At 43.2% G+C, this 71,149-nt stretch overlaps 3 protein-coding genes across 5 annotated transcripts in view; 1 reads left to right on the top strand and 2 right to left on the bottom strand.

The window, feature by feature from the left end:
• The first annotated feature begins 18,247 nt into the window (after window positions 1-18,247).
• LECT2 (leukocyte cell derived chemotaxin 2) lies at window positions 18,248-22,465 on the top strand. The gene is made up of 7 exons (XM_063413681.1): window positions 18,248-18,327; window positions 18,851-18,983; window positions 19,858-20,009; window positions 20,522-20,692; window positions 21,030-21,144; window positions 21,632-21,783; window positions 22,202-22,465. The coding sequence occupies exons 1-7, from the start codon at window positions 18,282-18,284 to the stop codon at window positions 22,390-22,392; spliced, it is 960 nt and encodes a 319-aa protein (XP_063269751.1). The 5' UTR covers window positions 18,248-18,281; the 3' UTR covers window positions 22,393-22,465.
• A 690-nt stretch (window positions 22,466-23,155) lies between these two features.
• Window positions 23,156-36,622, bottom strand: LOC134559033 (F-box/LRR-repeat protein 21-like). Of its 2 annotated transcripts, XM_063413488.1 has the most exons (7): window positions 36,465-36,622; window positions 33,051-33,146; window positions 31,518-31,658; window positions 28,583-29,032; window positions 27,730-27,852; window positions 27,089-27,260; window positions 23,156-25,948 (listed from the first exon to the last, which is right to left on the bottom strand). In XM_063413488.1, exons 4-7 carry the CDS (start codon window positions 28,952-28,954, stop codon window positions 25,305-25,307), a joined length of 1,311 nt encoding a protein of 436 aa, XP_063269558.1. In that variant the 5' UTR covers window positions 28,955-29,032; window positions 31,518-31,658; window positions 33,051-33,146; window positions 36,465-36,622; the 3' UTR covers window positions 23,156-25,304. The 2 variants fall into 2 exon arrangements, with proteins under 2 accessions (XP_063269558.1, XP_063269559.1); XM_063413489.1 differs by lacking the exon at window positions 31,518-31,658.
• A 25,615-nt stretch (window positions 36,623-62,237) lies between these two features.
• Window positions 62,238-71,149, bottom strand: part of SLC25A48 (solute carrier family 25 member 48) — a 15,572-nt gene continuing 6,660 nt past the window's right edge. The window contains exons 4-8 of one of the 2 annotated variants that reach the window (XM_063413725.1): window positions 70,695-70,947; window positions 69,258-69,506; window positions 67,928-68,061; window positions 64,665-64,795; window positions 63,964-64,091 (exon numbers count right to left, since the gene is read on the bottom strand). In XM_063413725.1, the coding sequence (XP_063269795.1) occupies window positions 64,685-64,795; window positions 67,928-68,061; window positions 69,258-69,506; window positions 70,695-70,947 (747 nt within the window). In that variant the 3' untranslated portion in view covers window positions 63,964-64,091; window positions 64,665-64,684. Of the gene's footprint in view, window positions 64,092-64,664; window positions 64,796-67,927; window positions 68,062-69,257; window positions 69,507-70,694; window positions 70,948-71,149 lie in introns of both variants that reach the window. The other variant, XM_063413724.1, reaches the window with a different exon arrangement.

Below are 71,149 nucleotides of genomic sequence, written 5' to 3'. Positions count from 1 at the left end.
CTTAAGCAGCATCAGAAAGACACACAATTGGACCAGGCAATTCCAGAAAAATCAACACCTTATAACACTCATTTCCTAGATTTTTCCAGTCTAATCTGCCATCACAGCTTCCATGTCTGAAAAACTCTCAAAATACCACCACAACTGGGCATTTATGAGGAAGTGGGCACAACAGGAGACCAGCAGAGAGGTCCAGCACAAAGATTTATGTACAGAAAAAGAGGTGATGGGGAAATGAACGGGTCACACAGGACCAGCCCCTCTGCTTGCCAGTTTGGCTCTTGGCAACATTTCAGAATGTTTCCCACCCATCTGAGGCCCTTCCCTCAGGACATGTGAACCTGGGGATGTCAAGAGCACACTCCTGTGAGGTGAGGGGACAGAGGGACACCCACCACAGCAGCACTCACGGCACAGGGAGAGGCCAATCCAGCAAGGGGAGGCAGCACCACAGGAGAAACGTGGCAGAATTTGCAATGCCCCTGCAGATTTTCCACTTCTCAGAGCAGAAAGTCAGCATGAATGAAAAATTAGAAATGTCACATGCCTACATGTTTGGTTTTTTTTTTTTTTAAATCCCAAACCCACCAGTTTCTCTGCCATGCTTGCCAAGGGGCAGCTCTAATTCATCCCCTTGGCCATCTCTGTTGAGTTTTCCTCCCTACAATTTGCTAAACAGCAGGATTCCCCTGGTTACCACAGCTTGGTACTAACAGGGCTCAAACACACAGTGCATTTTTGCTGGGGGAGCAGTGGGTGCAGCTGAGGGCACAGGGGGGATGGCAGGCACTGACCCAGGAGAGAGGTGATGGAGAGAAGGTGCTCTGGCCTTGCTTCTCCTTGCTCTGGGCTAGAGACACAATGTGGCCACCTCCTGTGGCTTTAAACATTTGGCAAGGCCACAGGGTTGAGTTCTAGGTCCCTGCTCTGGGATTACCCCTTGCACATGCACCAGCATCTCCAGCTAAGGCCTTAGCATGGCTCAGGGTGGCCAACTGCCAGCATCCAAATATTTTTCCCTGTCCTCTTTTTTTTTTTTTTTTTGGCACATTCATACATAAACAAACACAGACATATTGCATCAGTGGAGGATTCATAGGAAGGAATTGCTATGCTAAATTTAAACATTTTTAAAACCCCCAAACCAATGCAATAATTATTTTCCACCAAGAGATCATATATTTTCCTACTTTTGATGTCCAGTAAGCTAATTTCAATCAAGAGGTGGCATAATTTCCTGCTTTTGAAGTCTAATGAGTAAATTGCATGGAAACCTCCATAAAGCAGAGAACTCATTAATAAATGTATAGTCTCTTTGTCCAAGACTTCCAACTTTAAATCAAACACACAACAACCAGATGTTTTTCACATTACTGCATTTCAAGATTTTACTGGAAGTGATCTCATCATACATACTTAATGTAGGTATCCAACTGTGCATGGTATTCGTATCACGAATCAGACCGTGCAGCTTTAGGACACTGTGTGGCAAACACAGCTATTGTTTAAAGTGGATAAAATTTATGCTAAGCTTGCCACAGGGAGATGAAGGAGCCCAAACTGGATGCAATATGCTGATTTTGACGAGTGTCAGAAGTGAGGAAATTATATCACTCAAATGTTTGGACTTATTTTGAGGAAACACTGAGCCACTGTTTCTGGAAAAGATATTGAATTTAGCCAATCTAGTAAATCAAAGACTTTTCTGTTTCTCTTTGAAGTAGGAAATTAACTGCAAATGCAAAAAAAATTGAGACCAGGACAAAGCTGAAACAAGATGTACTTTTTTTTAAGGAGAGTGAAAACGAAGGCTCACTTGAAGGGGGAGGGGAGGTGGAATAACTTTTCAGTAGGAAAATATTGCTTCATCAGTTCTGAAGAACATATATACAACTGGGTTAGGATCTGAACTTTTTGCTAGGAAGCATGTCAAGCTGGGGGAACAAAGTTTCCTCCCCTGAAGGGATGCAGAGCACAGGATGCAGCTCAGCTTGCACACCATGGCTTCAGCTTGCTTTGGTCATTAGGGAAATGCCCTAATGGAGCAGTGGACTCAATCCCCTGCTGGAAACATCCACTACAGAATCATATTAATTGGTCACCTCTTAATTGCCAGCAAGAGCTGGCTGAATGGTTTCCAGGAGTGTCCATCACCAGAGCAGGGAAGTGGGAAGACGTTTGCCCAGGGCAAGCTCACAGGTCGTGTTCATTGCAGAAGAGCCTGAGCAACTCCCCTTCTCTTCCCACCATCTCCAAGTGAGACTTTGACTTTACTCAAGAGTTTAAAAATGCCACAGGAAGGTGTCTCAGGAGACTTCAAATTCTTTTTTGTTCCTTTTTTTCCAATTGGAAATTTGCTGAAGCAGAGTTGCTGAGTCCCCCACCCATCATGTCTCCACCCTGAACCGAGGGGCCACTGGAGACAAGCAAGAAGGAAGACAAGGAGGAATAGCTTTAAACTGCCAGAGGGGAGGGGTAGATCAGATATTAGCAAGAAATTGTTCCCTGTGAGGGTGGTGAGGCACTGGCACAGGTTTCTCAGAGAAGCTGTGGCTGCCCCATCCCTGGAAGTGTTCAAGGCCAGGTTGGATGGGTTGGAGCAACCTAGGACAGTGAACGGTGGAACAAGATGAGCTTCAAGGTCTCTTCTAACTCCAACTATTTAATGATTTAATTTGAGAAATATGTAAAAGGATCTCATCTTGCCCTCCAAGTCAATTCATCCCAACCTGCCCTGACACAACTGTCCTGCAGAGATCTGTTCTGTTCTGCTACTGCACTCCAGGCCATCCTCAACAGCAAATGGGGTGTCTCAGCCCTTCCACAGAGAAATTACCTCCAGAGATGAAAATGCTGCCCCTTCACACAGGTCAGCTTTGACCCACAGCACAAGTAAAGGGGAAACTGGAATACTGACCAGCATTGGGCTGGTTTCCTCTTTGAGAGATATGGGAAGTTTACCCAATTTCTCAGACCATTCATTGGGAAGAGGAATTACTCATTTTCTCCTTCTACCAGGAGAACAGTGACAAGGAGCTGCTGAATTTGTGCCTCTTACTTGCAGCCAAATCATCTGACCCCACCAAATCTGAGCAGGTTCAGTGGCAACTTTCCAAGCCTGGTGTAAAAACAAAGATCATTTTGGCACATACAAACTCAAAGAAATGTCACATTTAAATGAGGGAATTTAGAGAAATAACAGGCTTTTGAAACAAATTAGCAAGCCTTTTAGTGATGTCTAGAGACAGCTCAGAATAAAGAGATCAATCAAACAGCCACAAGCAGGAGAGCTCGTGGTCCCAGGCTGTACCCAGAGCTGAGCTGATGTCCTTGGCACAGCCCGTGGATGTCAGTGGGAGCAGCAGGTGTGGGTGTGGAGGCTGCATTGCTCAGTGTGGCTCCTGCAGGAATTAGATCACTCTTTGGCCCTCATTAGATCAGTGCACACGGCTGCTACAGCAGCCAGGCAGTGAGGGGGCTCTGCCCTGCTGCACCAGCACACGCAGCATTGTCGAGGTCTTGGCTCTCTCTTCCTTTGCAGGAAGAATGAATTTGGTGCATTGCTCCCAACACACACACTGATATCCCATCAATAATCTTTGTAAGATCTGTAGCTCATTATGAAGAGAATATAGACTTAAATTAGGAGGCTGGATCCAATTAGGCTGCATGTAGTTGCCATGTTCCAAGTCTTAGAGAGAACACAAAAGCCCCACCCACTGGAGATGTACAGTTGACGTGCTGGGTGTTCAAAGAGCAGATTTTGCAAACCCACTGATCATTTCTGCAGCAGTCCTCATTATCCCCATGCCAATTCCTGCCAATCATAACTGGCATTGTGAAATAAATAAGCCCCCAGACCGCTGCAAAGAGGTTGGGAACCTTCTGGGGACTTGGCACTCGTGTCACACTGCTCGCCAGTGGGGGAACTTGGCACAGAAGCTCCTTGCTATGAGAATATCAAGGCCCTGATCAACACAGGCTGCAGCATGAAACCCTGGTCTGTAATCTAGGGAAATTATCCTCTGCCCCCTCTCACCAGGGTCTGGCACACAGAGGACACAGGCTGCCTGGGCAAGAGTGTGGTGATGCTGCCCAGCTCATACCACGTCTGTTCCTGCCTGACCAGGGCCAAAAGGCCTTCAGGCTCTTTGTAGGACCAGTGTTTGGAGTTTTTTGTTCTTTTGTTCTTCTTCTTTCTGTTTTTTTAATATAAAAAAAGCATGAAACCAGAGTTTGCTGACCAAAACTTAACTCCCAGCAGTTCTCTAGCACAGTTTGGCTGACTCCTGTTGGCAGAGGAATTATTCACAGCTGGTTGATATAAGGATCATAACAAAGTTGTTGCCTTGGAGTGGCTACCTAGAACAGAGGCTAGCCAAGGTTAACAGAATAAAGTGGGTATTTGTTAAAGCCCTTCAATAGATTCACCTTGGGCAGTCAGGAGCCTCCCAGAGGCTGCACCCAAGCTGGACAATGCTCATGAGTTTTTCAGACAAATCTAAGTTTGGTTTATTTGCATATCAGGGGTTCATCCTCTAATTCCAGCTCCAGGTAATGAAGTCATATTCCCCCAGTTCACTCCCTTCTAATTCCTTGTGTTTATACTTTTTGGGGCCTGAGGCTGTAGGGTGTCCTTGAGTCCCAGGCCTAGAGAGGGATTGTTCTGTCTGACCACAACGTGAAGAGAGTTAACTAACACTTTATATGGAGTTTAGAGTTATGCACTAATGCAGTGCAGGATTGGAAACTTATAAAGGTTAAAATCTAAAGGCATCAAAGTGACTTCTGAGCCTGGTACCACAAGGGTGGCTCATCACTGTGGTATCAGGCTCCTTCTGCCCAACTGTGCACATTGCATGGACACTTTTTAAAACTTGTTACTCCGAGGGAAAAAGCTCACATCTGTCTATAGAGACACTGGAAGGAGCAGCCTTTGAGCACTGGGAGAGGTTTTGGACTTGCTGTAAAGGAGAGCTATTTTTGCACAGTATTTGCATTTTGGAAGCAAGAGTCTAAAGGTTCAGGTGATCCTCTGGATAATGCTCTCCTCTGGCATCTCTGATCCTGACAACTGGTGACATGAGGAAAGAAATATCCTGCCCTCACTTCAGACACTGGAACCAGCACACCCCAAAAAATATTACAAAATTGTTACAGCACCAAAAAAAATGATATATAAGGGCTTCATAAAAAAAAAAAAAAAAGATTAAATATAAAAGGACTCTTATAAACCTCCCATCTGTTGCCTATTGACAAAGGTTTCGGACAGCTGGATTTCAGAGTGTTTGCTGAATGGACTATAATACTGCTATATTTTTCTCTAAGATCAAGTAAAGATTATTTTTGTTACGGGCATTAAACAGCTTCAGTTTTCAGGGAGCAAAAGGGCCTTGCAATCAAACAAAAAAGGATAAAGAGAAGTGAGGGAAGACAACCTTTCCTGAAAGCTGTCTCTGGAGATAAAAGAAAAAGCCACTGCACCCTCTGCTGGAGCCTGCTGAAGGGACTACCCAACACTGACTTCAGGCCAGCTGCACACATTTTGTGTTGTCCTGGACAAGAGAAATTAATTTTTCCTGACTATGTCTTTCCAGTTGTACAGCACAAATGAAAGCACAACATGGCTCACAGCAGCTCTCATCCCCATTAGGGATGAACAGTGGTGCAAATTGTGCTCTAGATAGCAGGAATTATAAATTCAGTGTCAGCCACACCTACAAGTTAATAGGGCAGCAGACAAGTTTTCTTCCAGCAATAATTAAAATTAAACATCTTTTTTAGCCTAAGTATCCAAAGTGGCTCAGGGACAGACTTGCAGCAGCATCCAGGAGCAAATGAGGGAGATCCAACACTTCTGGTTTGGGAACATCTGGGTCAGAAATGCTGGAGAAGGGCCAGGCACCCCTTTCTGCTGAAGAGCACCCACAAATCAGCTGAAACAGCCCAGGGCATACTCCAGACCCGAGCAGATTTTGGGGATCCTCAGCCCTGTGTGAGCCCCTGATCACATCCCACTGCTCTTGGAATGACAGGGCCAACTTCTGAGGGGAAACAGAACAAAAGAGGGACATCATCCAGCTCCAGAGCTGGACAACCATGGCCTGAGATGGAGCACTCTTAGCTTCTCCAACAAACCATTAGTCCAGGAGGTTTTCTAGAGCCACAGGTCTCCCCCATTTCACAATATGAACTAACCCAAACTTGTGTGTCCAAGAAGGGCCTTGCAAACAAGCAGGAATTTCTTATGAGAGGTGCAGGAGCATTCAAACTACCTGCAGACAATTGGTTGTTTCTCAAAAAGGGGAAAAAAAAGCCCTGCCCTATCCCTCATTGCAGCAAAGCACCAAATCCTAGGGATATTTTAATTAATCCTCACCCACCAGTGAAAGGAAACTCTTAGCAGGAAAGACTCTTTTCAGAGAGAACTCATACAGGAAAGTTATCAGCACAAAAGTAATAAAACCACAGGGAATGATCAATTAATTTAATGGCACAAGAAGGAGTTATTTCCAACCCCTCTCTTAATTGTGAAATGTAGCTATCAAACCTGGAGTGTATGTTCAGCAGCAGGGTGCTGACACCACTGGAAGTGGCATTTAAGGTATCACAAAGCATCTGTGACCCCCAAAATATATCCAGGGAGACCCTGCTCATGTCCTCAGCTCTGAAGGATTGTTGCCCACAAGAAATACTTGCTGCTAGATACTTGCTGGCAGGTTAAAATTAAATGGGATGTGTTTTCTAGAATTAATTTTTAATTAAACTAGAATTTGGGTGACTTCAATAATGCACTCTGGCCCTAGCATTTGTGGCTCTGCTGTAGAACATCTCACTCAGAGGAACCTGGGCTCATTTTCTGGCTTGTCAGCATAACCATCTCACTCCTCTCTCTCCATGGCTCCCCCCTGTTATGTCAAATGTGTCAATTCATCTTCATCTCAAGGCTCCTCAGCTCATCCCAGCACTGGTCTTCTCCCACGTGCTGTCAAACCATCAACACCCACCTGCAATCTGCCAGCCCCGCTCACCTCCACTGCCAAAGGCAGACTCCAGCCAGCCCCTGCCTGGCTGCCTGCAGGAGAGCTCCTTTCCATCACCCAGACATCCTCCTCATGCCCAGGAGCTCTTCTCCACCAGCCACAAACCCTCCTGGGTCATGCCCTGCAAGTTTGTTCCTCCATGAAAAGCCAGCTGAGCCCTCCCCCTGGTGCTGTCCCTGCTGCCCTCTCCCTCCTGCGGGTTCAGCCCTGTGTGTCCCCTCCCTCAGTGTGGCTCTCACCCATCCCTGCCCACGGGGGACCAGAGGGGCTTGGTGGCACCATCACCCATGGAGCAGGGAGTCACTGGGGACACCAAGGGAGCCACAAACGCCACACAAAATTCCAACTGCTGGCTCTTGTCTTTGTTGTGTGACAGCTTAATGATGCCTTCCCCTCATTATCTTACCGAGAGACTTCTGTGTGAGACAAACAAATGCAAGCTCTTCAGCCAGCTGTGCTGCACAGCTGGATGCATGAGCCCCAAACAGCAAGGCACTCCGTGTGGGGGCAGCTCATGGTGCCTGTCTCCACTCTGGGAAAATCAGGCACAAGCAATGGAAATGGGTAAGAGAAATGACATTTAGACAGATGTCTACATTTTAGCAGCATCAGACTTCTCTGCTTTGAATGCCAGTGCAAGCTGGTCTTTTTTCTTCATGCCTGCAATCCAGGCCCAGTCCTCTGCCATGGGAATGCTTGGGCAGAGGCAGGGAGAGCAGCCTCACTATAACAAACATTTCAACACATGGTTTATCTTCCCTGAATCTGGACCATAGACCTTGGGAGGGATTACTTGACCTGGAGTCAGCAACTTTCTCCACCAGCACTAAAAATACCCCTTGAATGAGCTGTGGAAATGTGATAGCTTAAACATTTAGCAGTACTTCAGGCTAGACAGTGGTTTATAATTATATGGTTTCCGTTCAGAGACCTGCCAAGAGGCCATTCCCACACAGTTTGTATTTTAGTGAGGACAGGGCTCTGCCAGCCTGAAGGTGAGGGGAGAGGTGCTACCTGCCTTTGTCTATCAGCAAAACCAGCCCCACTGCAGCGCCACATTTCTGTCTGCAGCTTTTCTAAATCCATCAGCAGCTCCTCTTACAGGGTTAAAGAAATCTGCTGAACACAAAAGAGCAGCAGTCGCCACAATAGCTGTATGAATTATTTTTATAGCCTTCTTTATGTGTTTTCATAATTAGATATCCAGTATACTGCAGCTCTCCACCCTGTTAATGCCAAAGCACTGAGAAGTTGTTTGTGGACTGATCCCAGAAGCTGAGGCACCCAGACAGGGGAGATTTGGGATCCTGAGCAACACAAGAAGTGTTTGAGGATTTTGATTTAAACTGCTCGAGGTGAGATAAATATCTCTTCCTTCTTCCAGATGAAAGCAAAGGTGCTAGAACACAACGTTGGATACCAGGAGGTGCAGGGATAAACAGAGGTCAAAATAAAGGGGAAAAAAAAAGCAACTTTTCCCAAAAACATCTGCTATAAGCAGTCACCAGGTCATCATTGAATGTCAGATAAAAAGCAGAGGAGACAAAGGGACTTATTCTGCACTACACAGCCCTTCTTCAGCACACACAAAACATCCCCATAAACCCAACACTGGGGCTGAGCTCCCCTTATCCAGGGAAGAATAGGTGTCAAAAAACCAAAAATATATATATACACACACATATACAACAGAGACATTTTATCTCTACCTCTACACAGACATGGGGATCCAGGGAGGTTGGGACAGGCTGCAGAGTGGAGCTGCCTTCCATCAAAGCAGTGGCAGCCCTGCCACTCTCACTGTCCCCTACACAGCCCAGTTCATCTCACCAACACCCTCCTGCTCTGGAGCACGAGTGCTGCCCACCCCTGGCTCTCCAGTGCCCAAAGCCAAGACCTGCCTGGGACCAGCTTTCCACAGGCTTGTCCTGGATGAGCCCTAATGTGCCAAGGTGAGCTCTTGCTCAACAAGTACTTTAAGAGAAAAAAGCACCCAAAAATAATCCCAAAGCCAGCAACAGGACAAAAGCAGAGACTAGGAACACAAAGAATGACCTTAACCTGGTGGGACATGAGGGACATCATGGGGCTGATGAACCCCAGCAGGACACGGGGCTGTGCAGCTCATCCCTGCCACCCTCATGGGCACCCAGCACCCCAAAGAAATTTCCTTCTGCAAGAACCACCAGCCAGCTGTGCACAGAAAACTGCAGGACTTTAAACTGATGATGGACTGAATCATCAATGTGGTGCAGTCCCCTTTCCTGGGCATCTCCTGGGGCAGCCAGAGGCAGATGTGCCTCAGCCAGGGCAGCACTGCAGGGACAATTGCAACGTCAGGATTGCACACGGCAATTCCGTTACTCACCAAAACTAAGGAAAAACCACTCTGTGTTTCTGCAGATTCAAGCAAGGCTTGTTGAAGAACCACAAACCCCTTCTTCTCCACAGGCAGAATGTTTCTAAACTATTTCCTGTGAAAGTCTGCAGTAAAGTCTCTTTCTAAATTACACTCATTAGTTAAATTGGGTTTCATTACCATCCCTTCCCTCAGAGCCCATTACACAAGTTGGATGCTGCATTTCAGGAATCCATTACATGCTAACAACATCTCCTTTGAAAATCATTTTTAAAGACCTCTTGATGTTAAACTGTGTCGTATTTTTTTTAAGGTCCAAGATGTTATCAGAGAAGGACAGGCAAAAGCTGCCTTTGGACATCACAGTGCCCTCTAGAATGTCCCTCTTGTTAATCCAAATTATTATTTTTATAAGCATAATTAAAAGAAACCATAAGTTATTATCCCCATAGACAGCTGCTTTTTTTTTTTTTTTTTTTTTTTTTTTTTTTTTTTTTTTAAACACTAGTTCAGGCCCTCCTTTATGCAGTCTGCAGCCTCTAGGAAATAGAAGCAACACAAGTCAGAGGAAAAGTGTGCTGGCACATGGGCTTGTCATCTCACACGGTTCATATGGCACTTGCCACCAGCAAGAAAAAAAAAAGGAGGAAAAATAAGACATTGCTGATAAGCATCTGCAGTGCTGTGCCCCAGGGTTCATTTCCTGAGAGAAATTAAACTTGAATCTTGCAAAACCTGGATATTTCCAAAACCTGACATTCAGGAAAGCAGATTACCTTCTCTCCCTCACTGCAATCTACCCACACCATGGATTTCACTCTGTTTGGGTCTCTGTTTAAGCACATCGAGCTCTATCAGGCTGTCCTGAGTGGTGAATAGAAGAAAACAAGAAGGATCTGGTCTGTTGGGTCAAAGGCCAGAACAGACTGTGAGTTTTCAGACACCTGTCTTCCCAAAAGAGCATTTTTAGCATAAATTGGGGGTTCACAGCCCTTAGAGCATTGCCAACCATTTTAGTCATGCCTTGGTACTTGGTAAAACAGAAAGGAAACTATTACAGCTATTTGCATCCCCTCCATAACAGGGAAAACAACTCTATTGCTATGTGACAGGCTGAGTCAAGCACTTCCTCTTCAGTGAAAACTTTATTAGATCTCAGCATGGTTACAATTTTGGAAATTGCTTTTAGAGAGTTTTATGAGTTCTGGAGCTAGAATTTAATGCCATTGTCTTTTAAATTTAATCTTACTTGAATTACATTTAATTTGTTTGCTCTGTGGTGCTTCCTTGCACATGAGCACTTCCCCATTTTGCTCCTTATCCACCCTGGTGCAAGCAGGGCACCCTCCCTCCCTGGTGCAACCCCCAAGGACAGAGCAGTGAGCATTCCTGCCCCACAGGGTGGCCTGCAAAGCCCACAGAGCTGCAGTGTTTGGGGGTGTTTTTTATGATTTTTTTTCTTCCCCTTCAGACACACACTCTATGTAGGCTTTGCATCTAAAGAGAACTGCCTGTGCCTCACACACATCTTCCCTTTTGCTCAGTGTCTCCCAGCACTATCTGAGATGAGGAAAAACCCCATCCTGCCTCACTTTTCCCCCACACAATTCCCCATCCCCTTCCAAGTGAGCAACCCTTCACCTCCTCCATCACACTGCCCTTGCTTTGTTCCCCTTGTGCTGCTTTATCTCTTCCACACTCCTGCCATTAGTGCAAAATTAAGTAATTGCCAATCACTGCCACCTGTCTGCCAACAATTTTTCTGCAAATTTAAAAAAATCCCACCTTTGGATCCAGTTAGGAATAAGCAAGATGTGAAGGGATTGGTTGATTATCTGCATTGCTCCAAGCCTTGGGATGTTGTTCAGATACACAATAAGGCTGTAACCCCCAGGAAATGCAGCGTGGTGGGGGCAGAGGTGAGTAAAGCATCCACTGCTCTTGCACAGCTCACACAAAACCTTCATGAGCTACTCTTAACTCCCTGATCTTTATCTCAGGGTATACTGCAAAACGACAGTAAGTAATTTGGTCTTCTCCATGTTTAATTCACCCACTGTAAAAACCTCTTATATCTGTTGTCAGAATCGAAGAGAAGCCAACAATTCTCCCAGAGGGTGCCAGGAGCCATGCCTTGCAGACCCTCACCACCTTCCCCTCTCCCACACTAGTGGCAGACAGACAGAAGTTTATTAAAAGACCCCATTGACTACAGTGGCCCCATGAGAAGGGAGTGAAGATCAGGGTCCTGGTGCCCTGCAGAGGGTGACTGAGGAGTTTTATCCCATGTCTATCTCCAGAAATATGCTTTAAGAGATCCTGTCCCAACCTGCAACAGGAGGCTGCAGGTCAGGGTCAAACCTCCAGCCCCCACCTGTGGGGCATTGTTTGGGAATAGGTTTGGGTTTCCAGTGGAGTGGAAACCACTGAGCCTCAAGCAGCTCTTCCACCTCCAAAGTACCCATAAACAAAACACTGGGGTTATCTGAGCAGACCAGACTCAGAGTAAGGTACAACACCTGCTTTAAAGCTGTTACTGTATCCTGTCCATCACTGTTCTTTTGGGTGGGGGCTGATGCAGTGGGGACAGGATGGTGGGAGGAGATGGATCCTCAATGTTCAGCAGCCTGAGCCCTGCTGCAGCTCACTCCTCTTGGATTTTGCTGCTTTCTTTCAGCCAAAAATGAAGATTTCTTTAATAAGCCAGAAATTTCATTTGTGCTTAAACATGGAAAATCACATTATTAAAAGGCTGCTTCACTACAAATTGCTTTGAATTTCTTTGGTGCTGTCATAGAGTTTGGACTAGGTTCTGCTTTTTTAAGGCAGCTGGGGAGAAAAAACCTGTATAAAACTGAAACCCAAATCTTCCCTGGGGCCCATCACCAAAGCCATAAAACAACACTGATGAAGTAACTCATTCCTTTTCCCCAGACTCCTGCCTCAGGATTGCCTTGGCACACGCAGGTTTCTTTTTGTCCAAGTGAGGCATTTCTTTCCATTAGTAAATCAGCTGAAGACTTTCCTGGGACAACAAGCTCTTGTTAACAGGACAGGGCTTCTCAGGCCAAGGCTGCCAACATGCTACTGGGAGTGTCACGGGCTAAAGTGCTCTGCAAGTGCTGCAGGCTCACGTATTTCCTAGCACAGCTCCTGCCCTGGAGAAGCAGGGAAGCTGGGGCTGTGCATGTCCTGGCAGCACGTTTATTTCTTCTAACTACACAGGGGTATTTGCTGCACCTGTGAGAGGTGCTTAACCTGCTGTGTCTTATTCACCCTGCCCAGGAACCACTTTAATTTTGCTATGAATGAAAAATCAACATGTCCACTTAAATATTCAGCCCCACCTGCAGAGGCAGATAGTGACCAGATATTGAAGACAAGTCAATACAATTGATTTGTGAAAATTTGTTGTGAAAAAGAATCCCAACACTTTCCCTCTTCTCCTTCTTTTGCTTATATTTCAGCAAAAGACTCCAATGTTATCCAGGCTGGTAAATGTTTTTAAATTTTTATCATGAAGTTGGTTGCCCTCATGAAAGAAAGACTCCCACCTACGATCCACTTGTTTAAAATTCCATGTTCTAGCACAGTTATCAACTTATATTTGAAAAGAGAAGAACCCACTCAAACCCCCACCTCTCCCTGCAAACCCTAATGAGACCTGAGATGACTTTTGTGACTGAGCAGGGCTCTGAGCCCCCATCAACATCCCAGCTTTGCTCCTCCAAGAGCAACATTTCCCCCTGTACAATAATGACCACAGCTCAGTACTTTTCCACTGTGTCCCAGGCATTTTCAGGGATCCATTATTTAATCAGAATTTTCCCAGCAGCACAGGGATGCTCCTACATAAAACCTCCCAGTTTTAGCAGGGGCTGTCACCCAGCAGCAGAGGAGAAAAAGTAAATATCACTTTCTGTTTCAGGTTACAGACCAGTTGGAGCAAACTGTAAAAGTAAATCCAGTTTCGTCTTCTCAGTCTATTAAAAATTAACTGGGTGTAGAGGAAGGGGAAATACATTTTGTAGCTGACTCTGGGAGGGAAATAAAGAGCTGGTAAAATACATAGTTCTAGAAATATTTAAGGTGAGGGGAAGGAGTGATGGAGGAAAATACAGGGACAATTAGGCTTTTGAGTAGAGAGCTAGCAAACTCAGCCATGCAGATTTACTTTGTTTCTGCACCATTTCTGCAGAGACTCATTTCCTTTTTGTTTTCTAAATTTGTATCACAAGGTCCCAAATCTATGCTATGCCCTCCTATTTTCCTCAAACCTTAGAGGATTTTTGGAGGATTCATCTGAAGCTTTGTCCTCCCCTGGAGGTAGAACATAGGTAGCCAAAAGATATTTTCTGTTCTTTAGTCCACCCTACTGAAACCAGCCTATGTCAGGCTGAAGTATTTTTGTTAATTAAGGCAAATAAATTTGAGAGGGAGCTTTCAATCAGAATTGTGCAGTAGCACAGCTTCAGCTTCGTTTTCAGCTCACACTTAGCAAAAAGGGCAGGACACTCTCCTCTCCCCAGCCTGCTGAACATGGCAGGCACAGCCCTGCCCTTCGCTGGGCAGCGAGCGCAGCCTGCGGATGTCCCAGCAGAACCACAGCCCCCGCCTGTGCACAGGGCTCAGGCACAGGGGCAAAATTCCTGTCATTCCAATGACCAGCAGCTGGAATTATTAGCCAGTGCATTAGCATTAGTGCATTAGCTTGTTTTACCTTGTGCCCACTGGATTTTCAGCATAAAAGCCTGCACTGCAAGTGGCACGAGTAAATTCTTCTACAGTCATTCTTGAAGTATATTTCATTTTATAATGATTAGCACATAGAACATGATTCATTTTTCAGAGAAACAGCTTGTAGGGAATTTTAATAACCTGTTGTCCACAGCTCAGCTGGAAGGTGGGTGCTCAGCACTGACCTGTTACCACATGAAACATTGGGCTAGCCAAGAAGGACCAAGCCAAAGGTAAGACCTAGGAAGAGGATTTACCTTTTCAATCACCTGCCAACAAACCTGGCAAAGGTACACTTGTGAGATTGTAAAATGACCAAGAAATAAAATGCACAGCACTCATTTATCCAGATCACTTGTGAGCAGCCCTTCAGAGGTAGAAAAGAGGAAGAACTTTATCAATTTTTGGACGTTGGTTGAATCCAACAGTGAAAAGGAAACGGTGGAGAAACCAGCCCTCACTTGTGGGCAAGCAGAAGTGGGAGGGAGCTGGAAGGAAGCCACAGGGTTTGGTGTGGGGGTAGATTTGCTCTGGCTCATGGTTTGGCCATGGCTTTGCTGATGTTTCTGCCCAAAATCACCACTGGATTGCCCAGGCATATCTCAGTTTTCTAGGGCTTTTCCCTCAAAAAATCTTATTCCATTCTTCTACTATGCAACTTTATCTATTAAGAGATAATGTTAAGATAATTAATAAGTTAAAGGGGTCTAGTCTAATGTTTGCAAGGTTTATGGACACATGCTTGGCAGGTACCCCCCAAAAGTCCTGGTAACTGGCAGTTTACACTCCTGAAATGTGACATCGTTTACATGGCAGAGTCAGGGTGTCTCGGAAAGGCTGAACAGCAAAGGAGGGATTTCTTCAGGACAGCATCAGGCTTAACTCCTGCTCTGCCTGTGGGGGTTCTCAACATCAGAGGGATGTGGACCTGTTGGAGCAAGTCCAGAGAAGGCCCTGGAGATACTCTGAGGGCTGGAGCCAGGCTGGGAGAGCTGGGAGCTCACCTGGAGAAGGCTCCAGGAGACACCTGAGACTCCCTTCCTAAAGGGGAGAGAGGGAGAGAATTGGAGAGGGACTTAGGACAGGGGCCTGGAGTGACAGGACAAAGGAGAATGGCTTCCACTGCCAGAGGGCAGGGTTAGATGGGATATTAGGAAGAAATTCTTCCCCGTGAGGGTGGTGAGGTCCTGGCACAGGGTGCCCAGAGAAGCTGTGGCTGCTCCATCCCTGGAAGTGTTCAAGGCCAGGCTGGATGGAGCTTGGAGCAACGTGGTCTGGTGGGAGGGGGCCCTGTACCTGGCAGGGGGTTGGAATGAGATGATTTTTGAGTTCCCTCCTGACCCAAACCAATCTGTTATTCTGTAATTCAGTGATACCAGCCCAAACACTCCCATTTGCCTGCTGAGCAATTGCTTTGTCCATCAGAAGACCCTGAAGGGTTTTCTTACACAGGCACTTAAGTTACCACTGGCATTAAAGGGGGGAAATGGGGACCTCACACCCCGTGCAAAGAAAGGAATCAGCATTTCCCAATTTAACTCACCTGCCTCCCCTCCATTTTCCTGCTTGCTACCACAGGGAAGGAAATGAGCAACTGCAGCTCCCAGGACTGTGCAATGCCAGGGCTGGTTCCAGATCCTTCTGTTACTGGGTGCCAAGTGGCCAATTCATGTCTTTCACAACTGCACCCACCAACTGTTAAATTAACATCCTGGGTGCCCAACACAAGAATCCCTCCAGCTTCTGTCCTGAGCTTCCTCATGCCCAAGGGGAGAGGTCTGCACCTCACAGCTCACCCAGGAAAGATGGGGAAGGCACTAAGACATCTTAAATGCATCATCCTACACTTGAGAGCTGTGTTTTAAGAGTACTTTACCACAAGTGCATTAGATATATTGCAGTAGCAATGGCATTCTGATGTGTTTTTGAAAGACCAGAGCAAGATACAATGCTGCTAGGATCTCTTATAGAGAAGAAATAAAAATAAATGTACACAGTTATGAGCAGTTTGGAGTCAGGCCTGCATACAGGAGAAATGGGGAAAAAAATTACAAAGAGCAGGCAGCTTAGAGCCATTTTACAAAGCACCAGACTGCAAAACAGGACTCAAGGAAAAGCTTCTCCAGTGTCTGTGCACCCAAAACACCTCCCCTTCCTGAGCCTACCAGCTTGGCTGGCTTTACACTAAGTCTTTCCTTCATAAGACTTTGTAGAGCAGATTGAAGTGCTGCAACTCTTTCCTTGGTAAAATTTGGAGCATGTGAGTTCACGGGAGTCTATAAATATCAGTAGCTTTTCAAGGCAGGTCTGCCCCAGGCTAAAGTCATCTAATGAGGTATTTAAAACTCTCCCACTGCAAACTGGAATAAATCAGAAATAAAATGTGGTTGAGAGAGATCATTATTGCAGAAATCCCACTGGACATCCTCAACGGGGAATGGGCAGCTATCCCCTGAAAAAAAGTCTTTATTTTTAAATGATTTTGATTATAGTAGGAAAAAAGCTTCCAGCAGCCAGTACAGAGCTAGCCAAGCTCAGAAACATTTTACAACCTCTCTGTTATGAAATCTTCATTGAAAATGCCACCCACAGCACCTCCCCTGCTGACTCCTGCTCTTAAGGAGAGCCGAGGGGCCTTGCAGAGAGCTCGTGTCAAATGAAGGAGAATATGCAATGAAGGTTTTTTTCTGGCAAGGATGACACAAAGTCATCCAAAGTCATCCAAAGTTATCCAAAGGGATAAGCAGCATTCCCAAACCCTAAATACTTCCACTTCCACTGAGGTTCCACTGAAAACCCTTACATTAATGACATTGTGTCATTTTTCAGCCAAGACTCCATTATATTAACCAAATTACAACCAAAAGCCCCATCCAAACTGGACTGAAGGCACACAACTTTTACATAAATATCTGTTTGGTGGTTATGAGTGTGGAAACCAGCATTTCTTCATGGCAGGATAGAGAAGAAAGCAGCAGGGATAAAACTAGCCAAACCACTTGTTGTAACCCCAGGGAGGGCCAAAAGATTGTTTGGGGATTAAATACTGGCTGTAAAGCTTGGAAACACAAGTGAAAATTTTGTCACCAACTGTTTGTTCCATGGAGGATTTTGGAAAACACAATGTACAGATACTTTTTCAAACTAGAAGTGGGGCAGAGACACATCTACTTCTCTGAATAAAATCTGTGGGACTTCCAGATCTTTCTGTTACTTGAAATATCAAATAATTTATGTGAAAGCATGATGACTCATTTAAATTTCATATTATTCAAGACATGTCTGTAAAGAACATCTAACACTTTTTTGTAGTAGTGCAGAAAAATCAAACTGAAGGATTTCCAGAGATACAAAGGAGTCTGCTTTATAGTACAATAGCTGAAACCAAGAAGATACTAAAGGCATTTAAAACCTAGAATTATAGAACTCCAGGTCAATTTTGCCTATGCAATGTGGGTTTGCAACTGTTGTTTCAGAACTTGAAGATATTTTAATAAGTATTACACTGGTAAAAACAGGGTTTCAGTGAACAGACTTCATGGATTTAAATGAAATCATTGACAATTTCAACTGAACCAGAAAAAATAAATGTTTCTATGCAAAAGCATCTGTTTTTCTTTGCATAAGTGAATACTCATGAATGCCAAACACTTCCTGTGTTCTCAATCACAAAGCTCTAATTGGCACAAACACCAGGGAGGAATGAGCAGCAAAGGACAAACTGGTGACATCCACTTTGGAGCTCTGACCACCTTTTCCCTCCAGCTCAGTCCTCTGAACCATATTTGTGGTTCCTACCATTTTTGGCCTAAATGTGCCCCTACTTCAGGATGGGGAAGAAAATGTGTTAAGAAACAGCTCAACCAGAGTTTCCTGAAATGTGGGGTTGTTCATTTCCATCTGTTACTGTGTGCTAAGAGCCCAATTATTTTATCCATCTTTCCCAACCAACTGTTAGACCCTGCAGACCTCCACAGTGCCCAGGATGGCAACACCACCTGCCTGGAGCTGTAATACTTTGCTCAAGACTGATTGGCCAAGACAATGCACTGGGGCTTTCAAAAGCAGATAAATACTCCAGGTGGCAGCTGGAGTTCGACGTCTTTGACTGGATCAAAGAACACGGGTGACACGGCCCCAAAATGCCAGCTCTCAGTCTGGTCACTCTGGTCAGCTTGGTATCCACTGGTGAGTCGAGATTGCTGTAATGCAGCTGGGCTTGACGGGGTTTAGGGAGATAATAATGAGTTATTGAAATTCACTTGAACATTAATAATGCTGGGGGGGGGTTCCCTCTAGTTTTATGAAGAATTATGGTAATGTGGACTATTAGAAAATATGGAATTAGGTGTGCATTAAGAGACATATTGAAGTAGTTGGGGGTTTCAGAAAGAATCATAAAATCATTAAGGTTTGAAAAGACGTCTAGGATTATGTAGTTTATTTCACAAACTATTTTTAAACATCTTTATGTATAGCTTTGCTTTCTTTTTGGTGTATATACCTTAAACTAAGACATCAAGGAAAAAATGGACCAAGTCTGTACAGCAGGTTGTGTAATGTCCTTTTACCTCCAGTTTCTGATATGACAAACTTGTTCAAGCTCATGTCTTTCACTTTAAACACCCCACTTTGTACCTGAACCCTTCCTGTTGTACTGGGCTAAGAACATGGTTGATTTTTTCCCATTTTTCCTGTTTTCCACGTGCAGTTTTCATCAAGCAGCTGGATGCACACCCGCCCCAACAGCAGCACCAGCACTGGGCACAGATCTGCAGCGGGAACCCCACCAACCGGATCCGCGGCTGCGACAGATACGGCTGCGGCAACTTCGGTGCTGACAGGTAACGCTGCTGCCTGGGCACAGGGGAGCACTTTGCCTTCCTAAATTAAGTGTTCAGACAGGAGAAAGAGTACAGCCACACAGAGCTGACCCTCAGAATGACAGAATACTGCTGTCTGCAGGATGTCTTCCTGATTTTTGGGATATTCCTTGGCAATCTTTCAGAAGCACAGTGATACCGCTGCTGACAACAGATGCAGGGCTGTAGGAGCAGGGCTGTGACATGAATTACAGACAGTAAAGGAAATGGAAGTATTTCAAAGATTTGTGTCATTTACACTTGTTGCTTATACTCCAGAAATTTAACTAACACTCAGCAGCAGTTTACAGGAAACTGAGTAGATTCAATTATACCAACTAAAAATCTGTCAGCATCACTGTTGTTACGTAGGGACCTCATACAACAACAGGTTATATTTCTCTGAAAAATGCTTTTATATGTAGAGTGACTCCTGCATTTTCTTGTCGTCTCCTCTCCCCAGGCTCTATAAGTTTCCATCTCCATCATGCAACTTCCATATTTCTAAGTGAGAAAATGCCAGCTATGATTCTATTTTATATGGCACAGAGGTTTTGGGGGGTAAAAAAAAAAAGGTACTTTTCTATAACAGTTTGAAATACCCCAAGAATCTGGGAAAATAAAAAATAAGCTTAAATTTCAAATTTCATCCCACTCTAAAGAAGGTCACAGTAATGTGAACAATTTGCAACAACAACAAAAAAAGATGCTTCAAACCTGCTACTTCTGTCCAATTTCATTGCAGGTAAAAAAGCTTCTGCTAGACAAGCTTCAGCTATCATCCTGCATTAAGGGACGAATTGGTAAATGACATTAACCTTGAGAGATGTCCCTAATTATGCCTTTCTGCCTCCAGGGACAGTGGCAAAGGGAAGCATGCAGGTGTGGATGTCATCTGTTCCGATGGAGCCACGGTGTACGCTCCTTTCAGCGGGCAGCTCTCGGGCCCCATCCGCTTCTTCCACAACGGAAACGCCATCGATGATGGAGTCCAGATCAGGGGATCAGGCAAGTAATTAACAGCAGGTGTCCCGTGAGGTGTGCACAAGTAATCACTTCATTTACTTCAGCAAGGTTTCTGTGGTTCTGCAATTCAAGCACGGTGTTGATTAATCTTACATCCTCTCTAGTAGGCTGAAATATTGGAAGACAGTGCCAGCAGGATGTAGTCCTTCCCTATGCTTTTCTTGGAGAGGAGGGAAGAAAGGAGTTGAAAAACAGGTAGCAGAAAAATAACAACCTCAAATCAAAAAATAGGATACAGTAAAAATAAAGCACCGGAAACATATCCTCAGTTTTGCTGAGAGGATGTTTTTCTGTCTCTGTTTTCCAACTCCCTTTTTTCCTTTTTGCCCTGGCAGATACAGTAATTTTGATCTCACCATTGTTGGTACCTTGACTGCATTTCTGCTTCATCCTGACAGTCTCCAGTAAGAGGCTGGCAGGGAATGCCTCTTGCTCACCCCAGGAGCAGATGCAGCTGATGTTTCCTGACCCCGCTTCCTCTCCCATTCTCCCAGGTTACTGTGTGAAGCTTGTCTGCATTCACCCCATCCGCTACCACGGCCAAATCCGCAGAGGACAAAGGCTTGGGAAAATGCTGCCCATGCAAAAAGTATATCCTGGCATTACTTCTCACATCCACGTTGAGAACTGCGACCACTCCGATCCCACTCATCTGCTCACGCCTGGTAAAAACACCCTTAACAACAGAAAATTCAACTCACATCAAGAGTAGATTTACACTCTAGGAGCTGTGATACTCTTTCTAAATTTTTTGTATTTAAAGCTTGTTTATTCTATGAAATAAACCTAATCTAGAAACATGACCATCCAGCTTAGGTCTACATTCCACTTATATGTCCTAAAGAATTACAAATTTTATGGAGAAAAATCCAATTACAACCAAGGGATGTAATGTCTGTATGTTCTTACCTAACTGTAAATCAAACATAGAAGTTGCAAACATGCAAGTGTTAAAACAATCTAGAAGTTAACTTTGATGTGCTGTGTTCCTGTATTTCAAAGATGTTCCACCATTGCCACAACAGGACGGGCGCTGGGCTGCAGTGTGTGCTGGGAACCCTACCAATGAGATAAGAGGCTGTGACAAGTATGGCTGTGGATACTATGGAGCTCCAAGGTAATACAAAGGGGTAAAACAAAGGGGTTTTGTTGTATTTCTACTGAAGTAAGGGTTAAACTTTATTTAGGTCACATAAAAATTACAGCTTTGAAGGCTTAGATGGGACCTGAGGAAACTTTTAGGCTGCCCGTATTGTTCACAACACCTTTGCTTGGAGCTTTTAGACTAAGCCATGCCTGACCTGACCCAGTGTTGGGAATACTCTGGACTCAAGTGGAAGGTTGGACTTGACATCCTGTACACAACCAAACTTTCTGTGACTCTAAGGTTTTATTTAAAGACCTGGAAGAAAGGCATTTTTCTCCAACTCTAACAGGTCATCCACCCTATGTGACATTACCTCACCTACACCCTTGCAGATCCTCCAGCCAGTTTGCTGACACTGTTTCTGTCCTAACAACCCATTTCCAGACCTCACCATGTGCTACCTGACCTCTCTGTAGCACTGGGCCTGAGGTTTCTGTGATGCTGGGCTTGTTTTCAGACGCAATGGCAAAGGGAAGCACCGGGCAGTGGATGTCATCTGTGCTGACGGAGCGACCGTGTACGCCCCCTTCTCTGGCCAGCTCTCTGGGCCTGTTAAATTCTTCCACAATGGGAATGCCATTGATGATGGAGTCCAAATCAGGGGATCAGGTAAATAGCTGTCTTTCATTTAACATTTCTTCGCCTTTAGCTCATATAGGATGCATCACCTTGCACTTAGCCAAGTAGTTTAGCCATGTTTTCTTCTATTCAACTTACATACAGAACCTTTTGCTCCTGCTACAATGCAAGTAACTGAGTTCTGCAGAATGTCTTCAAGAATGTCTTTTCCCTTTCCTAGAGCACAAATTCCCACCTTCTCCTTGCCTTCCATCTTCCCGCTTCTAAGTCAATGACTCCAACCACTACCTAGTTTTTATTATGACAGTATTTCTGTTTTTTCGGTATTTGCACTATTGCTATCCCAGTGGAAAGGACAAGGCAGACGTTGTCAATATTTCTGAACTATAGTATTGAAGAACAAACACTTCATTCCTAATCTGATGGTTTCCCTCTTGTTTTTCACCAGGATTCTGTGTAAAACTACTCTGTATCCACCCCGTAAAATACAACGGTGCAATTTCCAAGGGGCAAGTCCTTGGGAGAATGCTGCCAATGCAAAGAGTATTTCCTGGGATCACATCGCATATTCACATTGAGAACTGCGACCACTCGGACCCTACAAGCAATCTTGAAAGGGGGAAAGGGCAAAGAGATTGAAATGGAAATGCAGTAAATTCCAAATAAATCCGTCTCAGCATGCAATAGTTGTTTTTCTTCCCATGTACAACAGTTTATACTATCACCCATTCAATACTTTGAGCTTCACAAAACTCACAAAATGAAAAAAGATTCAAGTTTTTGTTGGAATCTGCATTCACCAGAGAATCAGGAAATTAGCAGTGACTAGCTATAAGCTTTCTCTCAGTCTGAAAAATCAGCTAAAATGTAAAGTGCTCACTCCCTCCTGTGGCAGAGAAGCATTCCTGTCAGCTTCTCCACCAAGCACCAGCTGGCCTCACTTGTTCAGATCAGGGAGAAGAACAAATCCTCTAAAAAATCAGTGCAGGCCTATTTAACTGGAAGCTTTGAGCTGGAGCAAGCTGACATTCCAGAGCTGTGTTTGATTACCTTAAAGGCCTTTTCCAACCTTAGCAATTCTATGGCTTCACAGAAACACTGCCTTAGTGACAAGGACAATGTTCAGAGCAGCCTTTTAAGAGTTTCCCCTGAACTGTAACTCTGTCACCAGTGTTTACAAATACACTAACACTGTTCTGTTGGCTGGAGAGACACAGAGGACTCCAGAACTTCCCAACAACTCACAAGCTTTATCCACATTCCATTTTATGGTTTGCCTGTCAGAAATCAGGTTTCAGGCACAAACATGAAATTATAATGACTAATTTGCTATTCTCCAGTCTTGTCACATACATGGCTTCTAGCAGGAGCAAAACCCAGGAGGACACAGTGCAACAGATGGATGAGCCTAGTATCAGTGCATGGATTAAACCACTTTATTAAATTTCCATTTGAAACAAACCACACATCTTGAACCAAATACTGTTTGGAAATATTTGAGTTTTGTGTTTAAATTACAATCCCCTGGATTGTGGAAGTGCTCAGCTCACAGCCTGTATTAACCAGAGTCAGATAGATGCTTCTTATCTGCCACAGGCAGTAAGGCATTACTGACTCAGGACTGTTACCCTGAACCCTTGGGCCTCCAGCTGGGAACCCTGTCCAAGAAAAGGGTGCTTAAACTCTTTAGCTGTTGTTTTGTGGTAGTGGGGAAGAAACTCATTTATTCTCTGCTGTGAATGCATTGGGCCTGGCTGGGTAGTTCATCTGCTTCCCAGGAGCTAGAATGGAGCTGTGGGTTTGTACTGGAAACAGCACTGGTAACATGAGGATGGTTTTTGCTGTAGCTGAGCAGTGCCTACACAGAGGCCAGCCCTGCTCCCTGAACTGCCCCAGCAGGCAGGAGGCTGAGGGGGCACAGCCTGGGAGGTGACAGGGACAGCACAGCTGACCCAAGGGACATTCCATGCTGTAGGACACCAGGCTCAGCACACAAAGCTGGGGGAAGAAGGAAGAAGGGAAATGTCCATGGGTGATGGAGCCCTGCTTTCCTGGAGGTGGCTGATGGAAGTGGTGAATGGATTCCCTTTCTGGGGGTTGCCTGCCTTTGTGGCTTCCTGCTTTGCTATTAAACTCTTTGTATCCAGCCATGAGTTTTCTCACTTTTACCTTCCAGTTCTCTCCCCCATTCCTCTGGCTGTGAGGAGCTCAGCTGACAACCAGGGTTAAGCCACGACAGTGACAACTACCACCAGCAAATTCTTGTAGACTTCTCATTATCAATAGGAAGATGGAACAAGTGTGGCACCAAAATCATTACAGCAAAAATTTATATACAATGCATTTAAGTTTACAGTGTGCAAAATGTTTACACAAAAATACATTCTCTAATTTACATCAACTCACCATGCCTTTCCCATTTTAAGAAAATAAATATAATACAATCTTTCTCAAAAAACAATTAACAGCAACAAGTATTAAACAGTCCTGAATTAAACATTTCAGGATTACCTTCAGCAAGCCTTTCTCTAGAAATCAGGGCTTACACAAAGCTCTGTAAGATACAGGTGAGATTACTAGTCATTTTGGCATCAAATTTAAGTGCTCTAAATCCTTGATTCCAAATAGAAATGGATCAAAGACAACTTTATTGCATTTCATCTTTCCTTCTTAGTAGCCACACTTATAAAATCCTTATTTCTTAGCAGTGAAAGCATGGAACAGCATTCAGACATCAGTCTTTGATTACAGACTTGAGCCCAAATCCAAAGCTATTCCTTATTGTCCTGACAGTTTCCAAAGTGCTTTATTACTCACTCCAGCAATCAATCTAGAACCAAACTTAAAGCCAGTAGTTTTAACAAAATCTTTTTCCCATCCTTTTTACACATAAGACAAAAACAACATACTGTACAATGCATTCCCTAATTTCTGTAATCTGACAAAATTAAAGTGCAATTTAAAACTGGAAAGTTTTTTGTAAGCATAAGATTATTAACATTTTATTATACTGCCATGAATTTAAGCTAGATTATATCTCATTAACCCAAGACAGTGTGTTTTAATATACAAGTTTTTACAATTAGAACATGAATGATTAAAAAATAGCTATACAAACCATCATGACAAATAATACTGTACTCAAAATTCTATCCAGCTTTCCACAGACAAATTTCCTAAAGGAAAATCGCTTCTCTATTCCTTTTCTGACTAGATCAGAAAGAATAAACAAAGACAAAGAAAACCAAAACCTAAACACACTTGAAAGTAAATGGAATGTTTAAACTGAAGCTCAGAGAAGCCCAAATTCACTGAAGTTTGAAGCACCTGTAAACCACAGACATACTTTCAGAACTGTTAAGAACACTTAAATCTATTTTCTATTTCAATATACAATTAATATTGTAGAGTGTTTTACTGTTAGCCTAATAGAGGTTTTCTCAAGGAAGAAAAACTCAAATCTGGAAGAAAGTTTTCACATTTAATTTTCAAATTTTTTATTTGCATAGAAAGCGACACCCCGATTCTACCACTTTACCCACACAGTGAATTTACCACGTTGGCATCATATCAGGAAACCACATCCTCCCAAGGTGTTTGGAGACTTCCAGATGAAGCCGATCTAAGCTGTAATCACTGTCTGGAATCAGCACCTCCTCCATGATGGAAAGCTGAGTCAGCCTGCCCCCACACATCTTCACGAACTCAATGAAGCCCCTGCAGGTGACCTCGCACTCTCCCAGCCCCATGGCGGTGAGGTTCTTGCAGCGCTGGGCGATCTGGATGAGCTCATCGTCCAGGGGCTGCAGCCCGTTGGCGCACACCACCAGCTCGATCAGGCGCGGGCAGTTCATGCCGATGCGGCCCAGCATCGCCTTGCTCACCGCGCGGCCGAAGTACAGGTGTGTGACGGGAGTCTCCTCTCTGAAGAACGCATCGAATTCATCTTCGTACAAGAAGAAATACATCACAATGTTGACTTTGGGGGAGTGTTTAACCAGAGCATCCCAGCTTTGCTTTTTAATGGTGTGAAATTGAACTTGTCCGGGATTTTCACTCACGACATCAATACGAAGGTGTTCGAGATCAACGTGTTTTTCACTCGAAAGAGCCAGCAGTAGTTCATCACTTAATATGTAGTAGTTCAAAGCCAGCTCCTTAAGTCCATGACACTGATCAGCCACACAAAGAATGCCTGAGGAACAAAAAAATTTACTCTCTAAAATGAAAAGCAAATATAAGCACACTTGTTCTCTGAAAAGTTGGCTTGAGTTCTCATGCTTATATCCAAACCCCATGAAATACCCAAATTCTAGATATCCACAATCTTTTACTAGGTTTTGGTCATTAACAATTCACAGTAAAAGACACAAGTCACATTCATCTTGGGCCTGCATAGCCTTCTCTTTGCCCCTCCCTATGCAGAATTTCCTCAACTTTGAGGAAGCAACTGAAATCAGGTCAGATTCAGCTGAAGTTGCAGCCATTCCCTTCCCTAATATTCATTCCTCCAACTTTCAACTAAACTATTTAAATCACCACCACCCAGTTTAACAGCTGCAGCCTACCTTCAATTAAGACCTAAATAACGTTAACTCCTCCTAATCTGCTGCAATATGAAGTACATGGATTGTGTCACCTTCTGTGAACTCCAGAATAGAACACAGGAACAGACCAGAACCTTTTCCCTGCACTAAGGTTTCAGGAGACAGACAAGTGAGAAGGGACCCTGAAACCCTCTGAACTTCCAGCAAGGCTGTATTTTGAAAAGAGGGAGTCCTTCACCAATGAGGAAGTCATCAGTCCCAGATCTGGACACATGAGGGCACTCTGGAAACACTCACAGTCTTACATTACAGGTTTCTGAAATGTGTACACACTCACAGCACCCTGCAAAACAATTACTGACAACTGTTATAATCACCTTTATCCCATCAAGCACTAGCTGATTCATGAATCAGGGATTATGTGGTGTTCCCACAGAACATCAGTCAGTTAAGTTTACAAATCTCCAAATATTAAAGAGCACCCATTTGGTTACCCTCATATAGTAAAGCAATGAACACCATGTCCTTTGAGCATGTATGAAAGGCTTGCACTAATTTTGGAGGTGCTTCCTCCTCAAGGCATAGCATCAGAGGTAGAAAGGCAGCTGGAAAGGTAGAAAAAAAAATCCCCAGGATTCCAGAAGATGCAGCCAAGGGAGTAGCACCCCCACCTTCATCAACTCATCTCATTCACTAACAACCACCTTCACCTTTCAACTGTCCAAACTCAAGACTAAGTCAACTACGATGCTTTATGACTCCATTTTTCACACACATTCAGTACTCACCAGCAGGTGAAACATGAGGACAGCTGCTCATTTTTAGCAGTTTTAGAGTATCACTGTTGTTAGCAACAAGAACCTTCAAGGAAGGATCATCAAGGGGTGTGTCATCTATCTTGATTGATGATAATGACTTGGAGTTCACAAAAACTACTGTCAGTGCTGATGCAAAATGAGCCTATTTGGAGAAATTGAAAGAGAGAAAAAATTCTTATGAAAAGATGGGCACAACTTCAGTGCTTTAACCTCATGTTCTACACAAGCAGAAAGTACAAAAATAAACAGTTCCCATGGATGTCCTTTTTCATAAGCATTATTTCAACATGAACAGACATGATCTTTGTTTAAAAACATGCTGCTGCATGTGACAAAATTAACTTTACACTCATTATTTATCTACTCTGATTTATCATTTCACTGTAACACATTGATCACTACAGGGATACACAGTGATGAGCCTGAAGTACCTGGAGTTTTCTGCAGAAAAAAAGAAATGGCCTTTATTTTCCAGAAAGTAACTCTTCTGTTACTTGAAACTAGAGACTGTTTCATAAAAATTACCATCTACTGAAGAACAGAACATTAAGAAAGCTAAAGTGGTTTAAGAGTGAATTCAAATATGCTAGTTACAGTTTGTAGAACCTTACCTTAGAGACATTCATGAAGCTTGGCTTTGCTGTAGAGATCAAACCCAGCGTCTTGATAGAACAGTTCACCAACTGAGAAAGGATGTCACAGGCTGCTTCTGCTGACTCAGTACTACTATCAACCTATAAAAGTAATTTTAAAATAGTGAAGTCATTCTGCAGTATTGCTTAGAAAACAGCACCACGGATACCCAAGACTGCAGGTTCCACATTTACCTAGCTGTACTGCTCCAGACTGCAATCATCACAGAACAAAGTGCAACATTAACTGGAAATTTCAAGACCAGAAAGAGTTCAGGGAAATTACTGTTAGAAAATTTCTCTGAGTGTGACTGCTGGATAATTCTAGTATGAATGCATACCTTAAATCTAAGTCTTGTCTTCAGATAACCTCATTTTATTGTAATACTGTAACAGTACTGGTGCTATGTTACACAGTGATATGTGTACTTTTTTTAAAAAAATGCCAATTTTTAGAGCCCAAAGAAGACTTGACAAAGTCTTTGCTCCAGCGAACTAATCCATTTTATCTACATGGACAGCACCTTTGCATCTTAAAATAATTAACTGATTCAAAATTCGTACACCTGAAGAGTAACTTTGAACAAATCTCTTATTTCGCCTCACCTTCCACCTGTGTTTTGCAAGACATTTGCTGTTTCTTTACTCTGCAATGTTTAGAGTGTAGAAAATTGGATGAAACCATCTGCACATGCAGAAATAAAACGCTGCAGTAGCTGCATTTCTAAACATAAGACCTGCCAGGTCCAACCCCTAAGGCAGGCGGCCCAGAGCAGCTGCATCCCTCGTGCTCAGTGACGTGACACTGAGCCAGCGCTCAGCCACAGCTTACCTTGAAGCTGACGTACTGCAGATGGTCAGCGTGCCTCTTGATAATCTGCTGAATGAGATCCGGATGTGTCGACTTTAAATAAGAAGTGGCTGGCTGGCTAAGTTCAAATTCAAATCTCCTCCAGAGATCTGGGATGTGAAAAACTTCATTCCACCTTCGACAAACAGAAGATGCCCTGGCTCGATCCACTAAAGTCAGGAACTGAAAAACACGCAGAATTACGTGGTGTGGAAGGCTGCCCCAGTCCATTGAGGTGCACAGGTCAGATTCCCCAAACTCTGAGCTGTAAAAACTAGTTTTCTGCTTTTTGCTTGTCTGTGATGTTCCAGGAGCTTCAGTTCCAGCCACCACGTTCTGCCCAGCTCTCTTCATTGTGGAAGTTTCAGAATGTAACAATCCGACGGATTCGAACTGCACAGGTTCCTGAAACGTCTCACGTACAATAGGTCTCTAGAAAAACACAGAAGATTAGGAGAGGAAGGGAGAAAGGGCAGTGGAAACACAGTAAAAGATAACAAGTTAGTTTGGGTTAAATATAGCATATTATTTTGAAAAGAAGCACATCCATATGTCAATATCCAGTGCACAGATGTTGGCAAGGGCCTTTTCTCTCAGTACCCTTTATTTTGTACAACTTGGATTGAATCTGGAGAACTTAGACTTGTTAATTTACCAAGTGTAGTTTCATGTAGTAGTATTTCATGGTACATAAAGCATTTTGTAGGGAACAAGAAGTATTTAACAGCAATTGAATTCAGAAATAGAAAACTGATTGCTTAAATATAAACTCAGTTGACAAACTAGGGAATCTACTCATGATCTCTAAAAATGGTTTATCAAATAAAAAACTTAATTCATAAACTCCTTTTTAAAACACAGATAAACCTGGCACAGACATTTTCAGAAGAGTCAAACTGAAAAGTTTTGCCCACCTTTCCCGTTTTTTTTTTCCAAATAATGCCAAGCAGAGGAATGTGTTTGTACAACTAACCATAAAAAACTTCAGAGGCCACTTATCAAAGCAGGGCAAAGTAAGTGAGGTTCACATGATGTTTTTCAGCAGGAAAAGGACAGTGACCTTGGAAATCAGCAAACTGCACAGATCTACTTCAGCAAGGGACATTTGCCTCACGAGCCAGAGCTCAGAAGAGCAGCACAAGAAAAAAGCTCTGCTTTCACAGGCTGAAGCAGTGCAATCTAACCAAGTCCATTCTAGACAGAGTTCTGCTGTTCAGTCAATTTTCAACAATTGTCTTTGTCACTTCATTTTAGTACAGGTTGAGGCTCCTTCTCAAATATCACACTAACCAGATGTTCATCCTGACCTTCTCTCTTCCCTGTGTGAAGTCAGTATTTTCAAAGCAACCATGCATTTTTCAAAAAGAACAGAGCAATTTATCTACTTTTACTGAAAAAACTTCCATGGCAACCCCCACAGCTTGCTTTTTCTGGACTGAAAATTTTCCATAGTATCTTCATTTATTGGGGGGAGGGGGGAGGGCGAAAGAAAGAAAAAAAAACCTCCTACAAACCCCTGTATTGCAAAAATAGCTGCCAAAATGCACAGTATCCTATCAAAAATTTACCTAGCATTTTCCCCAACCTGTAAAACCTGACCTGTTTGGCTCATGAGTGTCTGACAAACTCCATTTTTATTAAAAGAAAGCATGTGCATTCTTTGAGAAGCTGGAAAAAACAATTTAGCCAATTTATTAAAGGCTGTTCACATGACCAGCTTCTACTACTGCCTGAATTCCTGACAAATTATCTCAATCACCAAGGAATTTATTTTAGCAGTTGTTATAGATGTTCACTCTTCTATTTAAATTTCCATTAGTGATTGGAATCAGCAATATATGCAGAAGGATAAGCCAGCAACACTCCTTAAATTATATTAAATAACAGTTTTTCTTCCCTGAGCAGACACATGGCTCACACTAACAGTGTTACTAATATAATGAAGATGCAGGCTCAGCCTGAATAAACATTTTGCTATTAGACCATCAAGTTATCATCCACACAACCATGCTTTATGACTTCAGACTACTTTAAGTCACACAACAAATGGGCATTCCAAACCATTAAGTGTGGATGTAGTAATTAACCATTACAAAACTCTCTTTTACAGTTGCTCATAGCCTTGCTAAATTCAGCAAAGGCTAAATACCTTTTGAGTCAGATATACCTGTTGCTTGTTTTCCCTCCTCCCTACTTGAGAGGAATTACAGACTTGGCTGTTTCCTAAAACAAAAGTCCAGGACATAAAAATGAAATTGAACAAATGCTGTTGTTTGAGAAGCTTCTCCCTGCTTTTGCTATTCTCATGCATATTCTAATTCTGCAACATCTTGGTTAAAGAAAGGTTTCTGATAAAAATGGAAATTTCTCCTATCTTATTTGAAACTTACTTGAACTTCATGGGTGCTGATCTGGGTCCCACAAAGTTCTGATATCTGAGAACAAGCAGAAAGGGCATTTCCCTAAACAGGGTCGAGCTACAGATCAGAAGCAGCACTCCAGATGCAGGAAGAGATGCTGGTATACACAGCATCTATGCTCTGCCTGCTGGAATTTGGCCAGAACTTGTTCTTGTTGCTCTTGTTCTAGTTTCTTTAGAAACTATTGTCTTCAGAATTTCTACGTTTAGTATTCTACACTACAGTTCTTTATCTCTAGCAAAATGAATTCCTATTATTAAGTGTGGGATGCAAAGCCAGAAAAAGGTTCCACTGGTTATGCATCGTAACCCTTTTAACAAATATGAAGCCTGAATGTTTACTGCAAAAAAATAAGAATCCTTACTTCATTCTGAATACTTTATCAACAGTATGCATGTTAAAGTACAACTGAAGTTGGCTAAGTTACAGTCCCATGTGATACAATGCAGGTAGCATTCAAATGAGAGGTTTACACACACACACACACACAGCCCTACCTCCAAAGAATGTGGAGGTTCCTGTCAAGTTACCAGCACCTTTCTGGTATCTGAACATCCATCCCACTGTGGAGTCATCCTGTATGTGTGCATGGATTCCTTAACCAGAGGGCAGGGATGGGTCCCAGAAGATGAACCGACCTGTGAAGCCACCAACCAAAGAAAAGCTGTTCTGCAGTGTCTGGGAAACCCACAGGAAGGACTAAAATCAATTCGGAACAAAGACTGAGACGAAGAGTACCCACTGCTCTGCAGGGCAGATGCAGTGCAACAGAATGTAACAAGCAAGTTGGTTTTGCCAAACGTTACCTGAAAAATACCATTTAACTAAAAGGAATGTGTAACTGTTGGCAAAAAAATAGCTTTTGCCTTATCTACAGTTTTAGTCACATGAGCACTCTTTTGCAACAGATACACCTCTGAATTCTTGAGTATTACCCAAAGAAAACTACAAACCTTGATGACAAATGTTTATTTTTTTTCAGCCTACTCTATAACAAAACCATGTGAATCAAAAGTTATACTTTAAGGCAGGATCTCTAATACTTTGACATTTAAAGACTCTTGGTTTTAAACTTTACTCACTTTTACTCCAAAAGTATGCTTAACGCACCATGATAATCTTGACAGTAAACAAACAATTTTGGCTAATTAAACTGTACCTGGAAGAAAGATACCAATAATGTACAAATATCCTCCCACATACTAATGAAAGCCTATCCCATGTCTTAGTATGAGAGTATCTTGGTGCACTATGAGGAAACAGACCCAAACCTGCCATATCCAGTTACCAATTTTACATTATCTGAAGATGCTCTAATGGAAAGCTACAGGAACAGCAACACCCACCTCACTAAATCATGACAGATTTTAGAAACAGAAGACGTTTATCAGGTATTATGTTCCACCCGTAATAACATCTTTAGAAACCTTCCAATGCTGAACCTCTCTATTTTTCTTTAAAAATGGGACAAGACTTTAGATTCTCCAGGTTGTATCATCATCTTTTGAAAAACATCTATTTACCCAGTAAATACCAGCTTTATAGATGCCAAGCTTAACAAAGGTGTAGTATACATTATTTATGAATACATGAGAAGTAGTCCCCGTCTTCCACACAAAATCAAACCCAAGTGCTGCAATCTGTGCAAGCAATGCTGCTGCTCAGCTCACACACCAGCAAATTTCGAGCTGACTCATCACGCTTGTCTATAAAGAGAAAGCTGATATCCATTAGTAACTCTGTTTGTGGGTGGCACCTGAAGAAATCTGTCATTTATGGTGGCCTTGTATTCCACAGTCTACACGTATCACATGTTCTCTCTCCTGTGAGCAGAGTCTGTACAGCACAGAGAATTCAGTTTCATAAGTACTGTCAGTGTCCAACAAATAAAAGGTTTATAATGCCACATATAAACAGCATGCTTAAATAGCATTATAACTGAGAGCACAAAACACTGAGATACAATTTAAAGATTCAACAGAGAAGTGCATTAAGTTTATAAACCACATATTTTGAAGCAACTTTCTTACCTAAAGAATGCTTCCAAGTTACAATAGGCAATAAATGAATGAACTGAGGCAGCTTCAGCCATGGGGCACTCACATGCATCTGTCTGCTTTCCCCTCCTGTACAGATAAAATGCCACAAAATCCTGTGTTAGTTTTGAAAAAAATAAATCTTCATATTACATCCAATGCAAAAATGATGAGGAAACACACTGACATTAATTTATAAATTTTCTTGCTTTTTTAAAGGAGCTTGAGGGGATCATCTTAACACAAGGTAGCTTATCTCACAATGCAAATACTGTCACTGAGAGAAACATGAGGCCAGATTAAGTATAAAAGTGATGGGAAACAAATGTTGCAACTGCATTTACATTTATTGGTCAACAGTACAATGTAAACAGCAAGTTATTCAGTATTTGCATTATCATTACTACTACTAGTGAATCTTGGTAAACAACACTCCAGCTACTAAAGTAATCTAGGAATCATGAAAAACAGAAAGAAACCCACCCAGATGTTTTTTCCTGCCTTTTTCCCTTCTGTGGCAAGGCTGTCTAATAGCCTGGGGAGCCGTGTGATGAACACACAGAGGCCACATGGCTCAGCTCCCTGCCACAAACGTGCACAGCCCTCCCCGGCGCCTGCCCAGGCCCGGCTGCAGTCACAGGGCAGGAGCTGCTCCCTGCCTTGACAACAACAAAGACCCAGCCCGCAGCCACCTCCCTGTTTACGAGCTGCCAGAATCCAGGTGACAGCCTGCGCCACCTGGGAAGGGATCACAAGCCACTGCATCAAGGAGCTCAGATTAGAAGTCCCTTGCCTCCCTCCAAACGATTTTCTTTTAATATGACATTAGAGGTAAGTTTGCGTTTCAGAGCCTTCCAATATATGTAATCATTCAGAGCTTTACCGCCAGGAATATAATGAAAAAAATTATGTTAGAAAAACACAACAGAAACCTGAAATCTTTGTTGTGATAAACTTTACATTGCTTTTACGTAGCCCATCATGGGGGTGGGGGATGAGTACCCTTCCACCTGTTATGAACTCAGGACTTCAGAATTCTTCCCACTCCTCATGTGGCCACAGGCAAAAGTAATTAGTAACAGTAAACTGACATCCGAAAATTAAGAAAAGGATAGTAATATCCTTTTATAGTAACAACTGTATCAAATACAAGTCAATAAAGTAGGTAGTCAATAAAGACTGTCTACAATGCTCAGCAGCTTCTGAATTTCACAGAGATGGGGCTGGTTACCTGTAACAGCCAAATAACCAAGACTACCCCTGGGAACAGAGCTTCTCTTGAGCAGACCTGTCCCAAGACCCCTCAGTAGAGAAAGAAGTTCATACTTTTACACTGCATATAAGAACTAGCAAAATTTTAGATAATACATTAAAAAAATGTTACTGAAAGCGACTGTTTGCAATAAAAATATAATCAGGTGTACATCTGAGTGTCTAAGGCCACAAGGAGCATCCAAATCAATGTACATCAAGTTAGCTTATGTCAGCAGAAATGTATATAATAAAATATTGTAGTTATCAGAGGTGCAATCAAATACAAACTTGTTATGCAAACAACAGTAAATTGTTATCTAACGTAGTTAACCAAATGATTATCAAAGATAAACCACAGCAATGCAGTCATTGAAGCACTTTGATAACTGCTGAGGTTCATAAAATCTATTCATATCCTCATTTGTATACAGCAAAGAATCAAAAATTGGTGCATATCCCCCATACAGCTCTAACTGTGATCGAGTATTTTGACAGGTGCACGTTATCTTACTTAAACTACTTCAAATCCACTAAAGCCAACAGCATTCAGAAAAAATCAAGTTAATTAACTGTTTCTGCAACTTATCCTGCCAACAGAGCTGTAAATTTCTGCTAAAATTAAGACGTTAAAACCTCTACGGTGGCTTGGTGGGGGATTTGAAAAGTGGGCAGCAGTGGGTCTGTTAAACAAGCCTTCAGTAGCTGTTCACTATTTCTCAGTTTACAATGTAAATTCAAAAAAAGGTTTTATTACTATAACAAAACATATCACAGATTCAAGCCACAAAGAAGTAACTGTTTCCTCTGATTTCTAGATTTCCCTTCCAGTCCTCAACAGCGGGACTCAACAGGAATTAATAAAACACCATAAAATCAGATTTCTAGTAGAAACAGTAGCAACCAAACACAAAAGCAGTAAAAACTGAGTTCCTGAGAAACAAAAACCCTTCCAAACAACAAAGCTTGGAAATATTCTGGGGAAAAAAGTAGGCATCTTGATAATTAAGCTTTAACTTTTTAACACCTGGAAATTAATGTTTGTGGACCTGCCTGACACGGCAGGTCCACGAACATTAGTCTTAGTCTTTTAAAGTCTTTAAAGAAATTGTCACTTCAGTGACAGCATCCGAGGCCACCCCCTCAGCACGTTAAGGAGCTCGGATTCAGAGTCCGTCTGGGGAGCAAGAGCAGCACAAGGAAGGCAGCCCTGGAAAAGTGCTGCCACCACAAATTCAGCCACCGAGCAGGGTGCAAAACATAGGTAAAACACACATTTTAAGCCTAAATCTCAGAGGATCTAGTCCTTCAGGATTATGAGCTCACAGATTTAAGATTTTTCTTCATCCAGGGCATTTTAGACTTTTAATGCATGGTATATTTGCGTCTGAAGAGGATTTTTTTTAATCAGTCCCCATTTTTTCTCAAAACTGAGCCTCTGACTCAAGGGATTTATCACATTTTTAGTACGTTCATGACAAACCCTCAGAGTTCTAAAAATAACCACACTCAGCTGAACATCTTAATGCTTGCATTAATTTTAACTGAAGAAATACAAATGCATTGCCACTTTTAGGTGGTGAAATTTAGATACTGGACTTCTACTGATGCATTATTTTTAGAAGGAAGCCATCCCCTGTGTCCAACACCCAAGACCTCTCGTTTTACTCCATGACACATCTGAAGCTGCACACCTCTTTTTAGAAAAGCTCTCTTCAGGTTCACCTACACGCCTACGGCAGGAATTAAAAATAATTGTTATTTCCACAGGCTTTCTTGAAACCTTCCTACCCGACTTTAAAAGGCCGTTTAAGCTCCTTACAGGGGAAAATCAGCTCCCAGGCACCGCGCTCCCGCAGCTCGGTGAGAGCTCCCGGGATGGCACAAACCCAGGGTAGCGCACACGGAGCCCCTCATGAGCTTTGGCGCTCAGGGAGAACATCAGCCTCAGGGCGCGGAGTGGGTCTGCCTGCCTGCCTGCCCGTCTGTCCGTCTGTCCGTCAGTCCGTCTGCTTGCCCGTCTGTCTGTCTGTCTGTCCGTCTGTCCGTCCGCCTGCCCGTGTGTCTCCGCAGCCCGGGCCGCCCCCGCGGCCTGTCCCCCGACACCCCCCTGGCCGCCGCGCAAGGGCCGGTCCCCGCGGCCGCCCCGCCGCTCACCGCCGCCGGTGCGCGGCTCCCTCGCAGCGTGAGGCCGGGCCGGTGCACGGAGCAGGGGCAGCGCAGGGGCAGAGCAGGGCCAGCACCGCGCTCAGCCCGCAGCGCCCGGGACACGCCGAGGGCGGAGCCGCGGCCCCGCCGCCCCAGCGCAGGCGCCGGGAGAGGCCGCGGGCGGCGGGCACGTGACGGCGGCGCCATTTCGCGCCGGCCGCCCGCGGGCCGCGGGTAAAATGGGGGGGCCGGGGCGGGCAGGGCCCGGCTCTGCTCTGCTGCTGGCTCTCGCCCGGCCCCGCTGGGCAGGAGGCGCTTGCTGCCCCCTCACTAGGCCTTCATCTCAGAGTCACACAATCGCTTAGTTTAGAAAAGACCTGTGCGATCATCGAGTCCAACCTGTGACCGAGCACCAACTTGTCAAACGCTGATAGGAGGGGTGTGTGCTCATGTCTTTCCAAGCAATTCCATGGGTGTTAACGTCTTCGAAATAGGTCGCAATGTTTCTACCCACTTCAAGCCGTATATTTGTTACAGAACCCAGACCGTTTGACTCCTTGAACAGACAAATGGGTCGGCAGAAGCCTGAGTTTCTGAACTTAGGGTTAAAATGACAGGTTCAAGGGGGATACGTGGTAGGCAGTTCGGGAAGGTTGTACCTTCCCAGTGCCTCAGCCGATGGGGAAAGGAAGAGGGCAACATGCAGCTGGGAGTTTAGGATAACAGGAGGCTGCGCCCTCCAAAACCCTGAGGGAGGAAAGATCCAGTAGGCTCTCCCCCTCTGTTAGAATAAAGTTATAGGGTTCTTCGGTCTCCTTTATGAACACTGGCTCTTTCTAGCATGATTTTCTGTACATTCCTTTAACACACTCAGGGATGGTGACTCCATTGCCTTCCTGGGTAGTCCATTCCAATATCTGATGACATTTTCTGGGAAGAAATTTTTCTTAATGCCCAAGCTAAACCTCCCCTGGTCCAGGTTCAGCCATGTCCTCTTGTCCTATTGCTGGTTGTGTGGTCTCTGACTCCCCCCTGGCTGCACCCTCCTGTCAGGGACCTTTAGAGAACAAGAGGGTCCCTCCTGAGTCCCCTCATCCCTGGCTGAGCCCCCCAGCTCCCTCAGCTGCTCCTCACAGACTTGTGCTCCAGCTCCATGTCCATTCCCTGGAGTCGCTCCAGTCCTGCAGTGTTTGTGAAGCGAGGGCCTCAGAACTGGACATGGCGCTGGAGCTGTGGCCTCAGCAGTGCCAAGTGCAGTGGAAATCCCTTCCCTGGTCCCAATGGCCGCACTGTTGCTGGTACAGGCCGGGCCCCATTGTCCTTCTTGGCCACCTGGGCACACGCTGGCTCGCACTCATTTCCTGCCACATCTTTTCCATCATTTCCTGACATGAAGTGCCTGTAAGCCCTCATCATCCTTGAGCCAGGGCAGCCCTGGCCTTGGAAAATGCCTCACAAGCCTCTTCCAGAGGCTGCTGCTTCCAGGCCGAGCCATCCCCTACTCTTCCTATGAGGGTTAGGCGTACAATCATATGATTATATAAACCCCATCAAAGAAGGATGGGATACAAGCAGCTTTTACTGATTTCTAGCAATCTTTTGGCCAGAAAGGGCCCCATTCTGAACAGCAAGGCTTTCCCTGCTTGCTGTGTGTATCCCCTCTGGGACTTCTCCAAAACATCCCACTGAAAGGGGGCTGAGCACTGCATCACATCCAAACTGCAAATGCCCAAAGTATGCCTTTTAATTTGTTATCTAAAGCATAATTTTTAAAAACCTTGCAGATTTAATCTATGCAGACACAGTGCATAACAGTTCATCACTAATCAATGCACCTTTATTATTGCAGTTATACGTAGCTGTATCTGAACAATGGAGCTTTTATTACCAACTGCAAAACACTTGCAGCCGTAGATTTCCTGGCTCTTGCATGTAGCAATTATTTACCAATAATAAGCCTTTATATAATTTTTTATGAAGAGGTAATGCTAAATGTGCAGCATTTCCATGATTATATCTGCCCTACATAAAACCAAAGCTGGCAAAAGTTAACTGACTATTTGTGTGACATCAAAATACAGTTTATTCTCACACATCTAGAAGCCTAGAAAATTATTATGTTGAAAGGCTAGTGAAACAAACTGAAAGGAATATTTGCCATACACTGTGACATTTTCAAATTCCTCAATTCTTAAAGTCATCTTCAATTTCCTCAAACAGACAGACAAAATGCACCGCACTCTTAAAATCAATATAGTTTAGAAAAGCTGCCAAAATGAATCTTACCTATATGGTTCTTGACTGCTTTATTCTGTTTATGAGAAGTAGGAGATTAGGTTCCAAGTAAATTTTTCAAGTATTTTGTCCTTAATAGATGGTTTAAAACTGATTTTTTTCAGGAAATACTGCTACGAAAACCATCTTCAGCTTAGTAGTTACTCTCTGTAGGCAGTAGTAGAGGATAGATTGTAAACAGAGATTAGTGCAGATTTGCAGCTACTATCTAAATCCACCAGTCATGGGTTTCTCTGGTGCATTGCCAATAACCTTTGGGCTGCTGTGCAGGAACAGGTTCAAATGTACGTTAGAAAGATTCATATAGGCTAATCTCTGAGGCTTTCTGTGTAGAAGAGTTTCCTGTTTTGATCTGGTCTAGCAGAAGCACATTTTATACCTAACTTAAAATGGACAAGTATAAAATAGTATAGAAGAATTCTGTGCATTTTATAGCTGTAGTTATTATTGCTCAAATGCTTACAGGTATATATGTATTTAAAAAAAAATCAGCTGTGGATTTCACAGTACTGGAAGGAAATGAGCACAAAGATGGGCCCACCCAGGAGATTCTATCTTCTACTAATACTGCAGGGGCCTGGCACAGAGCTTCTTCTGGTGTCTCCAAATCCTTCATCTCGTACACAAGATGCAAAGACGAAGGGAAACTGCATCAGTGGTTCATAGGACCACAGAATGGTTTGGTTTGGAAAGGACCTTAAAGGTCAAGTTGCTCCAACACCTTCCCCTAGAGCAGCTTGCTCAGAGCCCCATGCAGCCTGGCCCTGATGCAGGCAGGTGTACTGGATACTCCTATGGTTGTCTCTCCTCAAACCAGATTTACAGAAAGGTACAGTCTACACTTCTCATGTTTATGGTGATTACAGGAATGTTTTGTGTAGTAATTCCCACAGGTTTCATAATACATACTCTGTCGGTACTTTGATCAAGAATGATATTCAAATTTTTTATCACTGGGCTTTGAAGTAGTAATCAAGAAAAACAGTTTGAATAAAGCCATGAGTTAATTAGTATAAGAAAGCATTCAGGAAATCAAAATTTCCCCGAGACCAAAGAAAAAACGTGTCAATTCAGAATCAGTATGCCATGAACTTGAGAGCTTTACAAGGACTGTTGAAAAGTCTAGAAATTATTGGCCATTTCTTAACTAGTTTTTAACAGACAGACTGCAAAAGTGAGAGGAGAAAGTACAGAAAACAATAAAGGAAATAAGGATGTTTATTGTAATATGAGGTAGGAAGCCATACAGTACATTGTGCTGTACAAAGCCAGTTCATACAGAGAGCTGTCAAATGAATTCACCACCAGCTTTTTTGACACCCTTACTTTGGCATTGCTGAACAGAATTCTTTGCAGGACTTAGACATTGTAATGCAAGCTCTGCTTCATTTTCATTGCGATCATGATTCCAACAAATCCACATAACCAAAGGACATGACACTTGGTTAAGTGCTGTCTTCAACTCTGGGAAGATCACAGAGAAGGCCATGGTGCTGGGCTTTGGCTGGAATTTCACACAGGCCCCATCATTTCCATGCTGAAGAGTACTCAGGGTCAATCTTAGCTTCTCTCTGAAAGCGGTTGCATTTGTATGAGGGTGCTAAGCCAAATAAGTCCTTTATTGTAGCCATTCCTTTTAAAGGTTCAATTACAATTTTTAATTTAAAACCCAAACACTTAAACTTTGTGATCAAACTCTACAGCTTTAACAGTTTAAACCTGGCACTGCAGACTGGAGCAGTGAATGAGACTCGTGCCCAGAAAGTGGGTTAGTATGTCGTGTTTGCTGGAGGCTCTGCTAGACACCAGCTGCTGCACAGGCAGCAAGAAACAGCCTGTCTTGGGAATAGAAATCACCCAAGTTATTTTATAAAAGTTTCTAGTGTACACACTGAACCTGAAATACAATTAGGAAGACAATGGCTTATCTATATTCCTCTTTGCAAAAGCCTTTGTTTATAATTATGAAGTAAAACATGGGTTTATATGAGCAGATCTTTATGAGATGCTCTTTTAGAAATGCAACAGCAGTCTAATATTATCTCTCCAAATATAAGCATGAATCACTGAAGGGAGTAACTCTAAGTATGTTGCAATCCAATCCCATTGTTTAATTCTGTGATTCTATAAGATGTTATATTACAGTTGTTACATATATATATGCATGCTAGATACACGTTTTATACAAAATTGTTAATAGATACAGTTAACAGTGCCCATCAAATTGCAAAACAAGGTAAGAAAATTATTGGTAGTGGTGCTGTTTGTCCTGTCTGTGGAAAGAGCCACCACAAAGGTGTATTAATAGTTTATAATTTGTCTGAAAATAAACTGTGTGAAGAAACTGTTGTATTCCTGTGGTGTACTGTAGGCGCGCTGTTCAAACCTCATTAGGTCAATGTGTTTTATTCTCTAATTTAAATACATACATATATATATATCAAAACCCCCATTTTTTCAATCATTAATTTTTTGAGGAAGGTTCCAGTGGGAGCCAGGGGTCTGGCAGGCAGCTGGGCAGGGGTCAGCACCCATCTCAGCAAGGCAGGTCCAGGGGTGACACCAGGTTCAGCCACATCATGGAGCAGGACCCTGGGGCTGAGGCAGGCCCACGGTCAAGTGAGGTCAGGATTCCTGGCCAGGCTCAGGGGTGGCAGTGGCTCCAGCACAAGCTCCTGCTTTGCTCAGGGAGGGATTGACAGGCCAGGGCTGAGCTTAAATGGGCACTTGGGGCCCTGGGGCAATGCTGGGGGGTAAGGCCTGGGCTGCTCAGGGCTGTTAGTGCCTATTAGGTTATTAATGTATTAGTGCCATGACACTTTCGATGGGTAACTGACCACTAATCTGTAAAGCACAGGTTATTTGATCCTCTGACTCAATATTACCTAAGCAGAGTTAAAAATAACCTGCCAGCTAATTCAGCTTCTGTTTACTGGTGTTGGTATAGAGGTCACAGTGTGTCTGACCTGAGTAATGAAATCCTCTGAAATGGCCATATCCACTGAGGTTCTGATAAATATGTTTGAGATGAGCACACAACAAATTGTCCTTAAGATGCCATCTTTAATACTTTTGGTTCTGATCACCCTCTTTAACAAATAGATGCCTTCACTCTGAGAAAACACAGGCCGTAGAGAACTACAGCTGCCCATAGCAGGCAGCTGAAGATTTGATGTGATCAGAAAAATAGCTGATAAAAGAAATACCTGATAAGTCAGCACCTGAGGTAGCGGCAAACATTTTGAGCTTTAATACCAGAAAAAGCCTTGTAGTTTTATAGCTGAGTTATAGCTGCTTATGAAGCATCTAAAACCCTCTTTGGAAGATCTTAGAGCATGTAAGAAAATTTTGGGTAAGGATGGTGTAGACATGCAAGACCATGCTTCAGATCAGAGGAAGTGATTCAACAACTGTGCAAGTTACCCTTCAATCCTATATCGTGATCATTCATGCTCTCTATCTCCTTATCTTCTTTTTCTGCCATTGCCAAGTGCTGGGGTTTTTTCACAGATTTGAGAAAATCTGTTCACCCAGTTGGCAGGAGGAGGAAGTGGGTTTGTTGCAGTTCCTCTGCCAGGAAGGGAAATTCTATCAACAATAAAGGTTATAGAAGGGGTATCAACCATTTTTCTTCACCTTATTTGGATTTTATCTGTGGGGCCTAGGATTTATGCATAGATAAAATAATATTTTAGCTTTAGCAATCTCATTTTGATTTTTAATCCATTTTCTGACAGTCTTCTTCAGAGATATTAATCTTCATTCTTTTCTGTATTGTGCACAGATGATTTTTTTTAAAATTTCTTTTTAATGTTAGACGAACGGCTGGTAAACAAAAAAATGTAAAACTGACAGATTCTGTGCTGTTTGCATTGCTTTGTTTTTCTCTAAATGTCTGTTTTGTTAAACACATATTTTGTGTATACTTCCAGGTATTGCTATAACATCACTTGGTCACAAGAGGGAACTCGCATATCAATCTCTAGGATTTATTTTTATATTAGAACCTGTAGGGCTCTGCAGACTAATAAAGAATACTATGATATGCATGCGTGTCAGGGGTGCAAATGTGTGTATATATATCTATAGTTATTTATATATTCATGCCTTTTAGTTACCAGAAAAGGGAAACCACTCATAGAAATAAGGAAGAATAACCCTGGAGGCATGGCAGTACTTGGGATCTGTTCCAGAATTTATGATATGTAATGTACATGAATGTAATTTGATTGTCAAATGCATTTTCAAAAGGAGAGGACTGAAATACTAATTAATTTCCAATTTCTGCTAGATGCCAGTGGCAACATCATGGATTGTTATCCAGTCTGCTCAAGGTTCATATTTCTAAAATAAATAAAGTTATAAATCCAGAGCTTTCTAACCTGATAACTAATGTCCTCAGAACTTGGTGTCCACACCTTGCTACACTGATGTTCCCAATCACCCAATTGCCCAGTAATCCTGCTATTGTATTTGCAGGTTCCTCAAAAAAAAACATGTTAAATCTCCCTAATAAACTGAGCACAGTAGGGACTCTTTTCTTTGAACCTTGCTGCTGTTTCTGTCCAGCTCCTGGAGAAGACAGCCCATGCACAGCTTGCAGCTGAGGATGTGGGCTTGCTGATATTTGAGCTGTAGATGCTCAGGGTGGTTGGTTCCCTAGGAATAGGAGCCAGCTTCCCCTGTGAACATGAACTTCCTTGTCTCACCCCTGGGGTGTGTCTGGTCCCTCACACATATTTGTTAATCATTGCTGTCAAATTGTAGAGGCCCTTTGGCTTATTGCATGGCAGTGCAGTGCTGCAGTCCCACTGGAGCAGGGGATATACACCATCAGGTGACACTTGCAGCACTCAGTCCTGCTTGGTTTGTCTCTCAGGTGCATCATGTCCTTTCTGCACATTTTCCATTTTATCCTCTGACAGCAGGAGTTCCTTAGCTCCCTTCCAGTGTTATTTCTGTACAAGTGCTGCCCTTCAAATGCAGCCTTGTGGAGAACATCCCCACCATGGCTGGAGACACTGCTGCAGATGCAGGGGATGTTGGGCTGCACATCACTGATGTGTTGCAATGGATTTGGGGCCCTTTGAGAAAAAAGGTATCCTGGGTGATTCCTAGAACTGCTACATATTTTGGGATCTGGGAGGAGATGTTTGGATTCAAGAAGCCCAGAGTTGATTCTGTTCAACTGATTCTTGTTTATTCAATGAAAGCCACTAAGGATAAAAGTCAACTTTCCTAACCTGAACTTGCTTACTGAACTATGAATCACAATTGATATCTGTCAGTTTTGATAGATGATACAGCTCCTGGTCCTGAAACTTCTAAGAGAAGATGATGCATAACTAACCATTATCTATAATCTCTACATCTGATTTATTAAACAGTCTAATTATTAAGTGCACCGCACCTGCATATCATTATCCTGTTAGTTTGACTTTGTGGAATAACAAAGTTTGCACAATCTAATTTTCAAAATCTTGAAAGACTGGGATTAGTCCAGGAAAACTACAAGTAATGAAGTTGGACCTCAAGCCAGGTGTAACAGCCAAGAGCATGTCTCATGCTGTTAGAACTTACCACATCCTTTAGCCTGAAGAGGAGGAGGCTCAGAGGTGACCTTATCACTCTCTACAAAGGCTGAAAAGAGGGTGTAGCCAGGTGGGAGTCAGCCTCTTTTCCCAGGCAACCAGCTGAGGAGAGGACATTGTCCTAAGTTGCTTCAGGGGAGGCTTAGGTTGGATGTTAGAAAGGATTTCTTCCCAGAAAGTGTAATTAGACATTGGAATGGGCTGCCCAGGGAGGCTGCAGAGTCACTGTCCCTGGATGTGTTAAAGGAAAGACTGAGCGGGGCACTCAGTGCCATGGTCTGATGACATGCTGGTGTTCAGTCACAGGTTGGGCTCAGTGATTTCAGAGGCCTTTTCTAACTTAAGTGATTCCAGGATTCTGGGATTCTGGGATTCTGTGATTCCATCTATGGTACCACAGCCTGGATGTGGGCACAAACACACTGCTAGGAAAGGGATGAAAGACCCTCTCAAGGCTGTACCTTTTAACTGCCATATGTGCTGCTGATTCCAGAGTTGGTTTGTGTCTTGATATACTTTTAAGATGCCCTTTACTGGTGTGACTTTTTCTAATACAGACAAATTACAAGTCTGGATGGTGGTCCTCCTTGGAAAAGAGTGCGTATTATTCTTGAGTCTGGGCCCTAGCTAATCTAATCCTGGTGGATTAATCTGCAATGACTGGTTTTCTAGCTTGATCAGGAATTCTGGTAGGGATGACTGCAAATTTGTAGTGACCAAAGCGTGGAGTGTAACCAAAGCACAACGATAACTGAGCTTCATTTCAGAATGGAGTCAGAGGAGTGCCAGCTCTAGAACCATGTGACAGGTTTGCTTGATTCTAAGAAATTTCCAGGAAAAATTGAATGGGAACAAAAAGCGTGTACTCTTCATTTTTAATTCTCCTAAGATTTTCTCTGAACACCTCATTAAAAAACAGTAATTTTTCCTTAATTTTCAGTTGCTGAAAATGAACAACATTTCTGAAAGTTTTCCAGTAAGCATATAGTTTTCCAGTAAGAACAGATAGGTGTTGCTTGAAAATAGTTTTGTTTTGAGACATAGGCACTTAGGATGAAAGGATTCATCATAGAACCGTCCATTATGTTTACTGTCAGACAAGACTTGTAAGGAGTGATAATTCTGCCAGGTTTCATTTCATTACTGATAAATCTCAATGGATAAAACTTGCTGCCACAAGTACTTACCTGGTTGTTGATTGAAAAGATACCTTTAGTGAATGTACTTGGAGTTGGCCTTTGTGAACAGAAAAACTGACAACTTGTCCAAGTATAATTTAATTATATGCCTAATCTGATTTCAAAAATACACTTACTTAACTGAGGGCACCCAGTGAGGATACAGTCTCCTTCTTCTTTGCCCTCTCCCTCCTATGTGAAGAGCTGGATGGAAAAGGAATGATTATTTTTAGGTGGGACAGTTTTCTATCCCACCCAGCCACGTTTCCTGCATGCAAAACTGTTTAGGTACAACCACCTTGTTCCAAAGTCCCAGGAACTTTGTAGTCACCCCATCACCTCCTGCGGTCAGTAGTAGCAAAGGTGTCACTTGCTGGTCAATGTCTTCTGATCACTGCTTCCCTGGAGAATTTTTGGAGCTTCTGTTTTGATATTATAGTCTGCTTAGTTGCCAATAACTTCAGATACTTCATTTATAGCAGGAATTCTGTCTGCATTTTGACTGAGTACATTCTAAATTACTTCAGAAGGTATTTGTATTCAAGAGCATGAGCATTCCTAGGACATATCATTTGATAAATATTTCCATGATCAAATCAATACCAGATTAGGCTTCTGTATGCCTCCACTGGCTACTGCTTGATGCATCTCTCATCCATACACCCAAACAGAGGTTTTCCTCATGAATTTTGTCATAGTCCCTCTTCCTTATGTTAAATAAGTATAAAATGAGAGCAATACAACATTCTCTGTTCATTTCTGTAGCTGATATTTCTTTGCTGCCAGCAGTCATGGGATTTGCAGCAGAACATTCCTGCACCTCCTGCTTCTGCTTCATCCACACTGCTCCACTTCACTCGCGGTTTCCCTTCATGCAAGGAGAATTCTCAGTGCCTGGAATCTCTGGATCACTATGATCAGTTTGTTCCAGTGCCTAAGCTTTTTCTACCTACTGGACTGCTGTAGGAAGTAATTAGCAAGGAATAAAGTTTTCAGCAGTCACTGGGATGTTCTGTCCTTCCAGTCTGTCCCAGGGTTTGGCACAGCTAAGCTGGGGCAGAGTGGCAAGAACAGCAGTGTTCCAACAGCAGCATGGAAGGGCAGCTCCCACTTAACCCAAGAAGTCTGTTTGATTCATCCCTGGAGGGGTTCAGGGCCAGGTTGGACAGGGATCTGAGCAACTTGGATTCATGGAAGGTGTCCCAGCCCATGGCAGGGAGTTGGAACAAGGTGAGCTCCAGGTCCCTACCAACAGATTCTCTGATTCTTGGCACTCCTTTTTTTTTTTTTTTTTTTCTTTTTCTCATTTCTATGCTCTGTGGTAATGAGGGCATTACATTGAAATATGCAGAATATGTGCTGTGCTCAGACCTCTTCTAATTCCACAGAGATCAGTAACAGAATTACTGGAATGGTGAAAGCTGAATTAAATTATCCTTCACTTGCACATCTTGCCCTCAGTATCACAGAGTGTGTGAGGAGCAGGGAAACTGTACTTTAAAACACATAAATTTCTCTTCCCTGTTCCTCAAAACTGTTGTACAACTTTTGCTGCCTCACTCAGCCATCAGTGAAGGCTTCGTTGGGTCTTAAATACCTGTTCCCTTAAACTCTTGTGAGATGTGTTAAAGTAAATGATCTATGGGGTACTTGCTTCTGAGTAGGTGACAACAATTAAATGCATGTTTGCACTTTTCCTTCTCTTTGAATGCCACAGCCTCTATTTCTGAGTGCATTATATTGCTGAAAATCCCTTGTGGTCAGTAGGGATCTTTGGTCTTCATGATTTCCTTTCTGTTCCATTTTACTGAACTGCATGACATCAGGCATCTGGAAGTATGGCAAAATGAGAGTGACAAACTTTGTGCCCCTGTGGAACAGTCTTATATCTCAATGGCTGATTTATATCCTGCCCGATGTCGATGACAGACAGAATATGTCTCTTCTCTCCCACAGGCTGCTTGCAAAGTCAGAACTAGGCTGATCACTATCTTTGTCTCTTAAGTCATGATTTCCCTCTTCTTTTGCTCTTTTACAATTCCAGTTTGTGGGGAGTCAGGGGGAACTCCCCTCACTCCTGGGCTTTTTGTTGACATATTGGGAAATACTTATTTAGTCTGAAATTTATCAAATTAAAAATTAGCAATATGAGCACAATGAAAAAATCAAGGGCATCAGTTTTCTTGTGAAGTCTCTTGATGATGCTGTTTCCAACATGAGTAAACAAATATCACTGGTATTATAAACAGAAAATTATCTTTAAGGTAGTTTCATACTTATTAATATTTTTTCTAGATTAGAACCTGATATAAGCTTAGGATTGTATCATGTATTACTTCACTACTAGATTTAAGATAGCAGAAGCAATTTAGATACATTGCTCATTCACAATAAGCATCTTTTACTTTTTGCATGTGATTCACAAAAAAAATTGCAATCATGACATTATGTTACTGGAGCTTTTTGCCTTCTCTTTAGAGCTCTTTCACTCCTTTGTTACCTGAGCTCTAACCTATTCTGTATACCAACAGGGAGAAGATAGCATTTATCTTGTATCTCATAACAATGGTGTAAAGATTCAGGATTATTTACAGAAGCTCATGGAAGATGACAAAAGATTTATTCTTTGAACATGGGCAACTTGTGCTATGGAGTGTGTCTGTGAAGATGCTGCAATTTGTAGATCACTGTGATTGCTTCCGTGACAGATGCACCTAGAGGTCCTGAAGAATCTTTTGTTCTCACTTTTGGAGATTTTTCAGTTGATGGAATCAAAAGTGGGAGACAATAGAGAAGATGGGAAGGGAGCTGCAACCACCTATGGGCAGATAGAGGCTTATTTAGGACTGGGAACTGTAGGTCCTTTGGCTTTAGTCTTCCCAGTAGCACCACCTGATATCATTAATATGATAGAACTTTTGTGATATTACTGATTCTTGGCAATGGTAAAGTCTAGTGTATGTTGAGCTTTACAAGCAAACACTACCAGTCTTCAGAAAATTGTAAAATGCAGAGAAATGAGTTCTCCATCTTAACAAACTCTTTTCCTTTCTTTTCTGTAAAACTAGAAGAGAGAGGCTTGTTCACATGCTTTAGGAGGGTGTTGTGAGGATAACCCAGATAAGATCAGCTTTCTTTTACAAGAATGAAAAGCTGCTTTTATATACCAAGTATGATTTATGACTGGGAAGCATTTGAACAGCAGCCTATGCCTCTCCTTCCCATAGCATGGCATATACCAGACTTGTTCTTACAAGGATGCCAGAGATTAAGAGAAGGGCAACAACATGCCAGATGCACTGGGGCAGTTCTTGTGCCTCCAGAAATACCTTCAAAACCAGTTTTCATTTATTTGTCACTGGAAACATTTTTATTAGGCCATTGACACTGCTTAGGGCTTGGGCTTATCCTGCAGCAGGTCATGGAGTTAGGTAAAGTCAGGGATAACAGACTGCAGCATGAGAGCTTTGACTCTGCTGCTGTACTTTTGCCTTGGTAAGTGTTCTAGCAGAGACTCCAGCACATAAAGCTGTCCTAGCCAGGTTTCTGGAGACAGCATTACAAGTTTTGCAATATTCGTGCTGCTGTGGGGATGCCTGAACTAGGAATATTCTATTGTGGAACTGCTGGTTTTGTGAATGGGTTTCTGGCTGACTGTTGACAGCAACAAAATCCTTCAAAGAATGAGTTGTGTGCTGGCTGCTGTAGCAGCATTGGGAGAATTCCTCTTTGCTGAAGAACAAAGTAGCTTCTCAAAACTGGTCTGTGTATGTCAACTCTGCACTGTCTTGAACAGACATTCCTGGAGAGAAGTGCTTTGTGCACAGATAATGGTGTTACTTTCCAATCTGCAGAAAGTAACCACTCCTGCCCTGCATCCTCAGTTACAAAGTGTTTCTGTCTCTGAAATCATAAAGCAAATTATCCACCTTGTCTCTGAGTTTCTTGTATCTGATGTGAGGTGTAGAAACAAGGCAAGTGTGGAACTGTGCATACTTGAAAACAAGCATGCAACCTGCCATGGGCCCCTGGGCAGGTTTGAATTGCTGGAAGAGGGGCTCTTTCCCAAAGTCACTTTGATTATCAGTTAATAATTGTCAATCTGTTCCACAAAATAATTGACTTGTGCAGACAAGTTACCTTGCATACGGAATGTCTGACCTTCTTCACCTCCCCTGTCCCCCCTGCCCTAGGCCACATCCTCTCTATCAGAGCATGATATGACACATCCCGCTAGAGAGCTGCAACAGAAAGATAACTGAGATAACAGAGTACGGTACTTGTTACAGTAATTAAATGTCTCGATGGATTCGTTGCCTTTTGTTTTCATCTGACAGTTTCCAATTCTATTGAGAGCCAAACGAAAGAGAAGAGGCCCATGGGCATCTGCTGGGTCCCAAAATCTCTCAGGAGCCCAGGGTCAGCTGAAGGGATGTTCTGGCCTGCCAAGACACATCCAGCTCTGCCCATAGCCTGCCCTGGGGCTTGCAAAATCTTGCAGGGCTTAAGAGTCCCTAGGGAGAAGATCTGAGTATGCCTGTGGGGAGGCAGAAGGTGAAAATACTTGAGGATGAGGGACTGTCCCATTCCTGGACTCACAGCAGCTTGGGGAGGTCATAGTGCAAGCACTTTGCACCAGCTCACAGGGGCTCAGTGGCAGTCGGCAGTGGAGCTTTTATTTCAGGTTGCACAATCCTGCACTCAATGGTTTAAGCACACAGTGATCATTTCTCTCACACAGGTACAAACTGAGGCATCAGATAATAGTTTGCAGATGTATCTTCTGCAGTTTATAAGTTGGGGTTTTTTTTTCAAATTCTGCGCAAGAGTTTCCTATTGTTATCTCTTGACTGGAAGTTGACTGACTATATTCCACTGCTGTCAGTTTATGCTGGACAAAGCTGAATTTATTATGTTCTTTTGCTTGCGTCACAACTTCACCATTCCTGTATTTCATAAATTTAATGAAGTAAATTTGGGAATAAAAAGTACTAGACAAAGAATTTTATTTTTCCTTGCTGTCTGTAGTCCTATGACTTGGGAAGGCTTTTGCTCACCTATAAAAATAAATCAGTTTCTTGCAGATTTTCCTCTTGCCACATAATATGTCTAGACACAGTGCTGGTGAGCTGACACACGAAGCAGAACATCACAGGAAGACTGGAATAGCTTGGATTTGCACTTGGGAAATATTAACAAGACCAAATATCAGTTTGGTGGAGATGATACTTAGAATTTTGAGATCTAGTATCAATATTCATCTAGATTCAATATGGGTGTTAATGAACCTTTTTCTTCTGCTTAGGGCCAGGAGCATACATAAGCATTGTGCTAATTCATCAGAGATGCAGGTGATTTTTCTTTGCACTAGAATGCAAAAAGCCAAATGGTTCTCTAGGGGAGAGGTATCTGAGCTGAACGGTATAGAAAATGTAGGAAGATGTGAAAATATGAGAAAGATTAAATAGTTGTCTTATTTCTTGGTTTCATCTTTGTAGGTGTTAACAGAGAATAGTCTTTTCTATTTTAATATTTGTTATTTCTTCATCATATTTTAAACAAGTGGCAGAAACAAATGAGAAAATACTTCTGATATGTCACATAAGTTTAACTCCTTTTATATAGTTGTATATATGATATTGTATATCAGATGCATTTTCTATCACCCAGTTCTGTCTTTTCCCCAAATCCATGCAAATGGGAAGCTTAAGAGCAACAGTGTTGATGAGCATTTCCATCATGCTTTTGATCCTAGAAACATGTCCATCCCATCAATAGAATAAAGAAAGGAAATTATATGCTTTGTGTCACTTTCTGGAGGTTATGAAAAATCCACCCCACTCCATTGGAGGTGGTGAAGATATGAGTCCTTCAAGATATTTAAGATATTCCATCTCAGAGGCCCCATTGCAATGCTTTTGTTCCTCTCTGAGCCACAACAGAGATGAAATCTGGGATTTGGGAATTTCCCTGCTGTAAGAGATCTATGTAAGATGTTGATAAGGCTGGAATAGGTGGCTGAGATAAGCATCTTCTCTTACACATTGGTTGGTTTCTTTTTCCAACAAAGCTCAATTTTTGATTCTTCTGTTGAGCTGAGTAGAGAAGTGATAGAGAAGCATTTCTGAGTTCATGGCACTGAAAATAACTGATAGAAAAAAAGCCAGCATTAAATACTGAGAAAGAAACAGTTGTCCACAACACATTCCAAATGCACAACCCCATTAAGAGCTTGTAATTAATCCTGGGTTTGGTCTTGTTTTTGTAAGTTAAGATGTGAATGAGTTGTCTACTACTGACTATTTAGAAGAAAAAAAAGTGGTTATAGGCAGGAAAACCTGCAGCCTTGCAAGGAAGAAGCTAAGTGACTTGATCATGGTGTGTAGTATTGTCAAAAAATAAGTGATGCAGAAAGAAAACACAGATTTTTTTGTTTGCATCCCAAGTCCAGAAATATTTCTTGTGCTATTCAGTGGACAGAGGGTGAATTTTGCTGGTGCATCTCATATTGGTGAAATTGTTGGACTGGAGCTTTGCAAAAGTATTTTGACACCTACTGATATGATAACAGGATGTTCAAACTTTCACCAAGTACAGAACATAAAATGAAGACTCAAATACCTTTTGTGCTCAGGTAAATTATAATTTTATTGGTTTAATAATGGTTGTTTCTACCTTTTATATTCCAGGTGGACAATAAATACAATAAATAACTCTTCTGCTCCCTGTTCTTTTCAAAGTCTTTGGATTTCTAAAAATCTTTAAAATGAAAAGAAAAATTAAGCATTGAATTTTTCCATTTCTTGATAGGTTGTCAAGATTTTTTCCAGAAATTCCTTCACATTTCCCTTGGTCTGGTACTGGCATTGATCATTATGTGGCAGTCTCTGTGAAAGAAAGAACAAAGATTGGGTTAGCAAAGATTTTATAATAAAATAAAGAATTTGGATGAACCAGTGAAAATATACATTATTTGGAGCTACACAAGGATTTCAAATATCATTTCCTAGAGACTTGTTCCTTGAGCAGTGAGTGTAAGAGTGGCTTTTCATAGTGACTAAGAAGGTGGCAGGTGGATTGGCATATAATTCTATATGTTTAGTTCATATATTCAGTTATAGCTAAAGCCATTTAAACTACCCTGTTTCAACCCAGAAAACAATGCAGATACCATGAGGAGCTGGGCAGGATTGGGACAAGGGGTCAGTGTCCCAAGGCCACCCTCACTATTGCTCCTTCCAAGTTTGAAGGCAGCCTAGAGGAGCTGGAGACACTGCACTGTCAGCATCTTCTGCGTCTCACTGAATCACACAAGAGCTGTGCTTAGCTTGTCAGTAAAGGATGTTTCACTGCCTCACAAAAGGCACCTGAGGGAGGACCCGAGAGCCTTCCTAAGCATCATCACGAGTTACAAGGTTCTGCAGGTCACAGCTGTATTTCACAGCCAAGAATCAGTGAAGACACTGTTGCTTAGGGAGAGATAAAGCTGCAGAGGAGAAGGGTGCTCTGCCCGCCTGGCTCCAGCCATGCAACTCCTGCACATCCATTCCACAGTGTTAGGTCATTGGTATTTAATGCCAAAACACATTTTGAGAAAGGAGATTAGAGAAGCAATTTAAATAAAGCTCCTCTTCCAGAGATCTATGTTCAAAGGGTTTGGAGAAGAGAAGGGGCACAGTGGGGAAGAACCCATTCCCCTTCCTCCTTTGCCAACTTAAAAAGCTTTTCCCTGCCTCACACATGTTGCAGTTTTATCTGACCCCTGCACAATATTTAAAACACATCTGAAATTAATGAAACACTTATCTACAAATGTTTAAATCATAAAAAAATATTTTCTTTTTTAAAAGACAAAGAAAGATCTGTTGAACAGATAAGACTTACTTTACAGAGGTTTCTATCCAGTAGAGCCTGGAAGGTCTGGTAAAGCCTTGGAATAACTAGATTGGAAGATTTGTTGTTTTCCATCAGGTGTTTGGTTCCATCCACAAAGCACGCCAGTTCGTGGCCATCCTGTTCAACAAAGAAGGCATTAGAAAAAAAACTAGAATGCATTTTGTGTTTGTCTACAGAAAGATAAAATTTGTGTTCCTAAATGCAGCAGCATGTCACAGTCAAATGCAATGTATTTTGCCATGTATTTAAAACTGGTAAAAGACCTTTGGGGGACTGTAAAACACTGAATTCTCATGTATGCCATAAGAAATGACTGTGCATCTCTCAGAAAACCTCGAACTGTAAAAGTTACCTCTTTGAGGCATAGTTTCATCTAATGCTGGGGCTTTGCTGCATCTGAGGGGGCTTAAAACAATGCAAAAGTGCTGGATACAACTAGAGCTGTCTGAGGCCTGATAGCTCTAGCCCAGGTTCACTTAGTATTTTGGCACCCAGCCATAAAACAAAGCCTTGCAGAGACTTTTCAAAGGAAGAGCCTGTATCTCTATGTATGCAAGTCAAGCCTACAGAGGACTTTTGCCTGGATCTGGGTTTGGTTCTTACTGCTCTGTAGTGGGAAGGCTTCTGCTTCCCTCCCCACCACTATTCATCAAGCTCAGTTTTGCTGTTACAGGTGTATTAAAATCTTCCTTATAACTGAAAGCACAAGTTATATAAGGAGCAAAGTGAACAAACTTAAACCCAGTTATTACCAAATTTCTTTAACATCTACAAGAGCTTGAAAAGAAATATACTTACCTCTGGAATGGGGAGACACGAACATGACTGAAAACAAGAAGAGTGAGTGTTAACATCCAGCATTCAATGTACAAGTACAGATTTTTTTAGTTTCATATTCTCAAAAGCCATGTACTCACACTGATAGCCGTCTGCCTACATGGGCAACTCACAGAACGATCGTCCTGGAAGAAGAGCAAGTGAGAAGTCAGTATTTACTATCATCTCCTGCACAAGCACGCATTTCTTCAGAATTAAGGTGCTGAACAGCCACTTACAAGCAGGAGCCGTGTATAGCGGATAATTTCCCGGACATAACACTCCTCTGCTTGCACAGAGAGCAGCAGACAAGAGAAGAGTATGTATGACAGCATGCTGGCATTCATGTCAACTCAGTCTGATGGGTGGCAGAAGAACAGGAGGACACACTCCTTTTAATTGAGTCTTCACGAAATTCCCATTCTAATATGGAAAAACCCAATTATAAAACTGATACCAGGTGCCCACTATTTTTCCCATAGCTTGGACAGCATTTTAAAGAAATCAAACGTGGAATTGAGTCACCTACTTCAGTTACTTTAGTACTGTGGAAATTCACAAATGCTCCTCAGAAGTGATTAATTTGAACATTATGATATCACACCCCAGCAGGAAACAATGGTTAAAGAATTGATGAAAGCTTTTTTTTTTTCAGATGTGAGGTTTGCCTCCCATACTTATGTAAATTATAGTTACATGAAAGCAAACAGATGATAATGTTTCATCATTGCCAAACTTCCTGAGATGTGCTGATGTGCTGCAGGGTGGCTTCCCTCAGATTCAGAGCAGGATCTTGCTCAAAGAAAGCTGGTGACACTGCAGGGGTGTGTGGAGCAGACAGACAAATGGATGAAGTCGTGGAGCAGTGCCTGGACAAGTTGTCACGCTGAATGACAGCTGCTGCATCCAGAGAGCAATGCCATAGTCCTTGACCGTGGTGTTCCCTCTGCTGGGTGCCCGTGCAGCAGTGTGTGCCTGGGCGTGGGGCCCTCAGAGTGCCAACAGCCTTGCATCCCACCCATGGCCTTTTGAGCTGAAAGGACTGGATGCAAAAGTAGTCCTAGCCAACCCAAATGGTGTTAACTTGGAAATTCCCTCAGGTGGCCTCTCCAAATACAGCTGAGTGTTGGTGAGAGCTCTCCCTGGTGACAGAAGTTTCCTTTTTGCAAGTTGCACACCTTGGCAGAGCAAGTGGTAGCCCTTCAGATTTCCTTTAAATCCCCAGGGTTGATGTCTAAGCATCCCTTCTGTTTGCCATAAGTCCCATTATGCTTTAAAGGTCTCCTCCAAAAGCCTGAGACTTTTTCAGGTCAGTCTGGCTGAAGGATAAAGCTGTGATCCCTCTGGAAACTCTCCTGGAAAGAGAAAACAGTGAGCTGCAATTAGCTGGATTTTCTCTGGCATTTGCCAGCCACCAATGGGTTCACCTGGCTGAGCGTGGCTGCAAGGGGAGCAGAGGAGGACCTGCCTGCTGCCCCTGCCTCCCTGCCTGCACACAGCATCCCCTCTGGGCTGGGCTGGATGCTTCCTGCCTTTCCACTGAAATTTGTTCTTAGGTGATTCAGTGTGGAAGGTGAATAGAGCCCTTTAGGCGTGTCCAGCTTGCACACAGGAAACAGCTAGCAAAAGCCAGGAGCCTCCCTGGGCAGGCTAAAGCTGACAGCAGGCTGTGCAGTGATCCACAGGTGCACAAAAATACCCTGGGGATGGCTGGCATCCATGAGCCAGGCAGTGGCATCTTTCAGGGCACTGGACAGTCAGAGAAGGAATAAAATCACTGATTTGTGACTGAGAGCCTGTGGTTCCCTAAAAAGCACTAAAGAGACTTCTGCTCTGGGTACATCACCTTCGAGGAAACTGCTCTTTGCCCAAGCAAAGCTGTGGGCGTGCTGCTCTCTGTTTGTTCAGCCAGTAAAGTCCCAATTAGTTTAAAGCATGAATCCCTGAGGGAAATAAATTGTGTGTAACATATGTGGGACACTTGGTTTCTCAGATGGTTGAAAAAATGATTTTACATTCTTTAAAGGAAAGAGTTCAAAAACATCTTTGATTTAGCCAGGGTTGTGCAAAGAAAATGGCAACAAGTCCGGAAAGAGAGGGGCAAGGGGCTCTTTGTGACCACCAGGAAGTTCTACTGTGTCTCTTTTTAAGGCAAACATGTTCATTAGAAATCCCATTTTCCCAGCAAATGCTATGCTGTCTTTGCAAGGATTTTACAAAATCTGATGTACTTAGCAGGGTCTCTGGGGTCTTGTCACCTAAGGAATGACATCTCAGTGCAGCTGCCATGCTCTGTAAATGAAGGCAATGTTGGTATAAATCATGTGCAAGATACTTAATTAGCACCTTTCCGTACATGAGATGTAATTAATGGACATTGGGCAAGGAGCAGATCAGATAACTGCTTCCCAGGCCTACAGCCCAAAAGGCAAGGTCTGTATTTGTGTTCCTAAGTGCAATTCAGAGTGGCAGAGCTTCCAGAGCTGCTTCCAAGCTGCTCCCACGCTCGTGGTTCCTCCTTGCCCACGGTCACTCTCTGCCAGCAGTGCCAGCATATCTCTACATCTTTGCATTTCTATTTGATTGCTTAGTGAGATCTATCTCATACTGTTGTTGCTCCAGGCTAAATGAGTCGTCAGAGAAGCTGCATTCAATTGACAATGAAAGAGAAATCACCAGAAGTCAAAGTGGCAGGGAAAGATCTTTCCATGTATTGGTTAGAGCTGAGGTGGATGAGGCGCAGGAGTGAGTGGCACCAGTTGCAGCTTCTCTTTAGAGTTTAGGTTCTTTTCTGGCATTTAGAAGCTGCTCCAAGGCTGTAGAAATTACTATCTGATGCCATCCAGCAAAAAGACTAACTTTTTAATAAAGCCTTCAAACATTTAGCTTTGATACTTCAAAAATATTCATTATGATGACAAGCTGCAGCAACGTATTTTCACAAATAGGTTGTCATTTGCTGGTTAATTTTCTGTCCTCATGTCTAGGTAGCCTGATCATCCACTCTTCTCCTTCAATATCTTTTTCAGCAACACAGACCAAAATGTGAAGAGGAAATAAATGCTTTTCATCCATTGCTCAAAAAAATAAAATAAAGACCACCAATCTTAAAGACTGGAACAGTAGCCCATAGAAACATCCCCTATGTTGCTGTGGGGACACCTGAGCAGGGAAATTCTCTGTGGTCAGCCTGGGCAGAGCCACGGAGCAGCAGATGGAGCATCCCCATGTCCTGCCACTTCCCTACACACTGAGGGATGCAGAGGGCAGGGTGCAGTGGAGGAGCAGAGTAAGGAGGGGGCAGAGAGCTCCATTCCCACGGGTACTGCAGCACCAGGGCAGCCCATCAGCTCTCAACTGATGGGATATTAAGATTCCAACCCTGAACAGATTATTTGGAAAAGGTGAATGTATAAAACTCTCCAGTGTATTTCTGTGGTCTCTTACAGGCAGTTTGTTCTGGCTCTTCAGGAGACTCTAATGTCCTGCACATTTTTGGTTTATGTGTAAATACTTTGGGATATATATTTTCTTATAATGCCTTTACTTTGATGCTAGGTTGAATGACCAAAAATGCTGCACAAAACACCCATTTTCCAGATCAACATTTTAACCTGGTATAAACCTCCACAGTTTATGAGTTCTCATGAGTTCTCATGGGAGAATTTGCATCCCAGTACAGAGTTTCTAAGAATCTCTACACAATTTGGGTTTTCTAATGTAGAAAAAAACCAATTCCCTGCAGAGGAAAAAACACCCAGATAACAAACCAGTTTGTTTTACGTTTGCTGTGTGCCCTGATCAAGATAGAAGAGATACAAAGACCACAAATGAAGAGATGCTATTCATAGTTTCATTTTCCAGAGACAAGGTGGCCTGGAGTATTTTTACCCTTTCTGTTAGATAAAGATGACATATGCTAGTATAGAAATCAAGGAAAATAGGGGCATTCTAAATCCCTTTGTGAAAGGGTAAACCATAGCATAGTAATTGTGAGATTACTTACAACAGAAAGGCATCAAATCCTGATGAACATTTCAGATCAGGCAACATTTCAGATACAATCCAATCCAAGAGGGTAATGCACCCTCTGAGAGCCACATGCTGTGCTCTGCCCTAACAGATGGACCACAGGATGTCCTCAGGACTCACCTTAGCTTCTGTAGGTAATGGAGCTCTCATTACTTTCAGAAGAGTTTTAATTAATTTGAACTCATTTAAGCTTATTAACAAACACTAGTGGCACTCAGGAGCTGTGAGAGGGGAGAGCACATGAGAGAGACCTTTAGATCTGCAAGTCCTCCTTGTTTCACCCAACAGTACAGTCACCAGAGCTGGCCTGGGCTCAGCCAAGCATCCCATGTTGCAATGATAATTAGCAAGAGCCAAAACATCTAAAAGATAAAAAGCCCTGACAGCAACAGCCATGCTGTGTGTTGTGCATATTGAAAATGCTTCCCAAAGCAAACCATCTCTAAAAGCAGGCAGAAGGCAGCAGGAATTGACCGAAGAGATCACCAGTTCTCTTGTATTTTAAGATTTTTCTTAGTGTCTTCTTCCAGTGTCTTCTTTTGTGGCCTGACTGCTTTCATACCAGGAAAGAGAAGCATTGAGCGCTCTCACATTAGAAGTCCACTCACCTTTCCTTACCTGTCCCCTGTGTGATGACCCTGTGTGCTGGATTTCCCGCTCAGCACAGCGTGCAGAGGGAGGCTGAACGCGCAGGACAGACAGACAGCACAAGGCATTCACTCCATGGCTGCCTTGGAGCTCTTCACCAGCCAGCCCCACATCCAGCTCACTTTTCACACTGGAAGCAGTGAAAATCCACCTGCAGGCTGCTTGGTGGAAACACAGCAATAGTGATTTAACAGCAAAGCAGGGATGAATATTGGTTCCCACCTGGTTGCATAAGTAAGAACAAGCTGGCTCTTATCCATGAGAATTGGCAGGATTTCTATACCATGTGTTTCTATTCTGTGTTTGAAGTAGGCTACATTAGTGCTAAAATGTTTTGAAACATGGGATAATAGAGCAGTCCATGAAGATGAGCTAAGTCCTGGTGCTTTCACAGAGGTGATGCCATGCAGGTGCCAGTTTGATGCAGCAGGTGTTGGTGGCAGGGCAGTCTCAATGTGCTTTTTCCCACTTGCAAGGTTGTGGTTTCTCCAAACCTTTCTCCTTGTGACTCAAGGTTATCCATTGTTTTCTCCATCACTCAAAGAGGACCTTTGTATTCTCTGCAGAGACTGGATGTTGTACAGCCCAGTAGCCTTAGAATTTCATCCTTCCTAAGCAAGGATTTCTTGATGTATCCAATACTTTATATCTTACAGTGAAACTGCACATGGGACCATTAAAACTCCTTTAAAAATACACTTCTGCTGCACGAGTGGCACCTAACAGATTGGTTGTTCCACTTGTGTCTGATCCTGGAACTATCACAGGATCTACAGTTTAGGAAAACTGCCTTGAAAATCAGTGTGACTAGTTAAATTTCCCCTCACTTCATGGCTTCCTTCCTTTTGGAGCCTGTCTCTGGAAGGATGCTCTACATACTGCTTATCTAAGCTGGCAGTGATCGGTCTGTGCATTACTGAAGGAGCATATATAGGAAGAAGATGGCTTTAGAGAGAGGAAGCTGTTCTTGTGCAGTTCACATTCAATTTAACTCTTGAACTTCTTCCCACTTGTCTCTTTGGATCTCATCATTTTTCTGGCCCTACACTTTACCTTTTTTCTTCCCAAGTACAAGACAGGCATTGGCCTTCTTGGCTGACATGAATGCCACGCCTAGGAGAAGAATCTCTACAGTAACATCCTCTATGACAAAACAAAGAACTTCAGATAAACCAAAGAGATATATCTTAATGCCTGCAAAGATGGCACCTGCACCTCTGTCTCAGAAAAAGAGAAACTGAGATGTGGACTGTGATCTTGCCTTCCCCTGTGATGGGGAAACACCAGGCAGGGACTCCAAGGCGTGAGAAAATCTCAGCCTGGCCTAGAGCCACCATAAAATAATTTAGGTTGGAAAAGACCTTTTCATGCACCTTTCAGTAGATGTTAAAACTACTGGGCAGCACCAGCCTCTTCCCACTATATACACCATAGACATCACCAAACTCCTCCCAGCCCCAAAGACCTTCATCCAGGTCAGGGCTGTTTCTTAGAAAAACAGATTTTCACTGGAAATTGGTTCCTGTTTGACTGGGTTTTTTTCAATGAAGCAAATAAGCTGTTGTTACCACTTTTTCCTTTCATAGCACTAAATAGTTTATAAAGTGTGAAAAACAGCCAGCATCTCATTAAGTAATATGGGCTGTTGTAAGAGCTGGAATGCCACCAGAGACATGAAAGTTGGGCAATTACAGACTTATTTGAGGGATGACAGGTCTGAATATGCTTTCATAATCCAGGCAACAAACACACAGAAGTATGTATCCCTGGTTCTTCTGGTCTCCCTTCTCATTTTTGAGCAATTTCAGGATTTACTGCATTTATTTTTGAAATGAGGGGCTCTGTAAACACCTTGAACAAGCTACCATGCAGATGGCTTCTACCACTTCAGCATCTGTGTGGAACATGCCACAGATGGCAGGTCACTAGAGAGCACTGACAAAGGAGCTGGGTCCATATTCTGAATTCTGTTGACCCAGGGGTTTTCTTTTTTGTAATTCAGAGACAAAACCACCAACATATATAATCAGTGCCCCACTGATACAGCTGTGTGTCTGTCTGTCTGCCTCCCAGAAAAGGCTGTTTTAAACTCCCATCACCAGCTCCCTGAAAAATTCTTTGTAGATCCTAATTTCTACCCATGATAATGATACTGATATTATTTCCAAAATTTAATGCATTTGATATATCATATAGAAGATTATTCACAAGACACAGACTTGTCAGGTCTCTGTGTGTATAAATTTTAATTGCCATCCCTTATCTTTGGGACATGGGGCTGGCCCCCTGTGGTGTCACACAACCCCAGCACCGCTTGACCTCTTTCATTGGTGACACAGTCTGTACTGCAAAAGCAAGACTAAAGTGTCTCTCAGTCTCCATGTGCAGGGATCATAGAGCCATAGAAGTGTTTGGGTTGGAAAAGACCTTAAAACTCATCTCCTTCCAACCAGCTTACCATGGGCAGGGCCACCTTCCACTAAACCAGGACCCTGGCCATCCTGGCCTTGAGCACTTCCCAGGGGTATCACTGAGTGTGCTGTGCCTCAAAAGCTGCTTCTCCCAACCCTAAGGTGTCCTTGGTCACCAGCAGTGGCCCAGAGGCAGCCAAATCTCCTTCACAGTGGCCTGTGCTGCTGCCACCCTTGAAACCCTCGTGCTCTAGAGTTGCTTTGCCTCTTTTGTGGTTTATCTGTGAATGCTAATGGGTGATGCACTGCTTAACCAGTTTGTCCAGGGCTTGCCTCCAGTGCTGCCAGACCAGGGCAGCCTTTGGCAGGGCAGAGTCACCCCAAAATCATCTAGAGGCTGTCCAGTGTGGGGCTGCCCGTGGGGAAGGGAATGTGTGCTGGTCAGGCAGCAGACCTGGGCTCGGGGTTGAGTGGACAAGACACAGAGGGGTTTCTTGGCAGCTCCAGTGAGCAGCACATGCCCTGCCATGGATGAGGATGCCATCAAGTGGCCAAAGCTTTATATTCACTTCCCACTTGGTCTTCATGATTTTATATTTATGTTATATATATATTTATATCATATATATTTATATTATTTAGAGTAGCTTTCTGCCCTCTGTTCCCTTTCCACACTAAGTTACCCATGGCTCTCCCTGACAGCTCCTTCTGGCAGGTGTGTGCTACATGAGAGTTTTGTCCAGGCAAATCCTGGGCTCCAATCTCAAAATCGGTTTAATTGGCTGAATAATATCATGAAATATCACCATGCAACTCCAACCTGGGTCTCAGGGTTATACACCCAGAGAGCACTGAATGGATCAAACCTGGGCACCATGACGGTAGACTCATGCAGATACACAGCTTTTTGTGAACTCATCAGTTTGATTCCTTCATGGTCCATTTTACATTATGCAGGCACATGAACACACCATTTATTTGCATTTAAGAAACAAGTCTGCTCAAGTATTATCCCTGGAGACACATGGTATTATCAATTTAAAAAACATGTTTTACATACATGCATTAAAATAGGCAACATGGAAAGGATGAATCCTTAAATGCAGCCAGCAACAAATACTTGTGTGAAGGCTCATCAATTTTTTCCATATTGTTTATCAAAAATAGTTCCATGTATCCTAAAGGTCAAAGGCACTGTGAGCCTTCTCACAGTGAAGTCCTGAGATAAAGCAACACCAGCTGTTTCTTCCCCATTTTAATGCCAGTTCTGGGAGCCACCCACACTTCTGTTTTTAATCTGGGCCCCAGTGATGAGGACCCCAAAGAAGGTGGCCCCATTTCCAAGTACTGCTCCAGACCCAAAGTTCTAGGCACTTTCTGCTGAGATCTTCAAGTGTTGTGACCAATTCCCCCCTTCCTCCAGGGAAGAGGACATAGGAGTTTCTCTTCTCCTCATTTTGCAGAGGAAAGCTGGACAGCTAATCCACATTGTCTTCAGAAACCCTTTTTTGAAGGCATCTGCTGAAACTGCAATCACTGGGCTTTTCCCCCAGAGCTCTTCTCCAGAAATGTTCCTCTAGAACATTGCCCAGATGAAGTGTTGTCCTAGATTATGGCCCCTTGTCATGTGTCCATCTGCATGTGAGCCCTCTTGGCCTCTCCTGCCAGTGCCACCAGAGTCCTCTTGTCACAGCAAAGCTGGTCCTTCTTGGGCTTTGGCTTCAAAAGCTCCATGGTTAGAATATAGATCATAAGGATATTTAACAGCATAAGGAGAAATAATCATGATGTAAAAGATCTTGGAATAATTAAGAGGCTGAGGTAGACCAAAGAGAGACTGGACCTGCCCCAGTGGTCTCAGTGGGATTCCAGCAAAGAGATAGAGGTCTGAAGTGTACTGTATCCTAAAGAGACTGCCTTTGGTGATGGTCTGCTCATGGCTACAAAGTGCTATCTGCAGGTTTTGGCAGCTGGCAAGTCATGTCAGGGAGCTCAGAAGCTCTAATGAGATACCTCAAGCCAGTCCCTGGAGGGCTGCACCAGGCAAGGTGTGTAAATTAGCAGGCAGCCTTCTATATGAAATGCAGGTTTGTTTTATTGATTTCTGTATAAAAAAAGCAGCTTAGTCTCTGAATTTAACATCCTCCTGTTTCCCAATCTAATTTATACTTTTGATAACAGACTGAAGTTGTTGAAGCCTTTAGATTTTTCATGATAATGTGTTAAATTTGCCAAACCGTGTTGTAGAACACAAGTGTTTGTATGGGAGGAGTCATCCACTTCTTTGAACCTGAAAGCGAGCTAGGATTTGGTGGGAATCCAGACTTTCCTACAGAAAAAGCACCTGTTTACCCACTGCATTTCCTCCTTCCCTTGTTCACCAAAGAATATGAGTGATTTAACACCATGTTGTACAAAAGACACTCCCTTGGTGATTCGAGGTGGGCTGTGTTTGGGTACATCCCTTGGGAAAGGGAAGTAAGTTGTCTTCCTGGTTCAATAGCAAAAATGTCACTGGTGAAGAAGCCCACCACCACCACCAGAATCATTAAGGTGTTCTTAGCCAATAGTGGAAGATTTGATAATAAAATAGTCCCTGGATTTGATGGAGCTGGTGCGATTTTCAGAGTCCTCTGTTGACCACGTGTCCACAGCTGCTGCTGCAGGTGCAGGACGGGAGTCTTCGGTCAGAGCAGCTGAGCCCTCACCAACACTGCACTGCTGGTCTGGCTCAGGAAAGGACAAGACTTTCTGGTCTTCCTGGCAACCCTTTTGAAGTAAGAAAAAAGGAGATTTATGAAGTACTGCAGAAAACAGCAAAGACAGTCAAGAAAAAGTATCTAGCTGCTAAAAAAGTTTCTTTAATCAGGTATTTATAATTCTGCTCCTTTATGCAATGCTAAGTTAATGAGGGAAAGAGCGAAACAGTGACTTGATAGTCAAGGCACTTTGAAAGAGCTTAATTTCATATCTTTGGGAGTGGAACAAGTGAGGAAAAAATACTGTGCAGGGACTATAATAAAAATTATATTTCAAAACTTATAAAATATTAGAGAATAATTTCCTTTCAAATTCTTGTTTCTGATTGATAGTAATTAAAATAATCACAATAATCAGAACAGATTACAGTGGAACTTCAGGAGATGTGGACTGAAACTAAAATCCATTGGCACATTTGCAATCTGCTCTGAATCCCACAGCCCCAAACTGTGTTTGGCAATTCAGGTGTAGGTACCCATGGAAGTTTTACGATTTTCAGAGGATCTATACAACTGCAACTCTATTTGATTCAAAGATTAATTCTGGAATTTTAATAAATCTAGGGGGTCTTTATGTGCTGACCTGAGAGTTAGGGATTGGTCTCAGTTTGCCATCTTTTTCATTGCTTTGAGAGAAAGTTCATAGACAAGAAACATGGCTGCACTCGATGGGAATCCTCGCACTGTATTGACCAAAAGGCCCCTAAAAAAGACCTGTTGGGAATGGAGCAAGGTTAGAGCATAGGAATATACTGACTATTTTAAGAAGAGGAAGAAAACATTGAATGAAGTCATGGTGGGATTCTGAAGAACCAAATCTTTTGGGTTTGCTTGGAAGATATGTTCCAACTGCTGGTTATAGCTGAAGTCTGCACTGGGGAAGGGGCACACAGGGGCAGAAGTCACTGGTTTGGCATCACTGTGCTCCCTATGGACCCCCATCTGTAGATGCCAGCCAGAGTTAGAGAGGTAAAGGGTAAAAAATGGCCTCATAGAACTGGTATAAAACAGAAAGCAAGAAATCTAACACGTCTTCCAGTGTTGTCCTACCTCGCTACAGTCTTAGGGTGACAGAACTACAGAGTGCTCTGGGTTGGAAGGGACCTTCAAGCTCACCTTGTTCTAACCTCCTGCCATGGACAGGGGCACCTCTCCTAGACCACATTGCTCCAAGCCTTGTCCAACCTGGCCTTCCTTCCACTGGCATACATAAACATGTGGGGATCATACATGTTTATGTAAGCCCAGGGTACAAGAAGGCTCTGTTTTCATGCAGGAAGTGCTCTGGCCCCCGGGGCTGGGTCTGTGGGCACAGAAGATGTTTGGCAAGTGGAGAGGGCGTGGTGTGGCTGCGAGCCAGCCCAGCCGTGCAGGGACAATTCTTCAGGTTTCACCTTTGAGCATAGAAAGAATTTCTCAATCAACTGAAAACCAGGCTTCTGCTGTACCTTGCTGAGAACTCTCTCACTACTGCCTTTGGGAAAAATATTTGATAGAAGCTGAAATTTTGCCATGTGTCTTCCTAAGGTCAAACTTCAACACTGATACGTAACTCAGTACTTTCTTTAATTAAGTTAATAAATACCAGCTTCAAGATTTCCTTTTTCTGGTCAACATATTTCTTTTTGAAAGATGCTGGCATGTACTAGAGTGAAAGATTATGTGGCTTTTAAATGCCTGAAGAGTAGAGTGCTTTTGAAAAAGCCCTGTCACTCCTGACTTCTGGCCTTTACTGGTCTCCCTTTGAACCCTCCTCACCACAAACACCACACCCTGGTGTGTGCAAGGATGTGCACAAACTGCTCCCTTTGTGTCTGCTCACAGAATGATGGTTCCAAGGGGTATCTCTGCTGGCCTGTTTCTCACAAAATCACTCCATTAACCACCAAGGCTGATCACAAGTCACTAGTCACACAAGTTCACAATAGATGTGAAAAGGAACATCAGCAATTAAACCTCTTTATAACAGCAAATTTCCCACAGCTACAATAAAAAGAAAAAACCACCCAAAAAACCCATGAAAAACCTTGCCCCTGAGATCAGAAGCCCTTAGATTTAAGCATACAACCAATTTTTCCCCTGAACTTACTGAACTCTAGTAATCATCATATCCTGTGTCCAATAAGTCCCGAGCATAGTGCTGACTTGTTTGAGACAGAATCAAAACATGTTCACATTGTTTAGATAAAGCTTGCAATGTGAAACTGCATTGTTGGGACATTTAGGATATTATTTGATTTACTGGGATGTTTTATTTTGTTAGGAAAGAGAAGTTTCTGGGAGGAAATTCAATGTTTTTGCATTATCCATAAACTAACACAAGAGACCCAAGTTAAATAATAATGAAGATTTAGGATGAAAAGTCCAGAGGCAAGCATTTTTTCTTATCAGAATGAAGACACCTGGCTATAGAGAAAGACAAGAGTATTGTTGTGTTTCTTTGTGTACATCAGGCAATTATTTCTACCACTGAGAATGCTGTTCCTTTGTCCCAAAATGAAAACATCCAGCCCTGGGTTTGCCATTTATTTGTCAGTTGTGAGTCTCCCAAAATTTAAAAAATTTTCCTTATGAGAGAAGAATCCAATCTTGCTATCAACTAATTACTCAGTCCTACTGATGGCTTTGGGACAGGTGACAGATGTGAAAAACTACAGAACTCCATCAAGAAAGCTCTTTTAGTTGGTAATTCAGGCAGGACAAGGAGGGCAGAGGATGAGGACAGAGAGAGAAGGGAAAACCCATGTAAATTCCCATTTCAGCCACCCTGCTGTGGAAGGGCACACAGATTGGAATGCACAAGGCAGGTACCATAGAGCCTGGGCACTCTGCCCCCCATATGACTGTCCAAGCACATTCCTCAGCATCTCTCCAGGTGCTTGTGCTTCACGTGAATGTGACTTTCCTCACTCAGAAGCAAAAGCTGAACCAGACCACAGGCTCCTGTGACAGCTGGCATAACATAGTGGCATGTTGGCAAATACTGAAATCACATTGACTTGTGATTTTGCAGGTTATTTTCCTGTTTGTAACTTGTTTAACTTGTTACATTTCTTTCAGAATGTGCAAATGAACACTTTGGGGCTAAGAGACGACGTGCTGTTCCGATTATAAATACAGATTTATTTCAGTATCAGAAGACGTTACTTCCACAACCATGCCTTGGCAACACAATGAAGCTGCAAACCCTTATTCTCTGCTATTCACATTTAACTGAGGCAAAGTTTGCAGGTAGAACAAATATCTTTTATTACACTAACAGACAAAGTCAGAAAAGGGAGATAAGTTGTTTGGCATGCAGCCCTTCTTGGTGTTCGAAACTAAAGCAATTCTGATTTAAGAACGCTGACAATCGACTCTGTCTTGGTGCAGAATGAGGGTGAGGAGTGCAAACGCAGCATTAGTTCCACCAAAGCATTGCCCAAGGTGACCAGACACACCCAAGAGTGCCAGGATAGTCCCATTGGAATCAGTTCATTGACACCAAAGTCAGTGGGAAACATTTGACCTCTGAATTTTGCAGAAGAATCACAGAGGTAAGACTTTCTGACTCTGATTTATGGTAAGTCAAATTACATCCATAATTAAGTGCACTAATATGAAATGTTGTTTGAAGTTAATTACACCAGCAGTGTGTGACCCCCAGTCATTCATTTCTTTATTATGTAATATGCATTATTACTCTCACTATTTTGATTTAGAAGAAATCTACACTATAATTACCTACTATAATTTAGCACTGACTGGCTTTAGCTGTCTCTCAACACTGCAGATTTAACAGACACTGTATTTTCCAATTGACAATTAAATACCTAATAACCAGATTTAATTTCAAATGCCACTTACTTTTAAGCCCTCGTTCTTGTAGCTCTGCAACATGCAGTCAAGGACCCCTTTGTACTGGTTTAAATAAACTCCATCTGCCTGAAGTCGACTTTTCACAACATCCATTGGAGTACATACTGCCCAGGAAACAGCTCCTGGAAAAATGCAGAGGTATTTGAATAATTCCTTCACTATACTTCCTTGCCCGCAGGTCCGTGAAGTCAGAAATTCACATCTATCACATCATATTCATGTGATTTTCATGTCAGGGCATTTACCCTGCTCAGGCACAGAAAACATATTTCTGGGACAGCGTTCTCTGTTTCTGGAAGAAGTGTTCCAATTTTGGAGGCTATGCTCCTGATCAGATGCAGATCAGATGCACATTTTCTGCTGTGCTTCTGGTGGAACATGGACATGGCATGGGAAAAGCCTGAGCTGCCACTTGTGACGATTTCAGAAAAAACTGAGTCTTCTGACAATTCCATTGTAAAATAAAGTTTGAGCTGAGGATACAAATAACGGGTAGGTGCATCTCAGGCTGCCAGGATTAGGCTCCACACAGTGAGAAATGCTGTCATTCCTCTAAAGAAATGCCTATTTCCATTGATCAGCAGCTGAGTGGGATGGTTTGCCTCTGGAAAGATCAGTACATGACTGCAATCCTTGGCCCAGCTGGACAGACAAGAGTTTGTCTGGACCTATGTGAGAGCTGGGGGACACTAGAAAAGCTATCCAGAGGCATCGGGGCCACTTTATTTGAGGAGAAGCAGAGAAAGCATTTTATTATCATTACCTGAGTGAAGGATTGACTTGCCTTTATGGATCTGCAATTTAGAAATGGCCAAGAAGTGGGGAGTGGGAGTAGGGGTGACCTTTCACCTGGTGGTAGAGGCACATGCCAGTTTTACTGGCACGTGTACACATGCAAAAAAGATCACCAACAGTCAACTGGGCTTCTGGTAGGTGTGGGTAGGTGCACACCCTCCTGGTGGGCAGCCAACAGGTTGAAGTCCTTGTCTGGAGGCATCTTGGCTTCCACATATCCCTGGCAATGTGATTGGCAGGCTGCCCTGAGGCATCCAGGGAGATGAAGGCACTGTCTGTTCTCCTCTTCACTGACAATGAGCCCAATGAAGGTCTGATAACACAACTTCCATAAAGTTTGTCAAGTCATAAAGTGCAGCAGTGGTGCCAGGGAGACCTGCCCTGGGGAGGGAAGGTCGTTCAGTCCCGTGTCCTCTGCTGGTGTTCAGGAGGATGCGGTGGCCTTTGAGTCACCCTCATAATCTGCCCTGAGAAACTTCCTGCTCCTCTTTTGCCACTGCTGTGAGGAAGTAAAGGTGCTTACCTGCTACACCCCCTGCCATCCAGATAGAGAAGGCGTTAGGAGAAATGCTTCCCTCAGGAGTTATCCAGTCACAGAACCATGTGTACGGGATGAAGTAGGCGCAGTACCCGGGAACATCCCTCAGCAGCATTGCTACGTTGCCTCGGTACACTCCTGCTATCCCCTCTTTCTGTAGGATTGTCCTAAAGCAGTGAATTGAGCCTCGGTACACAGGAGATCTAGAAACTGTGGAATTTAGTTTAACGTTTGCTACAAAAAAAAAAATTATATAAACAACTGTTAGAATAATATATTGCCACAGAACTCCTCTCCAAAGCCCATTACCATTGATTAGAAGTCACTCTCAGCCAGTTTCTTCTGCTGGGGTCAACAGATAGCATGGGGGAAAAGTTTTAGGAGAGAGTGTTTAGGTCTATTTTCAGAAAAAATTTAGACACTTCAAGACAATCTTTTCTTAGAGGCGTGGCATACCTCCCAATAGGTATATGCCCAGTGAGACTTCCAAATAAGTTTAAGGCAATGTACCCAATTTTCATGGATTTTAACTTCAACTTATGCCAAGTCACATCTTTGAAAGCTTTAACATCTTCAGTCTGGCCCTTCCCATCTGGACCAAGTTGTTTTTTTAGAAGGCATTAGGTTGCTAAGATGCATGGAGGCTTTAAAAATGGACATAATACTGTTTTATCAAAGCAACAGAAAAATGCCAGCATTTCACAGTTAAACACCATGACTGCAATTGTGAGAAAGCTGAAATGCTGAACTCCAAGCTGTTCAGCTCTGAAGCTGCTCCATGTCTTCATTTGGCTGTGCATGTGCTCTGGTGGGGTTCTGGCAGCCTGCAATGGAATTCAGCTGCTGCCAAGAGCTGAGGCAGCTCCTTCTGCCTGCAGCTTGTGGACAGGGAACAGCCACCCACTGCCATCCTGCTTGTGTCCCTTCCTGACCCATCCTGCTCACACCTGGGCTGTCTGGCACCCTGTGTGAAATAAGTCAGCATTTTTTAAATGTAAATGGGAAACTTCTGATTTTGAACAGAGAAGGGTGGAATAACAGAGGTTTATGGGCAAATATATATGGGACTGAGAGCATGCAGAAGGAGAGGGAGAGCTGGCATTGCAGCTGGCAGCCATGGTGCTGCTGCTGGGATCTCCAGGGGACCCCACAGCCCAGGGACTCAGTTTCTGCAGCTTCTGGTCTTGAGCAGACCTGCCTCATGTTCCTTATAGATCCCAACTGGCTGGAAATGCCATTGATAAAAACCCTACCCTTGAGCTGGGCAGGATGGGGTCCATCCTCCGGCAAAAGGGGGGATTTTTAGCCCAACTGCAGCAGCACAAGGCAGCAGAAAGCCTGGCCTCAAACAAAGTCATTCCAAAGCTTTGCGCATGTACCAAAGACGGGCATAGACAAGAAGAAGAAACTCTCACTTCCTACCTTTGGTGCTGGGCTGTGTTTGCATCTGTAGCCTTATCTTGACCAGTTCCACGGGGGTGCCAATGCCCACGGAGATGGCCCCAGCCACGACGCTGGCCAGGGCCATGTCGGCGAGCGCGGGCGCGGCGCACGGGTCGCCGTGGCGCAGCTGGCTCAGCAGGCGCTGCGTGTTGCTGAAGACGCCGAACACCACCGAGCTGTAGATGCCGATGCTGGCCAGCGGGAAGGACATGCCCTTGAAGAAGCCTGCCAGCTACCCAGGAAAGGGAGCAGGGCTTAGGAGGCTGAGCAGGACTGAGCAGTGTAAACCCCGACTTGTCTATCGGGTTAGAAATTCATGGAATTCACAGAATCGCTGGGTTGGAAGAGACCTCCAGGATCATTGAGTCCAACCCAGCCCTAAACACCTCAAACTAAACCATGGCACTGAGTGCCACATCCAGTCTTTTTTTAAA

This window comes from Prinia subflava, chromosome 16 (assembly GCF_021018805.1).
Source record: "Prinia subflava isolate CZ2003 ecotype Zambia chromosome 16, Cam_Psub_1.2, whole genome shotgun sequence".
In the NCBI taxonomy this organism is placed as follows: Eukaryota; Metazoa; Chordata; class Aves; order Passeriformes; family Cisticolidae; genus Prinia; species Prinia subflava.
Note: the sequence above shows the minus strand (reverse complement) of the source record. Positions and strands in the feature narration are given on the sequence as shown.

What these genes read in the sequence shown, in the direction of transcription:
- LECT2 (XM_063413681.1), top strand. Translation starts at nt 18,282, where the DNA reads ATGCCAGCTCTCAGTCTGGTCACTCTGGTCAGCTTGGTATCCACTG. An exon ending in GGCAACTTCGGTGCTGACAG is followed by an intron (nt 18,984 to 19,857) that starts GTAACGCTGCTG and finishes TTCTGCCTCCAG; the next exon opens with GGACAGTGGCAAAGGGAAGC. An exon ending in GGATACTATGGAGCTCCAAG is followed by an intron (nt 21,145 to 21,631) that starts GTAATACAAAGG and finishes GCTTGTTTTCAG; the next exon opens with ACGCAATGGCAAAGGGAAGC.
- LOC134559033 (XM_063413488.1), bottom strand. Translation starts at nt 28,954, where the DNA reads ATGAAGAGAGCTGGGCAGAACGTGGTGGCTGGAACTGAAGCTCCTGGA. An exon ending in GCTTCATGAATGTCTCTAAG is followed by an intron (nt 27,261 to 27,729) that starts GTAAGGTTCTAC and finishes TTCTCCAAATAG; the next exon opens with GCTCATTTTGCATCAGCACT. An exon ending in TCCTCATGTTTCACCTGCTG is followed by an intron (nt 25,949 to 27,088) that starts GTGAGTACTGAA and finishes TTTGTTCCTCAG; the next exon opens with GCATTCTTTGTGTGGCTGAT.